Source organism: Mustela putorius, unplaced genomic scaffold (assembly GCF_011764305.1).
Source record: "Mustela putorius furo isolate JIRA1106 unplaced genomic scaffold, ASM1176430v1.1 tig00000487_pilon_pilon_pilon, whole genome shotgun sequence".
NCBI classification, from domain to species: domain Eukaryota; kingdom Metazoa; phylum Chordata; class Mammalia; order Carnivora; family Mustelidae; genus Mustela; species Mustela putorius.
The window spans coordinates 9833301-9905018 of NW_025421399.1; the positions used below are offsets into that span (position 1 = coordinate 9833301).

Sequence of the window (71718 nt, forward strand, 5' to 3'; positions counted from 1 at the left end):
ACGTTATAGGTCCTCCATAATGCTTTGCATTTCGCTCACGGGGTGTACAACGTTGTGTGCTGTTCCCATTCCCTGACTTCCGGGAAGCGGGGAGAGGGAATATTTGACTCAACTCCAAATGATGGGCAATACTGACCTTTGGAGAGAAGAAAGCTACATTCAAGGTATCAAAGAAACCCCTGCCAAGGTTTGCCCTAATGATGCTACATCCGTTAAATCTGCCTCTCCTTCAATTCATGTTTCTAAAAATACATGGAACAACAGAGAAAATGCCTGTGAAAGAATGCTAAGTTAAAAAAAAAAAAAAGAAAAGCAGATTAAGAAATTCGGTAGACGTCTTCATCACAACTATATATAAAGCAGATGGATAAGAAAAAGGATGGGAAAAATGTAGCAAATTCCTAACCCTGGTAGAGCTGGGATAGGAGGATTCAGGGTGAAATAAACTTTCGTTCTCCGATTTTTTACCAAAACAAAGGAAATTCGAATGCATCAATTCTGTTCCATGGCAGGGCCCACTTCCTCCCTTTCAGAAATGCCTGTTTGCGAGGCAAGGTGGGAGGGAAGATTGAGGGTGTTGACTTTTGACAGACAGGAAGGACTGAAATTCACCATTTGCTTTTCAATCTTTAAGTACATAATCAAATTATACAAAGGTCAACAGCAGGCATCCTTTCCAGCCTTGAGTCTCAGAAGAGAGGTACCAAAAGCTCTCCTTCCCAAATTCCCTCTCTCACTGACCCGCCATGACCTAGAGATTTCAGGGCTGTGGCCGGGAACAGGGTTCTGGTCTGGAGCAGAAAAAAAACCAGGGAAGGCACATAAGCCCGAAGGGAGCATAGGAGCAGGGAATGAGCGGGGTTTTCTCATGAGATAACTTCTTGCCTAGAACCAAGAAGGAAATCAGCAAGGCCATCCACCCTGATAACTCAGTCGGCCATGGGCTTGGACACATCCTGTCCACCACAGCCCAAAGGAAGCTTGGACTTCCGACTTAGATAAACGTGGGAGAAGAACCATTTGACCTTGGACAAGTTACCTTTGCTGACCCTCAGCATGCCCCTTGAAAAAGGTGGGTGGTAAAAGCTATCAATATTATCCAGACTTATTCCCCCCCCCCTCCCCGCCGATATTTTAAACATCAGAATCTCACTCAGGCCAACTTCAGCACAACAATGGAGACCTTATCTGATGGCTGCTGGAGTGACCTCTAACTGAAGAAGAGAAAGAAGGAGGAGTAGAAAGCCACCAGCAACCCAGAAAACGATGATGTCTGCTTTCCTTTCTTACTTCTCTCTTTGTCCTGTCTTCATGCTTCCACCCCACCCTCCAGGCCGGCTTCTGAGCTAATTATGGGGGCGGGTGGGTGGGTGGATTGCTGTATAAACTTGGCTGTGAAAGTGGTTATTTTAAAAATACTTGCTTGGGGACTTTCCGTGTTGGTGACACAGGTCCTCAGAATTGTCTCTTGTATTGACTGAAGGGCTACAGTTTCTGCTTCTTGTCTTGGCTGCTACGAAAGGCTGCCTGAAGGGCCTGGAAACAGCCACACCATGTTTTCCACTGCATCAAAGTGGGCTGTTGGCCTAGGATGAGATGTGTCCGTGGCCTTCTTCCGCACACTAATTTGTCCTCCACAACCTGGTTTTGCTGGGTTGTAAAATTTCAACAGCTGGTAAAGAGTGAGGGGAGTGGATGAGAAAGCCCCCTCCACTCTTTTTTTTTTTTTTTTTTTTAAATTTGCACAACTGCGGAGGAAATTGTTCATGACAAGGACTAATGTTTTGTGAATTAATATACCCCATTCTTCGTAGGCATGATTGCAAAGAAATTGACCAGAGCGGAGAGGGAGGGAGACTAAAGCCAGAAATACTAACAGATTGATTTTCATCTTACCTCGATGGAAAAATTTTACCCTGTGAATCAGGACATGCATCCGTGAAATATAAATTCTCACTTTTAATGACTATAAAGAAGGTCATTCTACTGTTTCAGAGTTAAAATCGACAGCCGTGATCCACAGAGTGGCTGGCCTTTTCCAAGTTCCAAGAAGAGACACTGACTGGACCAGCTTGGGCAAGCTGCCCCTTTCTAGACCCATCATCTGGGGCCACATCATGCAAAATGGCTTCCAAGGGTTTGCCACTCTGGATAAGGGGCACAGCGACAGGGGCATGGGACGCTGGACCTCCCCTTTGTGAAGCATCAGCCCCACATCCTCAGGAGGTGAAGACTGGATTTACGTTAAAACCCCAGTGCCATGTTCGACATGAAACAAAATGAGCATTTGTTTCTTTTCCTGAAGCATGGCCCTATTTCCTGAGAGCTCAGAATGACGGAACCAACTCTTGGTTCTGCTGATGTCTCTGGGGTGGGGGTAAAATGGTACGTGTTTCTAAAAACCCAAAGAAACTGTTGAAGTAAGCAAATAGCTGTCAGGGGTATCTTTTAATTTCCATTTTATTCACGAAATACTCACTCCTGGTACTATTTCAGGTCTACACAGAGCTGAAGCTCGACCTCCTCAGGTTATTTTGAGAATCCTCACGGTAGTCCTTTGGAAAGGGGGGACATCATAATCCCCACGTCACAAACATGTTCAGTGGCACTCAGGGGAGGTCACCTTGGAAACTTGTCCAAGGTGATGTGAATTGGGGTGCAATTTCACTCAGGTTCCGGCATTCCCTGCCTAATGTCATGTTCGCTAGACAAGGCAGGGTCCTTTTAAGAGTTTCACCCTCTCCATAGCTCCAGACATTTATTTCAGCAGAACTTGGTGTCTGTTCGAGCTTGGCAAGGTTTGTTCGGTCCATAATGACTGTTGGGTGAGAGCTTGGCGTATGGGTCCTGCCCTGAGTTAAGCTTAGGGGGCAGCTTCAGGATTATAATATTGTTTAACAAATAGTTCTAGGGCTGTTTAACTTATTTTATCCTAAATCCTACTTAGAAAATGTATTGAGTATTTTGAATTAGACCAGAGAGAAGGGAAACTCGAAAACTTTCCTACCCTTTGACCAAGCGTTTTACTTGAAGATGTTTCTAATTTTTTCACCAGTATAAACAACTTTGTAGTGAACCTTTTTTTCCCCTTCTTCTTCCTACACACATCTTTGTAGTACTGTTTCTGGTATTTTATGAGGATAGATTCTTAGAAATGGAATTTGGGGGCGCCTGGGTGGCTGAGAGGGTTAAGCCTCTGCCTTCGGCTCAGGTCATGATCTCAGGGTCCTGAGATCTGCTCAGCAGGGAGCCTGCTTCCCCCTCTCTCTCTGCCTGCTTCTCTGCCTACTTGTGATCTCTGTCAAATAAATAAATAAAATCTTAAAAAAAAAAAGAATGGAATTTTGGATTACAACTATATGGGATAATTAATTAACTAACTAATTAATTAACCAACTAATTAATTAATTCACCAATTAATTACTATTTAAGGGTTTACAACCATAGCAACAGTATGAGAGTGTGTTTGGTCTTGCTTTCGTACTAACAGTGCATATTATCAACATCTGATAAATATTTGCTGTAATAATTTTGATCTCTTTAGAGTTTAAATGAGGTGTAGCGTATTTTTGTGTTTGTTCATGATTTGTGTTTCTTTTCCTATAGTCTGTTTTTACCCTTCACGCAGTTTTGTTTGTTTCCTATTGAGATGTTTGCCCATTTCTTATTGATTTGCAGTAACTCTATATTTGATATTATTTCTTCATCCACTGTAACAGCTGAAAATATTTTCTTCCAGCCACTATCGGTCTGTTTGTTTTTAACCTTGTTTTTGGTGTCGTTTGTAGTATAGATTTTCTATTGTTGTGTTGTCAGATCTATCAGATCTGTTCATTTACACCTTCTCAGTCTTATATCTTGCTTAGGCAGGCTTTCTTAGCCACAAATCAATAAAAATATATTTCTGTTTTTTTTTTTCTCCTAATGCTTTTGTGGTTTTGTGGTTTATCTTTCGGTATGTAATCTATCTGGAATTTGTTTTTGTGTATGGCATGAGGGAGGGATCTAACTGGTTTTTTCAAAACAGAAAATCTTGACACAATTATTAAATACTGTTTCTTTTTCTCCTCACTTTATTTTTTTTTATTTTTTCTTAAAGATTTTATTTATTTATCAGAGAGAGAGAGGGGAGAGAGTGAGCACAGGCAGACAGAATGGCAGGTAGAGGCAGAGGGAGAAGCAGGCTCCCCGCCAAGCAAGGAGCCCGATGTGGGACTCGATCCCAGGACGCTGGGATCATGACCTGAGCCGAAGGCAGCTGCTTAACCAACTGAGCCACCCAGGCGTCCCTTCTCCTCACTTTAAAAAATGCCACATCATCTACAATATGCTCACATATTCGTGCTTCTGTTTCTGGGCCGAAAATAATAGATTCTCATATGTAACTGTCACCCAGTCAGGATTAGACAGATTTGCAGTTTCCGAATTATCAAAACCAAATTACTTTTCTTTTCTTTTCTTTTTTTAAACTTTTTTTATTTCTTTTCAGCGTAACAATGTTCATTGTTTTTGCACCACACCCGGTGCTCCATGCAATCTGTGCCCTCTCCAATACCCACCACCTGGTTCCCCCAACCTCCCACGCCCCTGCCCCTTCAAAACCCTCAGATTGTTTTTCAGAGGCCATAGTCTCTCCTGGTTCACCGCCCCTTCCAATTTCCCTCAACTCCCTTCTCCTCTCCATCTCCCCTTGTCCTCCATGTTATTTGTTATGCTCCACAAATAAGTGAAACCATATGATAATTGACTCTCTCAGCTTGACTTATTTCACTCAGCATAATCTCTTCGAGTCCCATCCATGTTGCTACAAAAGTTGAGTATTCATCCTTTCTGATGGAGGCATAATACTCCATAGTGTATATGGACCACATCTTCCTTATCCATTTGTCCGTTGAAGGGCATCTTGGTTCTTTCCACAGTTAGGTGACCGTGGCCATTGCTGCTATGAACATTGGGGTACAGATGGCCCTTCTTTTCACTACATCTGTATCTTTGGGGTAAACCCAGTAGTGCAATTGCAGAGTCATAGGGAAGCTCTATTTTTAATTTCTTAAGGAATCTCCACACTGTTTTCCAAAGAGGCTGCACCAGCTTGCATTCCCACCAACAGTGGAAGAGGGTTCCCCTTTCTCCACATCCTTTCCAACACATGTTGTTCCCTGTCTTGCTAATTTTGGCCATTCTAACTGGTGTAAGGTGGTATCTCAATGTGGTTTTAATTTGAATCTCCCTGATGGCTAGTGATGACGAACATTTTTTCATTTTTATGTCTTCATTGGAGAAATGTCTGGTCATATCTTCTGCCCATTTTTTTATATGATTGTCTGTTTGTGTGTCCATTTACTATAGCACCAAGAACCATAAGATACCTGGGAATAAACCTAACCAAAGAGGTAAAGGAACTATACTTGAGGAACTACAGAGCACTCATGAAAGAAACTGAAGAAGACACAAAAAGATGGAAGACCATTCCATGCTCTTGGATCAGAAGAATAAACATTGTTAAAATGTCTATACTGCCTAGAGCAATCTATACTTTTAATGCAATTCCGATCAAAATTCCATCAGCATTTTTCAAAGGGCTGAAGCAAATATTCCTAAAATTTCTTTTTTTTCTATTTTTATTTATTTATTTATTTTTAATTAATTTTTTATTTTTTATGAACATATATTTTTATCCCCAGGGGTACAGTTCTGTGAATCACCAGGTTTACACACTTCACAGCACTCACCAAAGCACATACCCTCCCCAATGTCCATAATCCCACCCCCTTCTCCAAAACCCCCTCCCCCCAGCAACCCTCAGTTTGTTTTGTGAGATTAAGAGTCACATAGTTTGTCTCCCTCCCAATCCCATCTTGTTTCATTTATTCTTCTCCTACCCACTTAAGCCCCCATGTTGCATCACCACTTCCTCATATCAGGGAGATCATATGATAGTTGTCTTTCTCTGCTTGACTTATTTCGCTAAGCATGATATGCTCTAGTTCCATCCATGTTGTCGCAAATGGCAAGATTTCATTTCTTTTGATGGCTGCATAGTATTCCATTGTGTATATATACCAGATGTCCATCAACAGATGAATGGATTAAAATTTCTATGAAATCAGAAGAGACTCTGAATCGCTAAGGAAATGTTGAAAAGCAAAAATAAAACTGGGGGCATCACGTTACCTGATTTCAAGCTTTACTACAAAGCTGTGATCACCAAGACAGCATGGTACTGGCATAAAAACAGACATATGGACCAGTGGAACAGAGTAGAGAGCCCAGATATGGACCCTCAACTCTATGGGCAAATAATCTTTGACAAAACATGAAAAAACATACAGTGGAAAAAAGACAGTCTCTTCAATAAATGGTGCTGGGAAAACTGGACAGCTATATGTAGAAGAGTGAAACTCGACCATTTTCTTACACCGTACACAAAGATAAACTCAAAATGGATAAAAGACCTCAACGTGAGACAGGAATCCATCAGAATCCTAGAGGAGAACATAGGCAGTAATCTCTTCGATATCAGCCACAGCAACTTCTTTCAAGATATGTCTCCAAAGGCAAAGGAAACAAAAGCGAAAATGAACTTTTGGGACTTCATCAAGATCAAAAGCTTCTGCACAGCAAAGGAAACAGTCAAAAAAACAAAGAGGCAACCCACGGAATGGGAGAAGATATTTGCAAATGACAGTACAGACAAAAGGTTGATATCCAAGATCTATAAAGAACTCCTCAAACCAAACTACTTTTCTTGAAAGGAATAGTCCTATCTCAACTCTGCTAATGCATTTGCCACTCAGATCTTCAGCATTTATGGCTGATTTTCTTTCTTCTGTTGCACGCTGTTCTGTGTTACTCCTGAAATATCTTACCGCGTGAACAGGCCCAATTTCTCCAATAGGCGGTAGCAGGTCTGGTAGCTTTACCTCTTGCATATCCCCCGCGACACTTCAGTTTTATGTGGAGCCCTGAACTTAGCCAGTTTCAACAGACTTTGCCTTTGGATTATTCTTTAGCCTTGTTTTTGTTTGCTTCCAGGAGAAATCACAATATCCTGGGTTCTTAGAAGTCGGAAGGAATCGTAATTCCTCAGAAGCACATAAAACTTCCCACTGCTAGCACTTCTGACTTTTTGGTTTGAGGGCTAGCCCTAGAATTTGAATTTTTTTAAAAAAGATTTTATTTATTTGACAGACAGAGATCACAAGTAGACAGAGAGGCAGGCAGAGAGAGAGAGAGAGAAAGAGAGAGAGGAGGAAGCAGGCTCCCTGCTGAGCAGAGAGCTCCTTCTGGGGCTTGATCCCAGGACCCTGGGATCATGACCTGAGCTGAAGGCAGAGGCTTTAACCCACCAAGCCACCCAGGTGCCCCTAGAATCTGAATTTTTTAAACACTAGCTAGTTAGTCTCTCACTAGTTAGCTAGTCTCTCACTTGTAGATAAGGTGATAATTGGACAACCAGAGCTGTGAGAACAAAACCTCTGGTGTGGCAAATGATTCTCCAGTGCCGCTGCTTCTAGTTTCTAACAAGAGACGCTACAAATAAACTCCCGGGTCTTACTATTCCAAAGACTCCTTGGACATTTACTTCAATGCAAAAAAAAAAAAAAATGGAGATCTCCTAACAAAACAGAACCAGCAAAGCCAAGAAAAGAAAGAAAAGAAAAATCTCAAAGCACTAGATTGTGAAACTTCTCTGTTGAGTGTCTTGTACCCTTTTAGAATAAAGGAGAATTAGGCATGACACCTTCAATAGCCTCCTCTGAAAGCACCATCAGAAGAAAGATTCCAATGCTAACATCAGTCTGTTGCTGTGGAAGCTGACCCAGAATGAACCACTGCTTCCTTTTTCACCACCATCTCTTCTGGAAATTATTAAGAAATAGATGCCAGAGACAGGAATTTGAGAAAATGCCAGCAGTTTGCTTGATCTGGTTCTTTAGAGATGCAAATGTGCAAAAGGAGTTACAAACACGATGGATAGAATGATAATATTTTATCCTGTCATCTCTGTATCAAAGCTTAATTGGGTCTTGCTTAAAAAAAAAAAGACAAATGGGTGCTCTGTTTTTCAAGAGGAAAGGAGACGTCTAGATCTTTTACTTCTGATAACTCAAGTCCAGACTCCACAAATTAGTTCATTTATAAAGGATTCCATTTCTCAATGCCAATGTATAGACAGTCCCCCTACTTAATGATCGTTCAACTTAATGACCATTTTTTGGGGACTTTACAAAGTGTAAAAGAAGAATACATTCAGTAGGAACTGCACTTCAAATTTTGAGTTTTGATCTTTTCCTAGGCTAGTGATAAGTGATACCAAAAGTGATCTCAAGTTTTTTCCTTTGGCTCTTTTAAAGAGAGGTGCCTGTTGTAGGTTGAATTGTGTCCTCTCCATCCACAAAATTCAAATGTTGAAGTCCTAACCTCCAGAACTTCAGAACGTGACCTTATTTAGAAGTAAAGTCATTGCAGATATTGTTACTTAGGATGAGGTTAGACTGGAGTGGGGCCTCCAGAACTTCAGAACGTGACCTTATTTAGAAGTAAAGTCATGATATTGTTACTTAGGATGAGGTTAGACATGAAGATGAAGGCTGAGATCAGGGTGATGCACGGAAACAAAGAATTGGCAAAAATTTCCAGCAGGCCTCCAGAGGCTAAGGGGAAGCATAGAATGGATTCTCCTTCTCAGCCCTCAGTAGAAACCAATCCTTCCAACCTTGGTCTTAGTTCTTCCAGAACTGTGAAAGAATACATTTCCTTTATTTTAAGCCCTCCAGTGTTTGGTGCTTTCTCATGGCAACCCCAGGAAACTAATACAGGCTTACATTTACTTTCTTGGAAAGTAGTTGATTTTTCAGGTATGGATGGTTGAACCAGAGGAATCAGCTTTGAGGCCGGGTCATTGGAGACAAGTGATAAAGACTGATTTACAATCGGATTTAATTAAAAGCAAACTGTTATTCAACACTTCCTCTGGAAGCATTCATACTGGATGCTCAAGGGGGCTTTAAAGGTAAGACATGGATCACCTCCTTAAGAAACAGTCTAAGAAGGGATAGGAAAGCATAAGAAAAGCAGACATTGCTCCATAAAATTGTCCTGTAAGATAGGTCCAAATGCTCCTGGACTTAAGCATAACAAATTATGTTGCGACGATCAAGACAAGTTTTTCTTTTCTTTTCTTTTCTTTTTTTTTTTTTTTTTTTTAGAAGAGACCATATTTGAACTAGTCCTTAAACACTGATAAAATTTTGATGGGTAGAAATTGTTGGGAGAAGAAGGAGAGAAAGTAGAGGGAGAAAATTTCAAAATTGTTTTATTCTGTTGTGAACCAGAATTGTGGGGATTTGAAAATATGATGTTTATAAAGTCCCACTTATGGCACAAAATTTGGAATTATTCTTATTCCTCAAGTTACAAACACAGCTTGTTGTATAATTTCTAAATGAGTAGAACTGAATGGATAGTAAACTGTGTTCAAATTGTTACTAAATGTAGATGCCTCTTTCACCGGTAAAGCCAATTATTCACTCTTCCATGTCATTACTGTAATTATTCCAGAAACCAATCTGTTGTTTGTACGGTTTGGAAATTCTATGATTGTAGCAATTATTACACTATTATTTTAACACTTATATAAATAATGTATGATCTTTATGTGTTATGTGTTATGTTATGTATATTATCTAAACTTTTATTATGTGCTGGTGCTAAGCCCAATATGGAAAAATGTGCCTAAAAAAAGATAGATAGCTTTGCAGCTATGTTAGATGTGGGAAAATGCTCCAAAGGCAATGGCACAGGGGTTATCATACACAATAAGGGTCATTTAGAAGAATTCTCTCTGCAAAACATGAGAGCTAATGTTGAAAAAAACCCAAACAAGTGGGTACACCTTAGGTTCACAAAAACTCTGTAATTGGACAAAATAATGAGGAAACATGGAAAAACGGATAGCTACCCATCTGAAAGAACAGTTTTGCTTGTAGCTTTAGGTGCTCAGAGAATATATACTCCAAACTTTGTAGATGTTCCCACAGGATAATTGCTCCTGAGATACATGAATTGAAGAAACACACTCCTTGTGGAAAATAGGACTGCCTCTAGCCAAGAAGGTCCACCAGGGTCGGAGGCAGTAAGGGTGGAAAAGCTCAATAAGCTAGAGAAAAGATGAGTGGGTTAGCTTCGTGGGAGCATGGAGGAGCAGGAATTGGACTGGAAAAGGGTCTGAGGAGCACCCACGATCTGCCTCCATCTCCCAGGTAAAGCAGGCAGTAGGGCAACAACTGAAGGTTTTGAGGCGGGCAGTTGTGTTGTATCTGAAAAGGTAGATGCTTGCCAAAGCTGAACATTAAGTGAATGATTCCTCAGGGCCATCCTGTAGAATGTTATTACTACCTACACGGGGCAGACATCATGTGAGATGTACCCAGGTCCAGAGATCTAACACAGGTGTGCTCATCACATTTCTCTCCTGCCAAGATAGAGTATGTCATGTCCCCCATCCCTGCCTTTGGCAGAAGGAGACATGACAGGTACTTGCTCCTGATTCCTGGAGTCTCCGAATTCTAGGGAATCAGGGAAAGCAGCTCTGTAATGCTCTGGGTTCATATAAATGGCAGCTCTTTTTCTTTCCTTTTTTTAGTGTACATTGCTGGCAGAATCACACAGCTGTTCCCTGAATCAAAGATCAACTTGTGAGATTAGTTTTTACTGGTGGTGTAGGGTTAATTGCTTCTGTAAAACATCTGTTCCATAATGAGAAAACAAAGATTCCTTTGCCTCGACTGAGTATAATTACTTTTGGCTACCAGAGGGAAAGTTTCGGGATCATCATCAAAATGCAATGAGGATTGTTTGCAGGGGGACTTTTCTTCTCTATTTTATTCTTTCTAGAAAAGTAGCGAGGAGACTGTAGGAAGATCTGTGTTTATTACTTCTTTATAGGCTGTGAAAGAATAAAGCAAAACTCCCCAATTGGGGTAGGCTTAGTAATACAGTTGAAGCAGACCCCAGTGAATTAAGTTCAGTCAATTCAAAGGAATTCCATTTTGGAAGGAAGTGAGGTTATATCAGAGTTATGGGTTTGTCCAACCAAGCCCATAAATAGTGGCAATTCTAGGGCATCATTCACCCCTTTGAGTTTAAGATCTGCTCTGGCAAAACATGACTATTTTGGATGCCTGGGGCTTGCTCTCATCTGCAGTTCAGGTCCGGATCCTATGGCTGGAGCCTGACGATGATTCCATCTCCCTAACAGAGGGCTACTGTCATGTTTGATTGTTGGCTGTCTCTCTCTCCTTCTCCATGTGTCACTTCTGCCATACTCACCATCACATGCCTCCGCCCCCTGAACTCTCCATTCTTCCTACAGTTCTCCCTATATCATAACCAGGCCCTGACCTGACTTTCTTCCTTGAGCCTTGTGAGCTCCTCAGGCTCGACCCTACTCTGTTTTCCCTAGTTTCCTAAATGCATCCGCTTCAGATTTTTCATTTCTGCCTTGCAAGTTTCCCAAACCAGATTCCCTCCTGGAGCTAGTGTAATAAGTTGGAGGACATTTGTTCCTCTGTTTTTACTCTTCCAAAGTCCTTGTCCTATGCAGACCACTCTTCCCCTGACCAGAAATGCTGGTCAATACTTATTCTCTCCCAGGGGACTTCATCTTTTTCCTTCCATTACCTTCTATTTGTGGGAATTTGCAGGGCATATCCTAGTCTTCTGAGCTCCAGATCCATGTAGTTAACCAACTGAATAGCTCCTCTTTGATGCTGTCTTTTTTCTTAGGGCTTCTATATAAAGTCCAGGCCAAATGGCTGAAAACAATAGAATTTGCTAGATAACATAGTTATGTTAGAATTACTTTTCTTGGTAAAAACAATAGCTTTTCAGCTAGCATGAGGATTGCTATGAATGAGCGCTCACTGGAGAAAGGAAATTATTTGGATTGTGTGTGTTGGCAAACATGGTTTGGAGGAGCCCCTTATCATGAGCAAGGTATGAGAAGCTTGCAAGGTGGTAGCCTATTCTCCTAGAGTGAGCATCTGAGGCCAGGTCCTTGATTGATCTTGTGTTCAGCCTCTGACTCTTGGACGGTTCTGGGTTCCTGAATCCAACTGAGAGTAGTCGAGTGGTGCTTCTGGAAGGTTGTGGTGGTTGTCTTGGCCAAAACTTTTCTAATTAAGGTCCCAAAAGGCAGAGAGCTAGGACTTCATTTAAATCTACAACACAGATTACATGACCTGTTTTGTCTCTGCTTGCCAGTAAGTGTTGAATAAATGTCCATACAGGAGGGAGAATTTGGTCTGACATTTTCTTTCCTTATGACCTAATAGGAAGGTTGGAAAAGAATAGCTAAACCTTCCCCACCCTAAATTTTAGCATCTCTCATTACGTACAGAAGGAACTTAGAAGTTGTTCGAGACCCTTAGGTCAGCTCACAACATAAGTACATGTAAACAACTTCAGCCATCAAATTATGAATTGAAACAGACTTAAAACAGACAAGTATGAAGTTCTTTATTTGGACAACTTAGAGTTGTTGCTCTAAAGGAAAATGTCTTTTACACTCCAGGAAATATCTGGTGGAAGGTGGAAAAGGAGGAAGTCAAAGATTAGCTGATGGCCACATGAAAAGTCAAGAGGGCAAGGATGCAGACGCCCACTCTGAGAAGACAGCTGTGGTTGAGCTGGAGCCCTTTTGAATCCAAGGGTCATGATGAGAAGACTGGTTGGGAAAAATGTGTTCCATCGCAATTATCTTTGCCCATAAGGATTTGTGACTTATTTGCTTCCCTTTTTCCCTTTAAAAAAATTTATGTAAATTCAATTTAGTTAACATGTAGTGTATTACTAGGTTCAAGGTAGAGTTTAGTGATTCATCAGTTGCATATAACACCCCGAGGTCATTATATCCAGTGCTCTCCTTAATGCCCATCACCCAGTTATCCCATTCTCCGACCCCACCCACCTCCCTTCCAGCAATGCTTGGTTTGTTTCCTATGATTAATTCTCTTATGGTTTGCCTCCCTCTCTGTTTTTTTTTTTTTTTTTAAGATTTTCGTTTATTTGAGAGAGAGAGAGAGAGAGCACAAAGTAGTAGGGGGAGAGGTACAGGCAGAGGGAAAGGGAGAAGCAGACTCCTCACTGAGCAGGGAGCCTGATAGGGGGCTTGATCCCAGGACCTTGGGATCATGACTTAAGCTGAAGGCAGCCACTTAACCAACTGAGCCATCCAGGTGACCCTCCCTCTGTTTTTATCTTATTTAGTTTTTCTTTCCCTTTTTATGTTCATCTTTCTTGTTTCTTAAATCCCACATATAAGTGAAATCATAGGGTATTTGTCTTTCTCTGATTGACTTATTTCACTTAGCGTATTACCCTCTAGCTCTATCCATGTTATTGCAAATGGCAAGATTTCTTTCTGATGGCTGTGTAATATTCTACATATATGGACTATATATATCATCTTTGCTTCTCTTAAATCAAGACCAGACAAGAGCCAGATACCAGCAAGTTCATGACAGCAGTGACCTACCAAATAGTAGGACAGTGTGGTTAAGGACAGACCCCTCTGGTGTGAGGAAACACCAGTTAGGGCTCAAGCCCTGCTTTGTCATTGTCTTCCTGCTCTGTTTCCTCTGGTTTGAGATGCAAGGTTGGCATCTTGGGGACCAAAAAGCAAACAGCAAACAACTCCCAAGAAGAGATTTTATTCTGGGGTGAACATTGTCTCAACTAACAAAATATTTTACTGTGTATATTAATCTCTGGACAGGACAGTGGTAAGAAAGAAAAGTGGATCAATGAGGGAAGGATATGGCTTCCACTCCTCCTTCCCTACTTTCATTTTTTAATGTTGTTCAATGGATCCCACATGGACATCCTTTCACGCCAAGGCAAACTGCTTTATTTCTTATTCAGTCATCACAGCATACTGGTCTGTTCCTCGGCTTCCGGATGGATGGTGTTTGCAACCTCAGCAGGGACATGAAGAAAGAGAAAGAAAGAAAGAAAGAAAGAAAGAAAGAAAGAAAGACTGATTGGCTAGTCCAGAAAGGAAAGGGCTAGGGACAGTATGGTTTTGAAAAACTGAAAGGAACAGCTGGTAAACCTTCCTGAAGGCTATGGCTTTTCGTTTTCCAGATGCTAACTTCTCTACCTTAAAAAGAGGCACAGAGAGAATCATCCCAGCTGGGAGGTAAACCAGCTGGCTGACGAAATAGCAATGATGTATGCATTGGCTCATCTCCTTTCCTGCTCTGTGGCAGGGCCTGACGTCTTTATACATGGTGTAATAGCTCTGGAAACCCAGAGCACCTTTCTGTGAAACGCTCCCAGGCCATCCCGATATTTCCAGAGTATGGAGGTCCAGGACTACTTTTGTAAAAATTAATTAACTCTCCACTTCCTTATTTATTTTGTTGAGGTATAGTGGCCATAGAACATGACTTTCAAGTGTACAACATATGTTCGATATTTGTACATATTAGGAAGGGATCACCACAATAAGTCTAGCTAACATCTGTCACCATACAGAGTTACAATTTTTTTCTTGTGATGATGACTTTTGAGATCTACTCTCTTAGCAACTTTAAAATATGCAATATGGTATTAACTATGGTCCTCATGCTGTATGTTAGATCCCCATGACTTAATTATTTTAAAACTGGAAGCTTGTGTCCCTCATCCCTTGCCTCTGGCAACCACCAATCTGTTCTCTGTATCTACAGACTTGGGGTTTTTTTTGTTGTTGTTGTTGTTGGTTTTTAAAAAATTCCACATGTAAGTGAGATCATATGGTATTTTTCTCTGTGTGACATTTCCCTTAGCAAAATGCCCTCAAGGTTCTTGCATTTTGTTGTAGTAGCAAGATTTCATTCTTTTCTTTCTTTCTCTCTCTCTCTCTCTCTTTTAGAGAGAAAGATGGAGAGAGTGCAAGTGTGGGGGATAGGAATAGAGGGAGAGGGAGAGGATCTCAAGCAGACTCCTTGCACAGCACAGAGCCCAACGTGGGGCTCATCTCACAACCCTGAGATCATGACCTGAGCTGAAATCAAGAGTCGGATGCTTAACTGACTGAACCACCCAGGTGCCCCAAGATTTCATTCTTTTTTTGTGGCTAAATAGTATTCCATAGATGTGTATATCTTTATCCATCTGTCCATCAATGGACACAGGTTGTTTCCATAGCTTGGCTATGCTGAAGAACTGCAACGAACATAGAGGTAGATATATCTTCTTAAATTAGTGTTTTCATTTTCTTAGATAAATACCCAGAAGTGAAACTGGTGTCTTATCTGGTAGTTCCAATTTTTTTTTAAATTAAAGTATAATTAACATAGAGTGTTATATTAGTTTCAGGTGTACAATAGAACAATTCAGTATTTCTGCACATTACTCAGTGCTCACCATGGTAAGCATGCTCTTAACCCCCTTTGTCAGTTTCACGCATTGTTAGTTCTATTTTTAATTTGTTGAAGAGCCCCCCTACTGTTTCCACAGTGGCTGGATCATTTTACATTCCTTCCAAAAATGCACAAAATTTCCAGTTTCTTTACATCCTCACCCACACCACTTGCTATCTTCTGAGTTCTCTCTCTCTCTTTCTTTCTTTCTTTTTTTTTTTTTTAAATAGTAGCTGAACTAATGCGTGTGAGGTGGAGAGAGAATACATTTGAAAGTAGTTTTGTTCTCTACTGGACGCCCTGATGATGGTATCTTTTTTACCTATGTGAGTATGAATAAGAATACTTCTCCAATCTATCCTTTCGTGTCTCACTCTGGTGCTGTCGTTACATGAAGACTAGGCAGGCGGATCCAAGCAGAAAGACACCGTCAGGTGCCTATGGCATGAGAAAATGGGAGAGAATCAAGCAGGGCACATCTTATGGGAGTAGGGGAAGTTCAGTGCAAGTGTGGACAGGGCCCAGCTGAGCCGGTGAATGCTTCGTGGTAGACTGGCCAAATTATATCCCTTGGACTGAGATCCTCATTAAAGGCCTACACCTCAGAGACATTTTGGCCGACCGAGGTGCATCATTATGAAGACCGGGCATGATAACAGTAATTTAAATGAAGTTAAAAGAGCAGTCTAGATGAGAACAGGTACTCATGTTTCAACCGCTCTCAAGAAGTCTCCATGGGATGAAGAAAATTCACTGGAGGAATAAGGAGCAAAATCATCTTTTGAAGGTGACCTTGACCAGCCGTGGTGAGCGGGGTTGAGAAATAGGGAGCTCGTTCCACATCTTGAAGGGTTCTGTTGTTTTCTTTCAAGTCATGCCTGTACAGAACCATTTTCGGCAGCAGCTGGGTCTACCCTGTGACTCAGTCATGTTCTGTCAGAGCTCTGCATCCAACTCTTACCTTGTCTTTGCTAGCATAGCTAAGTGGCCACCTAGTCCCCCACAAGGGGAGCTGCAGAACCACTCTCTCGGGGAATCCTCAATGGAGAATGTGGCATATTTCCCTGCACCTGTCCCTAGCTGTGCCTCACTGCTGTCTTTCATACCCTTTGTACCCGTCAGGGTGACGGTAAGCTTCTTGGTAGAAAAGGAGGGGTCATTTTCTTGCTGCACTTTATGACACCCAACAGAGGAAATGCACAGCATAGGTGTGGGAGTTTGGCTGACCTGTGGTAAAAAATAAACATGGTTTCCTGTTTGCCTCTTATTTTCATTCCTAAGTGATTATGAGGAGTTGCTGGTACTTCCTGCCAGGACGAGCATTTTATGCAAGCAAGAAGGTGTCATTTGGGGACCAAAAAGTATCCATAGGAAGAACCTTGCAAAAATCTTCACCTCTCACTCACCAGTATCATTGCTTAGAGTAATACTGAGTATCTTAAACTGGGCAAAATCATTGTATTATTTGGAGGGTTGGAAGAGGGACACCTGGGAGCATTATAATTTTCTCATGCATCGGAATAGCTTGAAGCTATTCCAAGCCAAGAAAATAATCAGCTGTCCGTTTGTCCATCTCCATCCATTCATCCACCCAACCTCCATCCATCTTTCAGTTGCCTTTTTACTCCCAACTAATTTTACACAATCTAAGATTGATCTCACACAGTCTTGTGACTTTTTAATAATTCCAGGTGTACAGACTAGCTTTCCCATGAGACTGCAAGCTCCTGAGTGAAGGGAGACCATCTAATCCTTGAAAATGTTCTCATCAGCATGTAAAGCAAAAGGCCAGGTGCCTAACAGGTGTACAACATATCGTGTTAAAACTGAATGAGCGAGTGTTAAAACTGAATGAGCCCCGGGAGCCCCACCTCCCCTGGCAGGTAAAAGACCTCCAAACCAAGCCCCCCTCCTCTTTCTCTGAAAGACTGCTGCGGCATGGCTGTTTTCAGACTGATTTACAAGATGGGCAAGACGGCCTCAATTACTCAAAACACACAATGCTACCTCAGGGAATCGTCTGCCAATTGCAGGAGAGCCTGCTGACATCCACTTTTCGTTCTTGGAGCTTTCAAACCTCCTGTCTGCCCTCTGCCACGAACACATTCGCCTCTGAGTCACCTGGAGGGCTCGCCAGCATCATCAGTGCTCCCTGGTAACAGTTGCTGCATCGGTACAAAACCACGCTTGGTGTCCAAAGCCTGGGCGCCATGTTTCATTTTCATTCCTCCAGTTCTTGGCCATTCAGTGAATAGCCTTTGAGTACCAGGCATTGGACTGGGCATGGGGGAATACAGAGAGACATTAATCCGTAATCACCACTTTTTAGGAGAGCAGAGCCCTCAAGATGGACAACAGATGACCACAATTCATTATGATAAACATAGTAACAGTGGAGCAAAATAGAAAGGAGCTGATTCCACTGGCAAGCCAGGTGGAGGCTTCGCCAAGAAGGTGACCTTCCAGTTGAGTCCTGATAATAAGTGGGAGGCCCCCAGGGGAGAAGGAGAGGCAGGGCAGTGGTGGTCGAAGGGATCTGTGCGCACAGAAGTGGACGAGTGGAAGAGTCCAGGATACCCAGTGGGAAGACGCCACTGGGTGTGAATGGAGGAGTGTGGGTGTGAGAAGGTGGAGCTCAGAGGAGGTGGAGGGAGAGGAGCCCTGGGAGGGGAGGCTGGAACAGGTACAGAAGGGCTGTGAGTGGGTGGCATGCTGAGCATGTGGGCTCTTGTTGATAGTCAACGGGGAGTCATTGATGGAGTGGGGAGACAGAGTCATATTTGTGCCCAGAAAAATCTACTGAGAGAATGGTTAGAGAGCTATTGTAGGTGTAGAGGAGGAATGATGAGCGTAAATTTAAGATAGAAGAGGGAGGCTGGAGATGAGGGGCATACTTAGTCTGAAAGATGCTTAGGAGGTTGGTGCCATCGGTGGGTCACACACACACACACACACACACACACACGTTAAGATTGACTCCAAGATCCCAGTTCCAACAGCTTGGCAGCTTTATTAAATGAGATGGGGGAATGTGGGAGAGATTGAAGATGTGGGAGGGAGTGTGATGTTTTGGGCTGGACGTGCTGAACTAGACCCACCCAGGCAAGCCTGGAACTCAGAGAGGGAGGGACAAACGTCCAAAGGGTGTCCTTTTGGGGTTATAGAGCTCTGCACTTGGCTCACGGATCGCAACTTTAAGGCACCATGGGAAGCTTTTTCTTCTTGGGCATTGGATCAGCTTGGGTACGAGTGTGTCACTGAAATGTTCTAACAGCCTGACCTTATGCAAGCTGAATGAACCTCAGGTCCCAGGCTGCTCGCATATCTGAAAGATGGAGGATGTTTACACCCATCTGTGGTGTTGATGTACGGATCCACAGTGAGGTGGTGAGGTGCTGAGACCCAGGAGACCCTCTGCAAACACTGTAATCAGCGCGGGGCAGAGTTCTGAAAAGACCGTACTAAGCACTCGCATGGGCTCGGTGCAAATCTAGTTATACCCAAATTCTCAATAATTAAAACAAACAAACAAAAAAAATCCAGGAGATCCTTCTGCCTCCTCAGCTAGGTGTAGGGTTTCATTATGCTTCCCCAAGCCCTATTTTCTCACCTTATTATTTCTTGAGAAAGGCCGCTGCTTCTGAAGGACACCGGGCCCTGACATTCAGCTCGCGGGTTCCCTTTCCTGGCATTCCAGAAAAACAAGTGTTGGGAAAACAAAACAAAACAAAAAAAACCCAAAGCCTACTGTCCACACAGCAGTCCTCAGCGACTTCTGCAACTGCTCAGTTACATGGCTATTCACGACACGCAGATTATAGGGTTATTTAGCTAAAGGCTCTGTGGCTCGACCAGATAAAACTAAATAAAAAAGAAACATGCAAACGTTGGATGTTTTTGGAGCATATGGCAGCAGTTAACTTCTAGTCAGCAAGAAATAGGAACAAAACCAAACCAAACCGTGAGGGTTTCTTTTTTTTTTCCTGTTTTGTTTTGCTTTGTCAAGGATGTGGATTATCAGGGACCCAGGAGTGCTTAGAAGGAGCAGCCTTGTTTGGAAATACCTTGTATGAATAAGGAGGCTAGAAGGGAGGGATTCTTGCAGTGTTTACGTGGGCCTTGTTTGGGTGGCTGTTGTCAGGCCTGTGTTCCGGAACTTATGTCGGGTGGTGGTCTAAATAAAGATCTTGAGGCCAACCTGGGCAAGTAAACCTATTCCAACAAATGGCCACCATGTACTTGGTTGCCAAAGCCAGAAACCTACAAGCTATTTTGGAAACCTTTTTCTCCCTCACCGGTGGCATCTATTCAAACATCAAGGGTTGCCAGGGTACCCCAGACCGGGCCTCTGACCCGTGGCTGTCTCTCTACATCTTCTACCTCCCCCCTGGGCCGGAACATCATATCCCTAGCCTGGACCATGGCGCTGGTCCCCCAGTTAGGGTCTCTTGTCTCTGATTCTCTGGTTCTCTCCATATGGTAACTGGGGGTCATCTTTTAATAGGCAAAAACCACATGGCTCTCTTGTGGTTGAAACCTTCACTGGATTCCCACTGCCCTGGAGGTGCGGTCGAGCCTTTGCTGTGGCTTCTGAGTTCCCTCCCAACACCTGACCTCTCTTCCCCCTCGCCTGGCCCCGTGCTTGCCCCTTTGCTGTCTCCCACTCCAGAACATGGATCCCCGTCTCCGTTTCCTGAAAACATTGTACTCACTCACCATCAGGACTCCATAAGAACAGTTCCCATGCCTGGAAGATGCCTCTGTTGTGGCTGACTCATCTTGACCTCAGTTTAAAGGTCACTTCTTCAAAGAAGCCTTCCCTGATTTTCCCAGGAAAGCCTAGTTCCCCAGCCAGTATGCCACAGAGAATCCTGCATTTGCTGGTGGCCATCCCCCATGGAGCATACTAGATTGCCACTCCTTGCTGGTCTGTCCTTCCCACTACCTGTCAGGCCCTTTTGTGTGAGGAAGGGAGACCACATCTGTCTCGTTCCCTGGGGTAGCCCTGGACGGTGCCTGGGACACTGTAGGGACTCACTCAAACACTTGCCAAATGCATGAATGGGCCGGAGATACAGATACTTGCCAGCCGATGTGAGGGCATCCCTGGGGAAGAGGCTCTTGGAGCTCCCGCCCCACGTGCACCGGGGAGGACACATCCCCACAGCCAGCTTGAGCAGGGGACAGTCAGAGTAGAGACTGCATCAGACCTAGCACAGTGATGACTGCCATGTTCTGGACCTCAGAACTCGTGGGTGGGGGTAGGATGTGCAGGCAACGGGTGCTGCAGGGGCGATAGGGACTGGGGGCTCCATGCAAACAGGGATTGCCATGCTCACGGTCAATGCCCAGGGCCCGAGCTCAGAGGGCCCCGTCTCTGCTCTTCCTCACTCCCTATCCCCCTGCCTCCCTCCCGGATCAGTCACCCTTAGGATCCACAATCCCGTGCAAATGTAAACCCCCAGGGATGGGAAAGGACCTCTCTCCGGATTACCAGTTGTGACCACACATTCTCCACAGCCCAGGCAAGCCCAGTCCTTCCTACGAGCTTCGCAGATTTCCTCTTCTTCCTGCCACCTCGAAGCACGGGGGAGGGTTTCCGAAGGCACCCATCTCTTATTCTATCCAGTGACGTCGTGGAGGTCATGGTGACAAAGCAGATGGAGAAGTTTAATGAACAGACAACAAAAAACGACAGTGGCTAGAGTCTCAAATGCAAGGTGACCCTGAAACACAAAACTGGAACGAATCCCATTTATTTGGGATTTCCAGGCTGGCTTCCTCCTTGTAAATTGCCAACAGCAGCGGCTTCCCTCCACCGGGTGGTGCCTCCCAGACAAGGCTCCGGACACCTGGCGGTGCTGTGGTGCGGCCTAGGGGCACCGCTCCTCATAGCAGAAGACTTTTTTTTCACTTTCAGGGCAAAAAGTAAGGTGTCAGAGAGAAAGGCGGAGTTTCCAGGTGGCCGTGAGGGTGCGTTTTGTTGGCTAAGGGGTTGCTGTGGTGGAGTTCGCTGCCCCTGTCCTATCCCTCATCCTTTCTCTCGAATTCACTGCACATGAGCAGGCGCACATGTCTGTGCACACACAGAACGCCCCACCCACGAGCACCTGCACACACATGCACACACACCTGTGGGCATATGCACTCACCCACACACTCAGGTACACACACATGTACACGAGCCCAGATTTGAGATTTAGCGTCAAGCTTCGGAGAAGGAAAAAACAGACGGCTCCCACCTCATTCTCACTATGTGCCAGACCCTTCCCCCACCTCGCCTTGGTGAGAGGCTCACCCTCGTCTCCCTTCCTCGCCTGAGAAGGGCCGAGGGCACGTCGGGTGGGGAGCTCAGCGAGCTGCGGAGCTCCAGCACCCCATTCTCTAACAAGGCAAGTGAGTAAGCATTTCCTGGCTGCGATGGTAGAAGCGGGAGTCAGTCCCAAACCAGAGAAAACGCTGACCCCCAATTCTCTTCCCCCCAGGGAACAGAGATGGGCAGGCAGGCTCACTGCGGAGGCAACCCCAACTAAATGCCCCTCAGTTTTATGGACTCTGAGTCAGAGGGGAGGGGAGGGGGGCTGGGAGCGGGAAAGTACTGGAGACTGAGGCTGGTGGGGAAATGTCAGTTTTACCCCTCGCTCTGCCCAGCAGAGGCTCTAAGGAAGGGCCTTGTCTCTGCAAGGCCCCCGGCAAAGAGACCCAGGAATGAAGGCGGCCGGTGAGGGCCCAACTGTGAGACAAGCATGGGGCCACAGAGTCCTGAGTCTGACTGCGATTCCCTGTCTGTGGTCAGGCCTGAAAAGTCACACCGAGGTTCCAGACTGCTCAGCGTCCCATGCGTCTTGCCCCAGGTCCCAGTGGTGAGGGGCAGAGCTGGTCCTCAAACCGACCTTAAGCTTCTCACCATCCCAGGAGCCTGCTCCCCATCCCCCTGCCTTTCTCCTAACTTCCTCATTTCTGGAACCTCCGGCCGCCAAAGATCCAGCGGCTCCTTGCGGGGTTCTCCCCATGGAACCCTCCCCCACCTGCCCCCCTCACCTGCCGGGAGGCGGGGGCCCTCACTTGTACGTCAGAGCCTCAGAAGGCAACAGCCAAAATGGAAAGACATTATCTCCAAGCAGTGGCAGACGAATCCACTGGTGTTTGTCAGAGAGGCCTGGGTGACGTTATCAAGACAGCTCAGAGAAGAGCAAAGATCCCAGAAACCGCAGGGCAGAATGGGTAAGAATGCATGTGCTGCTCTGAGCAAATGTGGAATGGAGATGTCTGCTCCTCCTGGCTGTTGGGCAGAGGACAAGCCTGGGAGGGCGTGTCCAGGCCCTAGAGGGTGCTGGTCTCTACCTGTACAGAGAGAAGGCAGGTATGTGATGGCACTGTTAGACTTTCCTGGATCTTAATAATAGGGGTTTATCTGAGTGGAACAATAGTGCGAATTAAATGAGCTAACTCCACAAAAGCTTTGGGCACAGGGCCTGGAACAAAGTGATTACGCAGCATATGCTGGCCAGTTGCGATCATTATTACTTCTCACTTATGAATCTTGCCTTGCTTGAAGCTGAGAATGGAAGAAAGCTTTGTCTAGGTAAATCTTGCTTTGTGTATTAATGGGTTCCTGCAAAGCTGTATGTGAATCAGATATATTGCTGGTTGTGATTTAAATTGATGGTTCTTCCTTTTAATGCTGGAACACATGGCTCAGAGTTGAATATGCTCTCTCTGGGTCTCAAGCTTTCAGTGGCTTCCATTGTGATGGTACAGAGCTTTTCTCTGCTTTGGAGTGGGTGGAAGGCTACACCTTGTTTAAAAGAAAGCATGCCCAGGTTGGATAGTGTTGATGTCAAGCCCTCACTGGTACCCCTACAGAGCTTGGCCTTCTGGACAGAATCCTCTCCCTGAAAGCAGCAGCAGGTGGGAAGGAGTGGCTCACAGAATAAAAGGAGAGAAAGCCAGAAATTTAGACACAAACTACCAGGTTAGGCACAAGATATGCAGGAAGGTTTCTTTTTCTTTTTCTTTTATAATATGAACTTTAAAAAAAAAAAGATTTTATTTATTTGAGAGAGAGAGAGAGAGAGAGAGAGAGGAGACCGTGAGAAAGAGCATGAGAGGGGAGAAGGTCAGAGGGAGAAGCAGATTCCCCGTGTTGCTGGGATCCCGATGCGGGACTCGATCCCTGCACTCTAGGATCATGACCTGAGCTGAAGGCAGTTGCTTAAGCAACGGAAACACCCAGGCACCCCTGCAGGAGGGTTTCTTAATACAGATGGCCAATTAGCCTGCAGGCAGGTAGTGATGGGGGCAGCATTAGGCAGCCCTCTACCATAGATCCTTCTAGAAAAGGAACTGGATAAGTTCCTGACTCCATGTGTAGCCCAAGGACTGTGCTAAGGACTTTGCATTTTCTCATTTCATCCCCCCGATGAGAGCCAGTATTTTCAACATTAAGGCTGTTTTACAGAAGAGGAAGTCAAGGCTCAGGGATAATGGAACCAGGACTCAAATGCTACAGGATTCCAAAACCCACATCCTTATTATGAGATTCCTTGGCCAATGGATAATGGAACCAGGACTCAAATGCTACAGGATTCCAAAACCCACATCCTTATTATGAGATCCCTAGAACCCTGTCTATGCGGAGGAGGCAGAACAAGGACCCTGCCCCACCGGGCTTCCTTGCTGGTAATTTCATCTCCAAGAAGGCAGATGAAGCCCACTGAGAGATTTTCCACTTGCGACTTAAGCCAGAAGACTGGCTGGGAGCACAAGGGTGAGGGCAGCTTTGGGGGACAGTGACCACTGGGTCAGAAGGATACCACAATGGTGAGAGTGTAGGTTCTGGAGCACCATCTCCTGGGTCCAAATTCTGCTTCTGTGACTTAGTAGCTCTGCTCCTTTACCTCGCCTTGGCTCTGTTTTCCTCTTTGGAAGATGGGGATAATAGTACCCACTTCGTAGTGAGCTCTCAGAAAGCTGATGAATCGATACACTTAGTAATAATGTTAAGTATTAGTATGCAAAAAATTTTGACTGTTAGTGTTATTGTTACTTGAGTTCATTTTTGTAATGGAAGATTTAGATGGACATAATCATAGACTCAGGACCTTAGGGAAAAAAATTTAAAAGCCTGAGGTCAGCAAAGCAGGTACCTTTGCCAGAAATTATAAAGGGGAATCTGGATTAAGACAGCTCAGCAAACTTTTCCTGTAAAGGCCCAGATAGTAAATATTTTCAGCTTTGGGTCTCTGTTATAGTCAGTCAACTCTGCTATTGTAGCAATAAAGCAGCAGTAGACAATATGTAAACAAATGGGCATGTCTGTTTTCCAATAAAACTTTATTTATAGAAACATGAGGAAAGCCAGATTTGGCCAGAGAACCACAATTTGTGGATCCCTGGCTCAAGCAAAATGGGAAACACTAAAATATAAAATTCTGCCTGTGTAATTGAAAATGATGTCAGTAAAATGAAAAGCAAGCAGGCAATTAATCAACATAGTTACAAAGGGAGTTGTTTGCCTCAGATTGAAAGAGGACATTTTCGCAAATGACATATCTGAGGGTTAGTATCCAAAGTATATAAAGAACTTATACAACTCAACACCCCCCAAAAATAATCCAATTAAAAATGGGCAGAAGAAATGAACAGACATTTCTCCAAAGAAGACATCCAGATGGCCAACAGACAAGAAAAGATGTTTAGCATCACTCGTTATCAGGGAAAAAGCAAATCAAAACTAAAAGGAGATGTCCTCTCACACCTGTCAGAATGGCTAAAATCAAAAACACAAGAAACAAGTGTTGGCGAGGATGTGGGAAAAAGGAATCCTCATGTACTGTTGGTGGGAATGCAAACTGGCACAGCCACTGTGGAAAACAGTGTGGAGGTTCCTCAAAAAATTAAGAATAGAACTATCCTATTATCCAGTAATCACACTACTGGGTATTTACCCCCCAAATACAAAAACATTCATTCAAAGAGATACATGAAGCACTATGTTTATAGTATTAGATACAATAGCCAAATTAGGGAAGCAGTCCAAGTGTCCATCCATAGATGAATGGATAAAGAAGAGATAAATGTACATATCCACCTGGATATTGTCTTTGGAGAAATGGAATATTACACAGCCATCAAAAAGAATGAACTCTTGCCATTTTTAATGGCATGGTTGGAGCTAGAGAGTATAACACTAAGCAAAATAAGTTAGAGAAAAACAAGTACCATATGACTTCACTCATATATGGATTTTAAGTAGCAAAAAAAAAAAAATGAGCAAAGGTGGGAGAAAAAGAAAGAGAGAGAAAAGCTGAGAAGCAGACTGTTAACTATAGCAAAGAAACTGATGGTTACCAGAGGGGAGTGTGACGGTGGAATGGGTGAAACAGGTGATGGGGGTGAAGGAGGGAGAACCAGGTGTTGAACAGAAGTGTTGAATCACTCTATTGTACACCAGAAACGAACATAACCCCATGTATTAACTATACTAGAATTTAAAATGAAATTAAATTTAAAAAGAAACTCCAAGAAAAAAAAAAGGCAAAAGAAAGGGGACCTGTGCCCCAAGGAGGAGGAAATGCAGTGTCTTCTGAAAGGCATACAGCTCAGAAATATGTGAAGGTCTATAGCTATATGGTGGTGTCAACAGAAAGATGAAGCCCTCCATGAATTTGTGAAAAATGTTAAGGATTTTTTTTAAAGAAAGAATAAGTTTTGTTTCTGTTTTGGGGGTTGTTTAGTATGTTTAAGAGATGGAAACAAGGGAAGGATGGGGCACCTTCCTGGGAACAGCACTATAATGAAGCAGAAGCCATGGCTTCTCTAACTGTGGCTACATGGAAAGGCACCCAGAAGTGGACCAGGAGTCCTATCAGGAGATGTCAGGCAATGGTGGTAAAAGACAACCCAGTGAAAACTAGGGAAAGAGATCAAGGCCCAGAGGAAACCTGGCATTACCAAAAATGGCAAGAGAATGAAAAAACAATCTAACAGCGCCCAGATGCAAACACTAGCTGTCTCTAAACGGTGTGATTTGGGTCATTGTTATTTTCCTGATTATTCAACTTTTGAGTAGTTTTGATTATAAGCACCCATTGCTTTTAAAATCAAATGAAAATGAAAACCAGTTAAGATGGCGGAGGCTTCCTGGAGGAGCAACCTTAGGATGGACGCTTAAAAATCATGAGAAGATTATTTTCACCCAGAGAAAATAGAAATTTCTCACTGTAAGTCTGATCTGCCAACTAGCGATGTGTCCACAATGTCCACAGACATTGATTGATCCATTAGTCATTTTATTACTTTCTTTTAGTGAGGGCAGAACATGCTTCCTGGTAATCACCCAATACTTGCCTTACCAGCTTCCCTTGGGTTATGGCATGGGCAAGCTGCACCATCCTGGTCAAGAGTTGCTGAAAAATCTACTGAGTGGCTCCCAGGAGAGGTTCTCCTTGTGTGTGCACACGTACATGCACATATATGTGTGAGTGTGTGTACACATGTGCATGTATTTGTAGCATGAGGAGAACATTTGGCCTTCCAGTGTTTGGTGTATTCATGTGAGGATGTGGTGTTTGGTGCAATGGCAACTACTTTGTCAACACATGGAGTAAATCCCAAGGTTGCCATCCAAAACTCTAGTGATGATAGACCAGGAAATGGAAACAGTGGGGTTCTTGATTCATTGTACTGTAGCCAACCTTTCCCCCCATCTTTAGACTTCTGAGAAAAACCTATTGGGTATCCAGTTCTGGTTAAGTACTGCAGTTCCTAATTGTCTCACTCACAGAATATTCACACAGAGGCACGTTGGTGGCTCTCAAGCTATCTAAAGTTTAAGTCAGGTTTGAGAATGTCTCAGCATTCCTGAGTCTCTGGACTCTCACTGTTGTAATGCAAAGCCTTGCAGTAAGGTGCCAGAATGTAGTTTTAAAATTTTTATTATTTCATGTCATTAGATTTTGTTGCTTTAACTATTGGGGGGAATAAAGGGATCTTAATGTGACTCGCTGGCTTCTCTTTCTCATGGTTGCTGTCATCTTTTTTCATACCCAGCTCTGTGGAAGACAAGGATAAATCCTGGAGATTCGCTTCGGTGGTGCATGAAATGCCCATTTTCTGTAGGTGTGGACTCATGGGCATGTCTTGGGGAAATACCAGTCTTCGCATTTCCTACAAGGTGGAGAATAGTGGCAATAGCATATAGCTTAGCAGGTTCATATCCTGGCTCTGCCCTGAGTGTTGATAATCTTGGGCAAGTTACTTAACATGTCTCAGCTTTTCTTGCTTCATCGATAACATGAGGATGTTGATGTGGCAGAGGTCATAAAGATTAAGGTTTGGTAAAATCTTTAGTTTGTAAATGGTACAAACCCAGCACATGGATGCTGTTGTTCCCAATCCATGGGAAAACAAGGGTGAATTTGTCACCCTGCCAACTGGTGAAGGGAACAAAGTTGGGAAGAAGCGATGATGAATGAAGGTGGTAGACAGAGAATTTGTTAACAAAGGAGATTCCAAGACCCGACCCAAACCCTCTGAACTGAAATCACTATAAGCCTGGGGATTTACATTTTAATTAGGCTTCCCAAGTGATTCATATGCACACTCAAATGTTAAAAATCATAAGAGTGTATATTTAGAAAGGCATTACAGTAATGGTTTTAAGGAAATGCATTTTGGAATGGTACCACTTGAACTGACCCGAGTCCAGAAGGTCACAGGTAGGATAGAAGGATAGGACCGAGAACCATCTTCCCTTATTACAAAAGCTTCCCTTTCCCCCAGAGCTCTGTCTGCTCTTGAAATGGTCTTATTTCAGAACACCAAGCTGCAAACATTTGCCTTCAGATCTCCCCCTAAACCTAAGGTAACTATCCATTAGGTACTAGGCTACCTTTAGTCTCTTGTGGTAGATGAGATTATTGTTCTCAGTTCTTCATTCCCTCCTACCTATGAACTTGCAGTCAACAGAAATGGAATGAGTGTATTTCTCTGCAGGCTAGCAAGTGAGAAACACATGGTGGTTGCAATGGTAAGTCAGTAAATTTGGGGGATGTTTGTTACGCAGCATCCTTGTGGCCAGAATTGACTAATACCTTTCTTAAAAGGGGAAATAACTGGGGTTTGCTAGTGTTCTCACTGAAAGACTTAACAACTCTTTTCATGGGGAAGCTTGCTCACCGTTGTGGCAAGGGCCTGGAAAGGGGAGAAGATTTGTCCAAACTGATAGCACTTGTGCACGTTGATGTCTCCAAAGCGACTGCGGCGCTCCTTCCGGCCAGCCAGTCTCTTCTCTGCCTTCATGTCCATGAAGTGCCGGAAGGGGCCCTGCTGGGGCAGATGGGCCACATGTACCTGTAGCGAGGAGCCGAGGTAGCACGTGGTTCCCAAGTTCCACGTGCTCACACCGAGACAAGGCGTGTTTTTGACAATAGCCAGCTCTTGTCCCTGCCTCTTGATATCAGTTAGATTCCCACTGACCTTTCTAAATTTTCTGTGACCTTGGAAATGGATCAAAGGGGCATCCTTTCTGTTTGTTGCTGGGAGTCCTGCATGCTAGGTTGTCAGGGCACTGAGCTCTAGTTATGAGCCCGCCCATCGCTATAGGACCTTGGCTCAACACCCACCCATATGGTAGATTCTTTACAAGGTCTTTTTCCAGCCTGGAAATGGCACAGATTATATGAAACTGGAATGTCAAGAATGCCATGGGTTGAAAGCTATCCTTCTTGGGGGCAAGGAGCAGGAGGCAGGGTGTGATGTGTGTTGAAGGGTACTAACTTGCGATTCTAATCTCGCTTCTATTAGAGACTGAGAAGCAGAGGAGCCCTGCGTACATTCCACTAGGAGAAACACTACCATAAGGTGCACAGTGAATTTCCCCAGCCAGAGAGTTCCCCTTCACTGCACCCTCTGCCCAGACCCAGCTCTCTACTGGAGGTGGTCCTGCTGGGTGCCCACTGCTGGGCACGTCCAATCCCTGCCTTCTGACTGCCATGATGTTTGTTTTCATGGGGTCGTCCTGATTCCTGATCATCTCACCCTCACTCAGCTCCCTCTCCTGCCCCAGCCTCTTTGTGCAGACAAGAGAGCATCAGATTCTGCCTACATAATTGGTTTCTTCAAGGAGCTGCTACCCCTCTTGCTTGGCCCATGTGTGGCCAGTGGGAGAGTGGTGCCCAGTTTCAATTCTGACCAGGGGGGCCACCCCAGGCACGCCCTGCCCTCCGTGTCTGCAAAGGAGGCTCAGCAAACATTATCTCTATTCACATTGTAATACTTTTACACCCCACAGGGCAGGGGCATGGCTGGGAACATAGGCAGGGGACATACTCCTGTGGCTGATGGCCCAACATGCCCTCTTCCTGGCCGACACACCTGCACGGGTGGGGGTTACTTAGGAGTGGGTGGCCGGACACGTTGTAGGAACCTCATCCCAGTTAGGGGTTTGGGCCATTTCCTGCCTCCCACACAGCAGGAAACACGGATGTGTCTGTTGTTTTACTTCTTTCTAGGATTGCCCATAAGGAGCCCAGAGGACACAGCACTAGCAGCTCTGGGGGCGGGCAGAGGGGCTGACCAAAACCTGGGGCCCTGAGGGATGCCAGAGATCCAGCATCCCACTTCCTGGATGGAGAAACTGGGACCCAGCCAGTGGGAGGGCTTTGCTGAGGTCTCTCTGTGACCTTCTCTTGCATCAAGTATAAATTCACTGCATTGCTTCGGGGTTGGTGACTCTGTTCCGAGGATGGTGCTATTCAGAGCCCACCTTGGAGAGTGAGGGCATGAAGCAAGCCGCGGGAGTGTAGATGGGGCCTGGGGTGCCCTGAGCATTCTGGAGGGGCCAGAGCCCCCCGGGAGGGTCCCCATGAGAGACCTCCCATTGAGGCTTCTCCCACTCTCCTCCTTTCCCTGGTTTGCCACGTGGGCCTTCTCGGGCAGAGCCAGCATCTCCAGCATCATCATCACCTCCTTAACCCAATTAACATGTGCCTCCGTTTCTGCCTGGGTCTCCTCCCCCTCCACCCCTGCCCTGTCTTACTGCCCCCCCGACCCCACCTACCTCCCTCCTATTCCTCTTTTAAGGCTCTGATTTTGGCTTCCAATGAAGGGCCTCCCCCAGCCAGAACAGGCTCCTTCTCCTCTGGGCTTGCAGACGATTAACCCCAGAGGGGGTCTGTGTGTCCCACCTGGCTTCCTGTGAGTGTCTCACTCCACTGACTCCTGCTCCTGTGGTCTTTGTCAGGGCTTCGCTTGCTGAGTGTACTCCGTGGGGGGGGGGGCACACCTCAGTCCTCAGCGTGCAAAAGATAGGGAGAAAGAGGGATTTTTGGAAGACTCACGTCATGTATTCGTAAGCTCTTTGCTATTGGAAGAGAAAAGTCCCAGCTTCGTCCCACAGCTTTGGTGGTGCTCAGACTCGAGATTAATGGTGGATAAACAGGTCCCAGCGGGATCGGTAGCTTCCAGTCTGTTCCAGGGAAGTGAGGAGAGAAATGCCACACTCTTAGGATCCATGCACAGCGCTAGACCTAGCATTCGTGTCTTTGGGTTTGACCCCCACCCGCAGAATAGCAGGGGAGGTTTGCGCCCCAGAGAAGGAAGCAGACCCTCAACCCAGAGCCCAGAAGGAAAGCCCTCATTAGGAAAGACACATGGAACCTGTAGGATATTCTGATTTGCTTTCTGGAATCTGATCAGCATAGTGGGCCGTTCTCTTTGCTAGGTGGATTATTGGCAAATTGTTTTGCGGATGCCCCATGAGTTGATTGCTGCTCTGGGGAGTTAACTGAGTAGAGAAGCTCATTATGGGGTCCAAGACGGTCATTTAATCAGGTTAACTAAATAACAAATTAGGGGACCCTCTTGCTTTTTTGGATTTGTGAAGAATTATTTTTTCATATTCACGCAGAAGCCTGCCAACCTTTTCGGGCTGGGCCGGACGGTAAATAGGCTGGGCTCGGCGGTCATATCCTCTCTGTTGCAGCCACATGGCACGGTTGTCGCGACACAGAAATAGCCACAGATGACACGTAAATGAGGAGCTGTGGCTGTGGTTCAATAAAACTTTATCGATGGGCACCAAATGTCACTTTCATAGGATTTTCATGTATCACAAAATATCATTCTTTTGATTTCTTTTTTTTTTTTTCCAGCCATTTAAAAATGGCAAAACCGTTCTTAGTTTGCAAGTCATCGAAGACAGATGGCAGGACAAATTTGGCCTAATGGGCTGCAGTTTGCCAACCCCTGCATTAGTGGATGCTTCAGTACACCCCCTGTCACAAGGAGACAAGTGCTAATTTCCAAAATAGAAATGAGGATTCTGAAGTTTTCTCAGCAGTTTCAAAATCACTGCGCAAGATAGACAACTGGCCCATCACCAAGCCTGAAGCAAACCAAGCCAAGGCTGGCTGGCCTAATTCAAAGACAAGATCTAGGGTTCCCAGGAACCTTGAAGCCATACAGTTCATCTTCTAGACATGATGCGTGACCCACATTGAAACCAGTTAGGGACACAAGGCTCACTTAGAGATACAAGGCTCTGGAGTCCTGGAGTAAATGATCTCATCACCGTGACCCTCAACCCCTGATTTTCACCCTGGCGACTTTGATGTGAAGCAGTTCTGCTTCATGTAACCCAGCTTCGTAAGGATGTTGGACAGAATTTCTACCCCCACCCCACCCCACCTCCATGCACCAGACACGTAACTGAAGGCAGGAACTCCTCCTCTAGGCTTTCCTCTACCAAGCCAGCCGTGACCTTCGGAGTTGCTCACCAGACCTGCGTCTGGGTGGTACTTGCTCGTGTGGCTCCTGAAAGCGTTCAGCAACCCCCAGCTGAGGTATTGCACTTGAACAGAATTTCAAACTAGAGAATGAAGTAGGCTTGACAGCGATTTCCCCAGGATGCCAGAGTAGGTAGAAAAAAAAAAAATAACTCAGAGCGATTCTTTCTGGCGTCTGCCACGATACTTCAGTTTTGAGTCCACAGTAAGGTTCTGATATTTTCCAAAACCTTCATGGGTGGAAGTAGGGTGGTGGAGGGCTAGCAGAGCCGAGCCCAGGGTCTTGTACACAGCGGATTCTCAGGAAGTGTTTATAAGACAAATGAGAGGGGGGAGGCATTTTGGGGGGGGGGCGCTGGACTGCTAGTTGAAATCCCTCTCAGGGCTCTATGGACATGTGTTACTCTGGGGGGGAAAGGTCCCCTCTAGAGCCAGACAGACCAAATCCTTTCCTAATTTTACACCACCAGCTCTGTCTCAAACAGCTGTCTCTGGCTCAGTGCTATCTTCAAAGAGGAATCGGGGGCGCCTGGGGGGCTCAGTTGGTGGAGCGTCTGACTCTTGATTTTGGCTCGGGGCATGATCTTAGGGTCGTGGGATGGAGCCCCGCCTTCGGCTCTGAGCTGGGCCTGGAGCCTGTTTAATATACTCGTTCTTCCTCTGTCCCTCCCTCTCCCTCTAAAATTTAAAAAGGAAAAAAAAAAAAAAAAGAGGAATGCAGCTTTTCTGAGCTTTGCCAAAGTCTCCTCGGTCAGTAAGTGTCTGCTTTCGGCTGCACTGGCAGTCGGTCTTGCTGGAAGCCAGCACTGTTCGGCAAGTGGAAGGAGGCAGCTCCCCCTTCCTGCCCCCGCACCCCCCTCCCCAGCTCAGGATGTGGTCCTGGGTTGTGGAGTAGGCCCCTCCGTATGGGAGAAAAGCTCCAGAGGGTTAGAAGGGATGGGAGGGGGAGGAGGCTAGGGCTTCATGTGGTTCTTCTCCCTTACAGAGTAATTATGACATTTCGGCAGTTTTTATGTTCTTCTCTTTGGTAATTTTTTCTCGGGGTGGGATGGGGGAAAAGAATGGTTGCCAGGGAGATGGAAGGGAAGTTGGAAAGAGGCTGCCCTCTGGGACTGATTAAAACCGGAGAAAGATACATGGAGTCCTAGAAGACAGAGAAGGTTTTTAAAAAGATTATTTACAGCCGAAAAACTAGCTTCCTGTCCTCCGTCCAGAAAGCACTTCTCGTCTGGTCCAGGAAGGGCATCTTTGCATCTTGGCATTAGACTCTGAGCTCTTGAAGGCACCGTTTGGGTCCTGTTGGTCTTTGAAGCCCCAGCACCCATCCTGAAGTCTGGCATCTAGTAGGTGCTCAATACATGCATGTGACAGAGTAAATAAAGACTGAATGAGCGAGCGGAAGACATGCTGAGCACCAGCAGCTTTCTGGGCAATGGATTTTGTGCTCAGCACGATCCTAGCTACTACCCACCCAGGGGTGAGCTGTCTGCAAAAAGGAACAGCGGTCTAGACCTGGGAGAGCCCCTTGAAAAGGTGCGAAATGTGTTGAATTTCAGCCTCTTTGCTGCAAATATATGGAAAACTCCTTTATTGCTGCTCACGTGTCTGGCCCGTCCTGTCTTCAACAGTTTCTCTTTAAGGGGAGTTTGGCTTTCGGACAGTGGGAAATGACCAGACTTTGTCTCCAGCAGAAATTCTCTTCCCTGGTGGTGTGTGGGAGCATTTGGGGGCGGTGGGTGTGGAGGATGGGGCTTAAAAAATTCCAAAGCCAGCCGGCACCCCAGGCCGAATGCACCTGTGTTTCGGCAGGTGGGACCCTGGGCAAGCCCTCCAGGGGATTCGACCGAGAGCAGCCAAGGCTAAGAACACCCAGGGAGAGTTGAGTTCACCTGCGTTGACACGATATTACTAGACAGCTGCTCCTCTGACTGCAAGTTCGTGGCCAAACCGGGGTGGGAGGTAGTGGGGGGACGTTTAAGGGTGGAAATAATAATCCTATGGATGATAGTCTTTGATTGGAGTCAGCACTTTTTATTTTTGACAGTGACTTCAATAAGCGAAAAAATAAAACCTTGAGACTTTGTATCAAAAAGTCATTTAGTTGGATTTTAAAGCTTTATTGCTTTTTGGCAGCTTTTGAAGGGGGTTGGGGTAGCGAGGAACATTTAGTGTTAAGAGAAATGTCATGATTTTTTAGAGTGAGGTTGACATTATTATTTCTGAATCCCCAGCTCCTAACGTGGGGCCTACCATGCAGCAGATACTTAGAAATGCTGGAATGATTACAGCAGTTACTGCTTGCTGGATGCTTCCTGCTATCTTCACCTCATTTCATCTTTAGAGTAACCATGTACAATAGGTCCTATTTGAATCTTCATTTTACAGGGTGTGGTGGCCGACTTCTAAGATGGCCTGAGATTCTGTCCCCTATTATGGATGCCTTTTATAGTCCCCCTCCCCTTGAGTGTGGGAATATGATGGGATACAGCTCATAGGTATGTTACATTGTGGCAAAGGTGAAGGGATTTTGCAGATGTGATTAGGGCCCCTGATCAGTTGACTATATAAATTAATTAAAAGGGAGTTTATCTTGGGTGGGCCTGACCTAATCAGGTGAGCACTTTAAAAGAAATTCAGGGGGCTTGAGACTCAAGTCATGCTGGGCATGCAGAAGGATGTCACCATGATTTTTTTTTCTTTTTCTTTTCTTTTTTTTAAAGATGTATTTATTTATTTATTTGGTGAGGAGAGAGAGAGGGCACACAAGAGCAGGAAAGGCAGAAGGAGAGGGAGAGAATCCCAAGCAGACTCTGCACTCAGCAGGGAGCCTGGCATGGGGTTCGATATCATGACCTCAAGATCATGACCCTGCGATCATGACCTCAGTTGAAACCAAGAGTCTGATCCTTAACCGACTGTGTCACCTAAGCACCCCAATATGTCACCAAGATTTCTAAAGCTGCAAGCAAATGGACTCTGGTGACAACCCTGAGTCTCAGATAAGAGCTGAGCAGAGGACCCAACTAAGCTGTGATTGGACTAACCCACAGAAACTGAGATAATGAGTAGGCGTTGCTGTGACCTTCTAACCCCGCGGTAATTTGTCACACGGCAATAGAAAACAAATACACTAGTGAAGGAATAATGATGCAGACAAGTCACAGGACTTGGCCAAGGTTGCATATTAGGAATGGTGGAACTGTGTGTGGAACCCTGATGTTTCTGACCCCTTACTGTTAGTGACATTCACTGTTTCACTAGTTAAGTGAAACCGACTGTTTCACTAACGTCGGTTTGTGAAATAAGGCTCATCTGCTTCAGCTCACCGATGTTCCATAAATATAAATGGAACAAAACCAAGGCTGATACCAAACCCTGCTGCTTGGTGGAACAAAGTGGAATCAGAAGCAGGATGTGTCAGCATACGTCACACGTGGTTTCTACACACAGTGGGTGTCAGAGCTAGGGTGTCTTTTCAGACTCTTGCTCCCTTCAGGTCACATGTAATTCTGTCTGATACGAAAATCTAAAAAATAATGTACACTCCCCAAGTATTTGAAACATACTTGGTAAGTATGTTAACACAGTGTTAACGTGTGCAAGGAATAATCATTATAATTTAAGGATCCTTTCTAGAGTATAATGAGGGTGAGGGGGGAACTCAGGGATGCCTCTCTCCTTCATTACTGACTCATAGGAAGGATGCATAATGGTGTGAGAGGAGGAATAGGGTGGCTGAAATAGATTTGAACCACAATAATGAATCACTCATTGGCCCTGATGTGTTTAATTTTGTCTAAGGCACAGAAGACCCAAGAAGGAGCTGTTCTTTGTCTTTGAGCAACTCTGACGTGAGCATCTGTTTGAGATCTGAAAAGTATATTCAAATTCGGGGTGAGATGAGTGGGGTTGCCCACTGCGCATGTCATTGAGGTGATTGCCTTGTATCACTGCATACAGGATCTGTAACAAGAAGGGGACAGAACCACTTTTCCCTCCCTGGTCCAATCACAGCTGAATCACTGAATTCAGCTCGGGGCATCTAGGTATATCGTCCCTCATTCATTGTGATTTGGGGCATGGCCGAAGGAGGTGGGAACAATTAGACTGAAGGACAGAGAAGCCACTGGGAGACACGGCAGCTAGGAAAGACTGCTTCATAGCAGAGTGATCAAACCCAGCTCACCCCACCATCTCACCCTGCCCCAACAGATGGAATGGGAACCAGTGATGGAAGCTTCCAGGAGGCAGTTCTGGATGGGGATTTGGATTTGCTTAGGATGCTAACAGCTGTAGCTGCCGAAGACAGAGTGGCCCAGCTCAATAGATGGTCCTGTCGTTGCTGGCACTTTAGATGGAACAACTGTTTGCAGAGATGGCATCCAGGGGACCCCGCGGGTCACGTGTTCGCACCTTCGCTCAAGAGTTAGAATTACTTAGTGTCTACTGTGTGTCAGGCTCTTAATGGTCACACTATGACCTTGAAGATCTCTCCTATCGTGGTGATTCTCTGATGCTCTGAGCGCAGTGAACTCGGTTTTGCACAAAGCAGAACCGAAGCACCCAAATCCGGGACCAGTTGCACCAAGTCATGTGGCCTGTCAGCGGCGGACCCATCCCTGTCTCTGAGCTTTTGCTCTGTCTCCTCTCCTTTCTCTTTCAATCATCTGCTGCTTTCAGAGAAAACCAAGTCATGCTCTGCTAAGCCATCAAGGCTTGGGGAGCGTGTTTAGACAGGATGTGCAGTTACCCAATACTGGGCTGAGTGATGTGTTTTCCTGACTCCGACAAATTGAAGCAAGCTCTCCTTTTGATCTACAATCTTCCAAATCGCCCCAGACCCCCCTCCCCCCGCCCCCGAGCGGAGGCGGGTCACAGGCAAGGGATGTGGTTCCGATTTCATACAACACATGGCTTTCTGACTAGGGAGTGGCTGAAGATTCCTGGTGCACTTACCCATGCTTCGCTCAGCCTCGAGATTCCAAAGATTGCTGTGCAAACCGCACACTTCCCAGGGAGCCCATTTCCCCCAATCCTTAAACGTGTATGAACCTCCCCCCCTCCCTTTTTCTATTCTCTCTCTCTCTGTCTCCCTCTCCCATGCACGCGTGCACACACACACACACACACTCTACCACTCCACTGTCGATCTGTACATCCTACACCCCCTATGGACGTTTCCAGCCAGGATCTCTTGCCTGGCAGGCCCTCTGTGGGGTTGGGAGTGCCTCTCAGGCAGCGAAAAGCAGCCTCGCCTTTGCAGCCGGTCATTCCACCAGCAAGGGGTCCTTCAGCGGAGGCCTCTCCGAGCTTCTGAATGCATCAGGCTTGCAAGACGGAGGGAGAGCAAATTGGCAGCTGTGTTGGATCGCCTGACGCTGGGAAAAACATCTGTTGGAAAACTTGCTTTGTAATTTCCTGAGCCTTTTGGGGTCAGAAGTGGGTAGAAACCCCCAAATGGAAGAAAAGCCTAATTACTTTCAAGTGGGAGGAAAATAAGAACCAGAAGGGCTCACATGGGGGCCTGTGGCTGGTCTGTGGATTCCCAACCTCAGGCTCCCAGGATAAATGCTTCCAAAGCTTCCCCAGGCACTACTTTCTTCTGGAGCGAGCCCTGGCATTCTCCTGGGATAACTGACTTGGCCCAGACTGGACCGGAGCGGGTGGGAACACTGCTCACATTCACCCTCCACCAATATTGCTCTGCAAGGCTGGGGGTGAGCTGGAGAACAGCTCGGGGCCCCTTCATGCTTTCACTGCAGGCGAGTCTTTGATCACCAGGCTCGTTCACCAAGGTCGTTTCAGCGCTGGAACGGAGGCTGATGCAGAGTGGGTGCTCCCCGGAGATGGATGGAGTGAGGGAATGCGTCTGCCTTGGTAGCCTACGCACCCCCCAAAGTTCTCGTTGCTTGCATGACTTGTGTGAATGGCTGCTCTGGAAAGCTAAGGTCAAAAAGCAAGGGGGGCTCCGATCAACTGAACAGAACTGGAAAGGAATACAAATCCGGCAGGTCGGAAGAGTGGGGGAAGGGCATACTGCTCTGGGGAGGTATCTGGAAAAGCCCTGGGCTTCCGGGAGTGCCGTCAGCAAGCCTCTGAGCTTGGAGACAGGAGCCGACCAGAGATTTCCCCCCACAGGCCTTCAAAGTTTATAGGTCATCTTCAGCTGCGTCTGCAGCAAAGATTTTGCACTTGCTTGGCTTCAAGGCTGAGGTCTTTATCCCACAATAAAGGGTCTCCCCTCTCTCTCCTACACTGCTCGGCTACATCTCTTCTCTTTTCTTACCCTGCAATTCTCCTTAAATACTAGTTTCAGTCCCAGGGAATAAGACCGAGATTTGCAAAAAAAACAAAACAAGACAAAAAACAAACAAACAACCCCCCCCCCCCGACTTTTCAAGCTTTCCTTTATCTGGTTTGGTTGTCGTGGTTTTCCTTGGCCCGAATATGCCTAAAGCTGAAAAGGTTTTTAGGGAAGCGAAACTCTGATTTTCAAGAAATGAGCTCTGGTTGCATAATGAAAGCCCTTTCTGATCCCCCCCCCCACATAGGTCTCTGGGGGTAATTAGGAGAATTTATGTATCCCCTTCTGGCAACGATCTTTTGTCCCTGTGTTCAGCATGTGGAGGAAGTGATTGGTCCATGTTAATGATCAGAAAAGGTTGTATCTTCCAGGTAGCAAATGAGGCTTAAAGGTAACTTGTCATCTTAAAAATACCCCCTTGCTCTTCCTTCCCCTGTCCCGAGGGGCCCACTTAGTGGAAATGCCATGTTGATGTATTTGCAGGAGGTCTGACTTCTTTAGCTGGAGGAAGGTGGAGATGCAGAGAGGACTCGCCCCAGCCCTCTGGGCACAGAGAGGAGAATATACAAAAGGAGAAACAAGAAGCCCTGCTTCCAGCTGGCCTAGCTGCCTTCCCGTGGATCAGCTCCGTGGCCACTGCCTCCCACTCTGAAGACACCTGCCACGGACACTAAGCAATTCGTTCCGCAAAGTAGACGGGAGACGGCATTGGCAAGGCTGTTTCCTGCCTTGATGGGACAAGGATGGGGCTCAGGTCTGTGCTTTGCTGGGCTCACAGGCAGCCCAGCATGGAAGAACCCAACTCAGCAGAAGCCAGGGTGATTGACGGGGAGAAGGGTTGGGGGTCCCTTGACCAGAACAAAGCCGCCTCCCCCCAGCCCCCTCAGCCCTGGAATGGTGCCCTCTGCTTTTCCTCCCAAGGATCAGTTTCCCTCACTGAGAAGATGAGACCGCCTCTGGGACCCACGGCACAGAACGCGGCCACTGAGCTAATGGGCTTGCGCGACCTTTCTTTCCACTGTTCTGGGCCTTTCTGGCCCAGCCCCAGATCGTACCTAAGTATGGAAACTAGAGCTCTGGAGCCAGAAGCTCGGTCATGAACAGCAGGAGCTCTGCGGACTTGCTGGTTTGCAACCACAGTGTTTTCCTACCCTGGCAGCTCTGCGCCTGCGTGAGAAGCTCCCGCTCCAGGACACCATCGTATAAACCCAAAGGGAGCCTGCAAATGCACGGGCGTGGGGTCTGTCCCCAGCCCCGGGCTGGCCTTACCCTTGGCGTCTCTTCGCGGTTCTGTTTTGCCAAGAGATGGGCCTTCCTTAGTAGCCTTGTCCTCTCCTTTGTCTTTGGCTTTGTCCTTAGAGATCTGGGCGCCTTGCCCCTTCTGCAGCATCTGCCCATCGGGCAAGGGCTGGCCTTCAGGCAGATCCTCTTGCTTCTTGTTCGCTTTCTTCCTCTCAGGGGGAGCTCTAAAGGATACAAAATCCACCATCAGCGGTGATGTTCTGAGGGACTCAACAACCCCCAAGTGAGTGGCCTGAAGAGGAAGTTACGGGACCGGAACTTGCAACTTCATGAAATATTATTTAATCTGGGAAGAAAATAAATGGATGCTGTCAGCTTATTCTTGTGTATTTGCACAGCACAGTCATAAGAGAAGGGTGGGGGCGATCCTCCAAGTAGCAGAACAATTGGAGAACAGGGGTCCCACAGCTAATGCTTCCACCGGTGCCACGAAGGAATTCCACACTTGTGCACACGGATATATTGCAAAGAAAACAGGTCTTACGCGGAGGAGACACAGGAGGTCAGGAAACATCTAAGAGCTGGTGTGTGTGTGTACATATAGAAAAAAATATATTTACATAAAATATGTATATGTATATTAAAGATTTTCTTTATTTGAGAGTGACTGAGAGAGAGAGAGAGAGAGAGAGAGCACGGGTGAGGGGAGAAGCAGAGAGAGAAGCAGACTTCCCGCTGATCAGGGAGCCCGATGTGGGGCTCGATCCCAGGACCCTGAGCTGAAGGCAGGCGCTTAACCCACTGAGCCACCCAGGCGCCCCCTGCTGTGTGTATTTTTACTATCAAGCAATTTTCTTTTTAATTATTTTTTTATTTGAGTATAGTTGACACACCATGTTACTTTAGTTTCAGGTTTACACAGTACAGTGATTTGACTTCTCTACACTTCAGGCTGTGCGTGCTCTGCACGATGTAGCTACCATCTGTCTCCGTGGTATTTCTTCTTTACAGGGTAGGGGTAATATACTGCTCATCCAACTGTGTTTTCTGTTTCTTTTTCCTCCCCATTTCCCATTATATCAATTATTTGTGTTTGGGGAGAATATTAAGCCATTCTTCAGTGATTTTCTTTTCTTTCTTTCTTTCTTTTTTAAAGATTTTATTTTAGAAAGGGAGAGAGAGAAAAGGCATGAGCAGGAGGGGCAGAGGGAGAGGAAAAGAGAATCGCAAGCAGACTCCATGCTTAGCACAGAGCCCCAGGCGGGCTCGATCCCAGGACCCTGAGATCCTGGCCGGAATTGAAACCAAGAATGAGACATTTAACCGACTGCGCCACCCAGCATCCCCTTCAGGGATTTTCCAACATCCAAGTCACTGCTCTGGACAAGACCCACGAAGGAAGAGGGTCCGTCCTGATCTGACCTGATCTGATCCTTTCTCCATCTTCTCTTCTACTCCATCTCCCTGCCCCCCAGCCCAGTGCTCCTTCAACACGAGAACCATCTCAGTGCCCTGGAAATGCTGCTGGCTCTCGGGCTTCTGGGATCGGCTTGTCTCTCTCCCTCTGCCTGGAATGCAACCTTTTCCCCCACTTCCCTTCCCTAAATACTCATCCACCTGAAGAACTCCTACTCATTACTTCCTCTATGGTGCTGTTCATGACACCCCCCAGTTCTCACCCTGAGATATAGACCTTCCTCCCTCTGTTCTCCATTATCTTTTTTTCCCAAGATTTTATTTATTTATTTGAGAGCGAGAGAAGGCATGCTTGAGAGTACGACCGGGGGGAGGGGCAGGGAGAGAGGGAGAAGCAGGTTCCCCATTGAGCCAGGAGTCCGACGTGGGGCTCGATCCCAGGACCCTGAGATCATGACCTGAGCCAAAGGCAGACGCTTGACCAACTGAGCGACCCAGGCGCCTCTCTAGCATCTTTCAAGTATCTCCATTTTAGTAATGACGAGTTGTGCAATAAATGGTCTGTTTTCATACCTACATCCACGGTTAGATTTTATGTTCTATGAAGTCACAGCCTCTATCTCATCTTCCTTAACACATAGCACTATATCTAGCAAGAGGCAGATCCTCAATCCGTATTGGATGGATGGATGGATGGACAGGAGGATGGATGGATGGACAGATGACGAAGTATTAGGTAAAGGTAGAGAAGAACAAGACAGTAGATTCAAAATATGAACTATGTGGAAGGGAATGTCAGATGGGCACGTGTAATCAACCTCTGATCTGCAGTGATGACCAGAATTAGGTGGGAACAGAAAGTCAAGGCTGGGACTTCTGGTCCCCGTGAAGGTTGCATCTGGGATTCATCTAGAATGTCCGACTACAGTAAGATGCTCAGAAAGCTGGACGTAATTTTTGCTTTGGAACTCTGTGGTTAGCGCTAAGTGACAGCATTCTCTGGTGGATTTAGCTTTTTCCCCTGAAACCCAAAGAAATGTAATCTGAAAACTGGCATCCTAGAGGTGATAATTAGAAGAAAATGGTTAAGGATATAGAAACATCCCAGTCTCTGTGTGGAGCCTCAGGTTAGGACCTGTCATTGAAATACCTTCACTGATATTGGACAGAAACCTGAACATTTCTCCATGCCATGCAAATCTTTGAAAAGTGCATCATTTTTCTTTGATGAGTCTAAACTTGGTTTCTGAAGTTGTTGCTCCTGAAACTTTGCTTCCCTTAGGATCCCTCTCTCGCTTCTCTCGAAAGATCCACTAAGCAGTTTGTAAGCTGCATAGTTGCAAGTAGGTGGAAAGTTTTTTTAGGGAAACAAAATTTTTTAGTTTAAAAGAACATCTGCTCTGTGTCTGATCACTAGATGCCTCCAACTTTTCTAGCAAGTTGTAACATTTGTACTGACAACCCTAAGGCATATTTTGGCACATTATGAAAATCTACACTCAATAGATATGTTATTATACATGCCTTTAGTGCCCTATTCGAGGACCCTAACGTGCCTCCCTCACTTTGGATTGCTTGTTTATAAAGTTGTAGCTGTGCTTTACTGTTGACCAGACCTAGGCAGATAAACGCCAATGAACGTGGGTTCACAGGACTCAATTAAGCCTTGCCTTGCCATCTGGGGGCCTTCGGGGAGCTGGGGGATGTCCTCCATGAGAGCACATCCTGACACTTCAAAAATTATACTCACACAGTGTTGAAGGGAAGAGAATACGTTTTCAAGGGGCCCAAGTCAAGCAACCAGTGACCAGATTGCCATCTGTTTCAAATTAAATGTGTTTATTATCTTTGCATCTTGTTCCACAGCTCCACATCGTCAGTTAGAAAATATCTTTTGGGATCTTAACTTACGCTCCAAGGCATGTGTTTATAAGTTTAACTGGCTGTTTGCTTTCACACGCAGGCAGCGATCTCCGCCTTCACTTTGACTCCGGGCTTTGTCGAGGCTGTGGGAGAGGGCCTGTGGGTCCTGGTCATTGATACTCAGGTCTTGTTGTCCTCGTTCTGTCTCTGTTTTTCTTTGTTTCGTGAAGTCCCCAACTCTATGTTAATCGTTCACAGTAGAGAGCACATCAGATAGAGCCAGAGCTTCTCTGGCCAAAAGCATTAGGAGCTGAGAGCTGAAGGTGAGAAGAAGCTGTACAAAGAGACACTAAGGGATGAGCATCTGGACAGTGAAGACGGTCCCAGGAAAGGCTCAGAGATGGTCCAGGACTAGAATATTTGAGGAAGAGAAAGCAAACCATTGTGGCTGGAGAGGGCAGGGAGAGGGAAAGTGGTGTGAGATGCAGCGTAGGGAGGCCAGTGTCGGGTCAGGCAGGGCCCCATGGGACATGTTCAGGGTTTTAGATTTATTCCAGAAGCAAGCAGAAAGCCAGGAGCACTTGGCATGTTTGGATTTGCATTTCATGAGGATGAGGCTGGCCAGTCTGTGAAGAAGAGATTGGAAGGAGGAAGACGGGTGGGGAGGCTGTGGGGGAGGGGCTTGCATCGGTCTTGGTGGAGGTGGTGGGGGGAGGGGGAGTAGACTCGGCAAGCCTCCCCCCCCCCCCCGCCCCGGTCCCCAGCTAGAGGCGACAAGAGACAAGAAGACCCAGAGACCCGTTGGCCTTCTGACCTGAGCAACAGGTTGAAGCTGGTGCTACTTAGAGAGAAGGGACAGTCCTACGGGCACAACGATGTGGAAGGGCGAGGGACCGGAAATCCGTTCTGAAGTATGACCTGGGGACACCTGATTCTCAGCTCTAGGGAGACATGAAGAAGTCCCGTGGTACTAAGTCTCTTGAAAGGGTTAAGTTTATCATTTATTGGTGTAACTTTAGAAGTAATGACAAAAACCTCTGGAAGACCCTGTCGTGGAGCTTGTGACAACTCAGGTTGGGGGACATCAGGGATGGCTCAAGGGTCAGCAATAAATCTGGGGAGCGGCGTAGCGGGTGGGAATACGTAACACTGGATTTTCTCTTCTGCAACTTCTCCTTCGATCAGACTTTATTCCTGCGGGGCGAGGAGTGGGTGCGGGGAGTCCGGGAGCTGCTGAGGCTGAGAGGGATGAGACAGACAGACATCCAGAAAGGAAGATGAGAAACATGACCTGGAGAGAGAGAGAAGGACTCGGGGCTGGGAAGGCATGCCTAGGGGATGATACAAGGTATTGACTTAATATTGTCCTTTGAGTTTCAGTGAGCGGAACTCATTTGTTTTTCAGCACCGTTACAAATGACGTTTTGCTCTGTAAAGCAAGTGTGGAAAAGCACGCACTGAGGGACCTCGTAGCATTTCCTCAGCCGCGCCCCTGCCTTTCTATTCACTCTCAGCAGATTCTGTTTGTTTTTCCACCCGCCTGCCCACTTCCGAGCACACGCTGTCCCACTCTTTACCTTGCTTATCTTCTTTTCTGCTTGCTTATCTCTTTTTCTCTTCTGGATGGTGCTTTTAGAAAGCACAATATTTGGACGGCAGAGGGGCAGCCTACAATGCAAAATGCATTATCTGAAGGTTCTCACTGGCACCTGACTTGGAAGAATAAGATGGTCCCTCTCGATTTCTGATTGCCAATCTACTGTCTCAGAGTCGTGCAGGGGAAAGTCTTTGACTTAGGGTAGAAGAAGCCTACGTTTAGGCGACAGAGAGGCCTGAATTGGTCCCTTAGCTCTGCCATTTTCTATTTTGTGACTGCATGCTTGTGACCTCATGTCTCCAAGCCCAATGTTTTCATCTGTAAAATGGGTATAATGATGTATATACAAATTGTGGGGTTGGTGTAGAGTTTAAGTGATATGACACAGGTGAAGGTCTTAGTATGCATGGTACCTAATTCATGCTGGTAATCACAAGTAGCCCATCATATCATTCCTATAAAACCTACCAACATAATGGCTGTCAGTTGGACCGGAAACAAACACCGTTGGTGGTCTGTAAGGCCTTTGGCAAACATTATGGTGTGCGTGGAGGGGTGCCAGGGTGCTGGGTGGGGTTTCTCTGTCACAGTCTAGCAAAGTCTGCGAACTGGAAGCTTACAGTGTGCTTAACCCACCTGAGAAATCAGATGAAAAAGTGTAATGAAAAAAAAAAAAAGTGTAAATGAAAAAATGGGGGCCGTTCCCACATAGGGTGGATTGCAAACTTCTCTTGAGAACACAGAGCTGGTGACATGGGGTCCCCACTGCTCCCTATGGTGACTGTTAGCCGTGACTTAGAAACAGCTGATGCTATGGTTGGAGGTGCCCTTTCCCAGCTCCCTGCCCTTCTTAGACAGCATGGTCTTAGACCTTGTACGTACTCTCAATAAGCTTGTATGGCTTTGGGCAAATTATTTTTTTTAAGATTTATTTATTTGAGAGAGAAAGAGAGAGAGAAGAGTGAAAGTATGAGCAGGAGGGAAAGAGGGAGAGAAAATCTCAAGCCGACTCCATGCTGAGCACAGAGCCCTACACGGGGCTCTGTCTCATGACCCTGAGATCACGACCTGAGCCGAAACCAAGAGTCAGACCCTTAACTGACCGTACCACCCAGACACTCCTTGGACAAATTATTTAACTCTTTAAGTCTCAGTTTCCCCATCTGTACTCTGGACATGATAGTAATGCTTATCCCAGAAGGTTCCTTTAAGCATTAAATCCCATCAACAAAAATCTTCCCACCGTGCTGGGCTTACAGAAAGCCCCGGGGGCTAGCTATTGTTATCATCAGAACACTTTGCGAATTTGTGGGCATCTAATGGAAATACAAACTTAGATGAATACTGGCAGAAGTCAAACTCGGTAAGACAGATGTATGTTACAGGGATATAATATTTTAAAAAAATACCAATGAGATTTTCTTTTTCATACACCCTTGTACTTGATTCGTTCCCCACTCTCCTTTCAGGGAAAAGGTTTGGGGGTAGATAGTCTCCGTTGTCTGTCATATGCACCTTTTGCTTGTTCCCATCCTGGAGCTCACCCGCTGGGTTATATCAGTGAACTGTCTTGCCTCTGCTGTCCAGTTAGGTGTGACCAATGGGATGTTCCAATAGGGGATGGAAAGAGGGGAGGATAACGATGCCAATATTTATTCCTCTGGCTGACTCCTTCCCTGAGGATTTGCCTTGACCTGCTAGGACCCTTCCCGAAGGCTATAGGTTCTCTCTCCACACTCTGTCCTTCTGGGTTTGGTGGCCCTTCCCCTCAGGTCATCAGGTCTTGGGTCCAGAGGTCCACTGTTCCCTGTAGTTCCCTTGTACCTCTCCCATATCTTTGCAAAACTACTTTGATCTATTCTACACTCTAAGTCATTGGTTGATGGAGTGTCCACTATCTTGGAGAAAATCAGAATTCTTACAGCCGAGAAAACAGAGTCAATGCTAAGATCCAGATTTGGAGGTGGCATTTTGAGCCCACAGCAATAGAGGAATCAAGCTTTGTGAAGAAAGAGTTTTTTGCATTGCTCGTGGTTTCCCTTAACAGGGAAAGAATGAGGCTAGATCAAAAGAAAACCATCGTGCGGAACGGCAGAGGAAATGACTTAGGGACAATTTCCACCAGACAGAAAGGGGAAGTAGAAGGTGTGGCCATGAGGGGTGGGAACGCAGCTCTGAGAGGGTAAAACCTGGATGTGCACCACAGCTTGGTCACTGAGAAGTGGTTGCCTCTCCCCTCCCAGGCTTCCCCTTGCCCCAGCCCACTAGGCTTCAGCAAAATTGGGGTGATGAGGTATTAGAAACGCTCACAGAAACCCCAATGGTTTGAGGGAGCCTGAGCACATCTTGGCTCACCCACCACAACCCCCTGCTCTGCACTTTCCTACCATGTCCACTAGGGTCTGGAGGCGGTGGAACAGCCAGGAAGGAGGGGTCCTTGAGGCACGGGGTTTCTGTCTGTCCTGGTGAGAGGATGCCCAGGAGTGAGAGTGGCTGTATCCTGGCATCAGCCTATCATCAGAGCAAGGAAGTGAGAGGCCATAAAGCACCCACACCTGGTGATCTGAGGGACCCGCAGGGACCTGCAGGGTCAGCAGCAGGTGCAAGATGGACACCCACGAAGGACAGCAAGATGAGCCACACCTAACTAAACACCAGACCAGGACATCCAGGAACAAGACCAACTGGTAGCTGAGAACACCAAGGATCCCTACAAGGCTGTATCAGCTTCCTTTTGCACCCAGATGCCATGTTGGAGGGAGGAGGAGTGAGACAAGTGACTTCTAGAGAAAGGGAAGAAACCACATTTGAATTGATGTAGTATTTACCCATAGGAGGCTGAGTTCATTTCAAAGCAAAATGTTTCAAACTTAGTCAAACAGAATAAGTTATCCACATCAGCGATTCTCCCCACCCCCGCCATCAAGGAGGCATGGCGGCTCCAGAGTGAGAGAGAGTGATGACCGACAACGAGCTTCATTTGCTCAGTACCTCTGAGTGTTCTGTGTCAATGTTGATTTCCTCACGAGACTGACCCTTTACAGTGGACCTTTGCCCGAGAGCCGCTGAGTCACGTTAGACGTGGTGAATGCATTTACTTTAACACGGTCATTACCTTTACTTATTAAATCATCTTAATATAACAACATGGAAGGAAATTCATACAGAACAATATCCGTATCCCCTCTACCTTATCAAAAAGTCATTCACTTTTTTTTTTTTTTTAAATGGCTTCTTGTTAAAATACTGGGTGACAGACGGGCTATACCCTGGGCTTAAGGAAGGCTGTGCTCCCAGTCGTAGAACTTGCCCTGGTGCCATAAAGGGAGAGAGAGAGAGAGAGAGGAGCTGGTTACCTGACGTTGTCACGCGGCGTCAAGCAGTTGCTTACTCGGGAGACCTTCCAATTAGTGAAGTGGGACATTCTTAGGATGGTGTCCAGAGTCAACGGTGTTGATAGGATTTCACACTTTATTTCCTACTCCTTAGCCTTTGCCCTTATACAAAATCCCAGGATTCATGGGGATCTCTCTCCATCCTTTCTCTGGCATCCTAGACCCTGCTTCTGGGGGTTCTAGCTTCCTTTGGAATGTTGACATTATGATGTTCCTAAAAGAATTTTGCAGATGAAATTCCTGGGCCTGTTTTAAAGGGGGGTGGGTAGTGTTGAGGAAGAGAATTTAACTTTGCTTTCCTCTGCATGTTTTCAACCCTTTTTGTTCTAATGATCGTGATGTTTTTAAGGAAGGGTTTTACTTGGGATGGAAATTGTGTTCTGAAGAAAAAAAAAAAAAAACAGCATTCTGAAGCCTCCTCTTGCTCTCATGGGCATCAGTCTGATTTTCATCAGTCTGAAGCCTATGCTGTCCTAAGCAGTTTCCTGTTCATGTGCCTCCCTGCGCTTGGATCACTAAAGAAACACAATCAGATCTGTCCACATCCATGAGTAGGGGAGGTGCGTACTGATTGCAACAAGATGGCTGACCGGGGTGAATCCAGAAGTGACATTAGGGATTGGGAAGTCTATCTGTGATGGGTGAAAGCAGCTGGTATTTTGAGGTGCCCTTTGGTGGTCTGTATAAATAGTCCCAAGGGTGTTTTCTCACCAATCCCTACAGTTCTTAGAAGGGCCTTGGGCGATGACAGCCTTGGGGTCCTGTGACAACCACTGGACACTTGTGGGCTTTTCAACTGTGAACATGGAGGGAGGTGGGCGGTTCTTAGAGAAATCCCAGGAAAGAAAATGGCGGAAACACCAACTCAAACCTAGACACAAAATCTATAGAAAAATGAGTGAAATAAACCATTTAAGACTTTATAGTTTTCCCCACTAAAAACCAGGGTCTTGGTACTACTAGAGGCCTACTGTATTAGTTTTACTGGCATCACCAGATATGAAATCACACCAGCTTAATAAAATGGGAAAAAATCAGGATGGCTCAGTTGGTTAAGCATCTGCCTTCGGTTCAGGTCATGATCCCGGGCCCTGGGATCGAGTCCCACATAGGGATCCGTGTTCAGTGAAGATTTGGCTTCTTCCTCTGCTGCTTCCCTTCTGCTTGTACTCTCTCTCTCTTTCTCTCCCTCCCTCTCTTTCACAAAAATAAATAAAATCTTGAAATAAAATAAAATGGGAAAAGTCAGACCATGACAAAGCAGCTTGGCACTGAAGTCATAGCTTCAGTCAGGATTTCCTTCTTGACCCATGAATAACTGAGAATCACTATTTAGTTTCCAAACATACCGGGGTAGTTTAGGATGGGTTTATTTTCTTATTTTTGTATTTTATATTTTGGGGAGGAAAAAAAATATTTTATTATTATTTTATTATTTTTGATCACTTGATTCATTTGGAACAGATGATGTTCAAAACATATGTTAAGAAGTTCAAATTTTCCTAATTCTGTTTTCTTTTATGACATCACTGCTTTTATAGGTCTGTCAAATATAGACCGTTTCATGTGGCTCTCCTATATATTTTCAGACTATGTTACTGATGTTCACTGTCCCTGCTTTCTTATATTTTTCTGGTTTATTATGTGATAACCTTCCTTGTCCTCAAATACTATCTTTTCAAGGCTATTCCAACTGGCATTTCTGTGGTTAGAGAATCTTTTTTTGACCAGTACTTCTCTAGGTAATCCATGTGTCTTTATTCTGATTAAACTCTATTTGGCCTAATATCTGGTATGCCATTTTTTTCCCCTATCTATTATACTTTTTATTTGATCTCTGCCCTTTCCCCTGCCTTATTTTTGACCCTTTATTTCAGCATATTTTCATTAATCTGTTTATTCTCTGCCTTTGGAAGTTATATTTTCTGTTTCTATGATAATCTCACCAACAGACTCAACTCTGATGACTTCATTTTTTTTTTTTTTTCCTAAGTCAACCCTTGAGCTCCAAGGCGTGTTCAGGGTTAAAATACACCACATGTAGATAAATCCACCAGTTTCTCCAGAAACCGGGATGCTTTTATCTGTTCACTTATCAGCCTAACAGATATAACCAATGGAAAGGAACATAACATATCCCTGGGTTTAGGGGAGAACCAGGAGCCCTAAGGCATATCTCCTCTGGTGATGGGATTTAATAAACTGAGTTCCATGAAATTGCCAGTGTTTATTTGGTTTTGACTCACAAAAATGGCAATTTAACGGAGTCCAGTTCAATATTTTACTTTGCCACCTTGTTATTTATTATTGTTATTTATTATCAATATTTATCATTTATTGTTATTTATTATTAATTATTTATTATTATTTATTTATCGTTATTATTTATTTATTTATTGTTGTTATTTTATTTATTATTGTCGTTGTTATTTATTATTATTTATTATTTATTTATTGTTATTTATTATTATTATTATTATTATTGCCTTTCTTACATTGCTTCTTCTTTGCACCTTTTTCTGTTTCCCACTACAAATCTCTGCATCTCTCTCTCATACCCTCCTCCTTGGCTCTTGCTTTGTCTCTCTTCTGTGTCTCCAAAACTCTGGGAGAGGAAAGGGGAGACCTTGAGTCCTGAGTCGGGTACAACGTGCGGTTGCAGGCGTGGTTCTGTTGCTGGATGGCCTGGCGTTAACGTTCTCCCTCAGAGTGACTCTGTGTAATTTACTTACCCTTTCTGTGCCTTGGTTTATCATCTACGAAATCAGGTTCATAATGGTCCCAGCCTCTTGTTGTGAAGTTTAAATCAGCGAATGTAGCTAAAGGATATAGAAAAACACGAGTGGGAGTCTCAGTAACTCTGAACTAAGTAAGTCTCCTTTTCTGGATTAAAGTCTCCTTTTTTTTTAGTTTGACAGGATGATACATTGAAAGACACTCATCATATTTGATTGAGGGAAAAGAGGTCATGAAACAGTAGTTGCAATTTCATGCTGTAGGAACAGTATCTATATTTATACATGCAAAAGAGATACAGAGAATTTCCTAGATTGTGGCTTATGTATCACCTTGTGCTTTCTAATTTTTCTAAAGTGAACATGTATTTTGTGTAATAAACTACATAAAAAATGCTTCGACTCTGGCTTATTTATATTTTTGTTCTATGCAGCGTTTCAATTACTGAGTTAGGAAGCAGAGACTGTGTCTATAAGCCAGAGGACCGTAGGTTGATGTGGCCATTTTGATGGGGTTCAAGCTGTCGGGAGACAGCTCAATTCGATGGGTAACCTCAGAGAGATTGAGAACTTGGAAACAGAAGCACAGAACCTAAAGCCATGAGCCATGGTGCAGGAAGGAGGAGGGTCACGTGCTGCAGCTCATAGGTCAGTCACGGGCGCCTCGAGTGAATGAATGAGCTCAGACGTTGGAGCCAGCATCGAACACAGACAATGAGGGGAACACGCAGCTGAGATGAAAAAAACCCTGCAGCCCCAGAGAGAGGGGTGCAGAGAGAAGCTGCCTGAGCTCCTGAGGACACCCCAGCTTTTAGTTCCAGGGCCCCCGAGAGTGGGGGCTTATGTGTAATCCGTTGCAAGCGACGTTTTCCATGCAACCTCAAAATCCATTCCCTGCTTGGGAAGCAAGCTGCAGTGTTTCTGTTTCTTGCCCACAGAGGCCCAGGGACTCTCCACCAGCTGCTTACCATGTCTCTGCAGCACCCATTCTTACCAGCCACCCCTCATGTATCCGATTGCTTCTGTCTGCCGGATTTTGTTCTGTTTTCCAGTCGCAGAAGGAGGGAGAAGAGCTTTGCTTGCGGTGGTAGCTGGAGGGTCAGCTCTGGCTTCCCGCCGTTACCAAGAACCATTGGCTCCCGTCCATCAACATAATTACCGAATCTTAAAGCACTGGAGATGGGAGCACACGTCTCACTGGGAATCTCAGTTTCGCAGAAAGAAGCAAAGTCAGGACATGTCCCTCCGAGGCAGGGCGCGAGGGCTCCGAGCAGTGAAATAATGAGGCCAGCCCTGGCTCATGTCATTTTCCTTCATCTCTAACTGTCAATGTCAGAGTATTAAAACAGGAGATTTCAACCCAAGAAACCTAAGCCGATTGCACGAGGCCATGGTGATTCCCTCTAAGTCAGACAGAATGGCACTTGAGGTCACCGAAAACCCTGAGGTTAGAAGATTTTCTTCCTTTCTTTTTTTTTCTAAATATAGAGGATGAAGATTTCGCTTCGTGATAGAACCAGACCTAGCATTTCAGTCTCTTAATTCCAAACTCACCACTCCCGCTACAAACGTAAAGGCCACCCATGTCCTCTTCCCGCCACCCCAGGGCCCTCTTGTGACTTGGGGTCGTGCTTATCTTGAACCGTACCCCCTTTCCCCGCCTAAGTATTCCAGCAGTGGGAAGACCCTGAATTGGAACTTTGTAGGACTGACTGCGGCGTTGTTCAGGCAGACGGATGCTGGAACAGCGTCACTTTTCCATGGGACATCATGCAAGCCTACAGAAGGATGCCCGGGAAGAGGTTTAAGGAACACTCATTGTTCAATGAGGAACGCAGCGGAGAGCTCCATGTACGGGAGCCTGCATGTCATTCTGCAAGGTGACGCACTTTGCCCGGGACCTGGCCTTCTAAGTGAAAGCTGGGGATCATCTGTTCTTATCTTGGCTTCTTAATTGGGTACAGAAATGGGTTCCAGTTTAAACACAAAGCATTAGACACAGCACAGCTTTATGTCATTCACTAACCCAGAGTTATAATTATGTACACAGAGAAAGGCTGATGTTTGCCTTCATACTCTTTATTTTTAAAAAGAGAGAATGAGAATCACTTAAACTAAAACAGTAGATTTTTCTTCTACTTAAAAAATGCCTACTTTAGGGGCATCTGGCTGGCTCAGTCAATTAAGTGTCTGCCTTCGGCTCGGGTCATGATCTCAGGGTCCTGGGATCGAGCCCCATGTTGAGCTCTCTGCTTAGAGGGGAGCCTGCTTCCTCCTCTCTCTCTCTCTCTCTCTCTCTTTCTGCTTCCCTCTCTGCCTACTTGTGATCTCTATCTGTCAAATGAATAAATAAAATCTTTTAAAAAATGCCTACATTATAAGGTGATGAATGTGTGGATTCATTATTATTACTCTCTGTGCATTAAAATGGGTTTCCAAAGTATTAGTACTTGAAAAAACTATTAGCTCCTGTGGAAATGACTTCACATATATACGGAAAAGAATCCTCATGAATTTCTTGAAAATGTAATAATTCTTTGCTAGATGCTTAGAATATCTTTACTCATTTAGCCATGCATCAAAGATACATTGAATGCAAGCTCTATACCAGACATTGTGTCAGGTCCAAAGTAGGGAAGTTTTATTATGTAATGGAACAAGTCTAGAACATTCTCCGTGTGAGGGGGCCGTGGAGAGCCAGAGAAGTAAATAATTTGGGGGAAGAATAAAAGCACCCAGGAACTCTGGTGAGTGTCTTCATGATGGAAAGGTTTGGGGAGATGTGAAAGTCCTGCAGGCGACTCCTGAGTAATCAGGGGACTCTTTGTTCTGATCACTCCTATCTAGGAGGGGCAAGGGGTACTTACATTTAATGGGCACATGCTACGGGATAGTCACAGTATTGGATCATACACACACACACACACAGACACACACATGCACACACACTTCCATATGTGTATATATTGGATACATGCAAAGATACTAGATGACATACATTATGTATATGTTTATAATATTTTGAATATAATAATTAACATTGTAATCATTTTAAATGTAATTAATAATGTAATTACTTAAAATGTGATTATTGCAATCAGTCTGCGATGGAAGTCTTACTCGCCCATTTGAAGGAGGAGGGGTTACCTCAGAGTCCCCTGTGTAAGGTCGTACATAAGAGGAAGAATGAAGATGTGTACTGAAATCTACTGAATTCCAGAATCCATTGTTCTTCCACTTATGTTGATATCCAGAGAATAAATCAATCAAAAATCTTAAAACTCAAATTTTATTATGATATATGACATCACTTATGAGGTGTGTAAAACTTGGACAGGTTCTTTAAGTTCTCTAGGCTTCGTCGGACCATCTTTAAGATGGAATCATTGCACTCTCACTGCCTGTCTTAAAAGGTTGCTGAAAAATTCAATGAAATAAGTCCAGGTACTCAACTGTACTGAGTAATACACACAATGGTGTCATGAAAGTACAGTGCAAAAACAAGGACCCGCCATCTTATCTTTTGGATGGTGCAAGAAAACCAAAGACGATTACTTAAATTCAGCCCACGTGGTAAATAAGATCAAGAAGAAAGACAACTTTTTTTTTTTATTACGACTTCAGGAAAATACAAATTAAAAAGTCTTTTTTTTTTTGGAACAGTGGAATGTTGATAATTGTTTAAGTTGAGTGTTTGGGTACAAGGGATTCTTACTACTTTTATGGATAAAATTTCAACAGAAGTGCAAAAAATAGTTTCTTTCTTGACCACTATAGGTTAGATAGAATGGTGGTTAAGAGCAAGGATTCAGGAACCAGAATGCCTAGCTTCGAATCCTGTCTCTGCTGCTAACTAGCTGTGTGACCTTGAGCAAGTTACTTGACCTCTCTGTGCCATGATGGCCTTATCTATAAAATGAAGTGAACATAGTACTGACATTATGGATTTTTTCAGAGAAATAAGTTGATATTTGTTAAGTACTTAGTAAAGTACGTACAAGTACCTGATAAAATAAAAATCTTTTGGGTTCTGAATAACAAGGAAAATGAAGCTCAGAAAGGTCAAGGAACTTAGAGTCCCAGAGTTAGTAAGTGGCTGTGCCTGGGTTTGATTCTGGGTCAGTCTGACTCCAAACCTTGAGTCTGTGTGCCATGCTGTCTCCCAGTGGGGACCTCCTGTAATTCACCCAGGTCCTAATTTGGCAAATGATACTGTATTTACTGTAGTATTGGAGGGCGTTTCTGAAGTCTGGAGGGCTGCTGGATGAGTCAGTTTGAAGGAAGCCTGAGAAACATGCCCTTCAGAGGCCAAGAGACTTACCAGGCGTGCAGCAGGAGACACTCTCTGAGGAGTCCTAGGCTTTCTGGAAGGCTTTGCAACTCAGATTCCTGGGGCGCTGGTTTTGTGTCCCTCCCTCCACACAGATCACATAAAAGCTACCCATGTCCATGATGCTTCCTCTGTTCCAGATATTGTTCTAAGTGCTTCAGACATCATGCAATCAGTGCACAGTTATTAATCTGGATTCTCTTGGACAACCCCCTCAAGCTCTAGAAGACTGAGTCTTCCTGCAGATTGACTACCATTATTTGCCATTGAACTGATGTGTTAGCTCTGGTGTGAAATGAAAAACAGAATGAGGCAGATTGTGTGGGCTGCTCAGTCCTATATAAGGGTGAGAACATGACAGCATTACCGTCCTCTCTTCAGAGTGATGTTCTCATTCTTTCTGAATCAAGTTCGCTGAGCCCATCCTACCTGTGTGACAAAGTGGCGATTTCTCATGATACTGGAAGGAGAAATAAACACAGGAGGGGATGACAACTTGACCTTATTTCTTAAGGAAGAATTTGTTTTAAAAGCTTAGCTACTTTGATACAGAGGGAAATACTCATAAAAAGTATTGGTGGCACATGTATTATCCAAGAATGTTTCGTCCTTATTGGTTTGACTAAAGTATATTTCTGAGGTCAAAGCTCCGTGGTCAAATGCCACACTCGGATGTTTTGGTGTCAGTGGTGGGATTTTTTTTTTAAAAGCCTAGATCTGGATTTTATGACCCTCTCCAATTTGGTGGCCAGTCCCCTGTGATCACAGGGAGGGTAGAAACATGAGCAGCAGTGCTTTGCTGAACAATCGATATATTGCTTTCATCACAAGAGATGGTGGGCATTTTCCTGTTCGACCTCTTCAATGATTCTGTGTGGGAACTGTATTTATCTCCCTTCAAAAGTGGGAGAAACTGAAATCCGGGAGCTGATGAAACTCGTTCGTGTCCCACTGCATACCCAGCTAGTGGTGGGTCCAGGATCTCTATGTAAATTATTGGCGATACTTCTATTGTTGCTGATCAAACTGTAACAAATCTCTGCTGGAAAAGTTTGATGATCTTAGGTCATTGGGCTGCTCTAACAGAATACCTGAGACTGAATGGCTTATAAACAAAAAACTATTTCTTCCAGTGCTGGAAGCTGGCAAGTCCAAGATCAAGGACAGCACTGGCAGATTCAGTGATAAATGAGGACCCCTTTCCCAATCATAGATGGTTGTCTTTTTGCTGTGTCCTCACATGACAGAGGGGGCAAGAGAACTCTCTGGGTTTTTTTTTGTTTTTGTTTTTTTGTTTGTTTTTTTACAGAGTACTAATCTCATTCACGAGGGCTCTATCCTCATGTCCTCATCACCTCCCAAAGGCCCCACTTCCTAATACCATTACACTGAGCCTTAGGATCTAATGTGTGAATTTGGGCATGGGGCTTCAACATTCACTCTACAGACCTGATATTCATAAAAATAGACATAGCACGATACTGAAAATATGAACTTACACGTCAATGCCCCCCCCAACACTTTAATTCATGAAAGTAATTTAAAAACAGCCACCCTAGATCCTTAGGGAATTATACATAGCTTTTGCAAAGCTGCTCAGTGGAATGGTTTAATACTTTAAGAACAGATTTTCCAGTTTTTTGGGGCCATGGTGAAACACTGCCAAGTTGTATCATCTGCGAATTCTTGGGATACTCAAATATAGAAGGGGAAGCCTGCTGATATGTTTAGTCCATTAGGATGACATTGCAAGAAGAAGTTAATAAGAATCTTATATATAAAATGACATTTCCTGAGATTTGTGTAAAAATAGTGAATATAAATGATTATGGGGAAGACAGCTTATTAGCAGAGAGGTTCCTTTTTCACCTAATCACCAATTATTGTAACTTGGGGGGAAGCCAGCATGGCAACTGCTAACCTTCCTTTGTCATTGAGTGTCTCTCTCTGAGAGGGACACCCACCGACTTTGTGAGGTAGCAAATGGCCAGCTGGGTCTCTGTGTTCCACACACAGGAAAGAGCTCAAGAGATGGACAGTTATCCACACCCAAGATGTATTCTGTGTGGAACTGTTCTTCCTTCCGAAAGAACAGGCAACCATGTGAATATTCTAGAAAGAACCATAGAGGGAGCCCTGTGTGGGTTCCCAGAGAGGCTAGACCACCTTCATGTGGTAGACTGGCAGCTGTTGACATCCTCACATTCCAGAGTGAGCTCTAACAAGTCCGGAGCCTGGCTCTGCTGACCCCAGCCCTTCCCAACAGCAGGCAATGTTGCTCCGAGGTCCACTCCAGACTGTTCGCTGAGGTTTTCTTCTCCAGGTACTAATAACTAGGTGAAGCAGAGACCCAACAGCCATGTCTTCTCTCCCAGTGATCTTGTGGCTCGTTTCTCCCACCTAACCCATTCATTCCTCCCCCTCAACATACTCTGGGAATTACTGTATTTTTCTCTGCGTGTTTGGGCTGATTACATATTTGTTGGTCTTGTCTCTCGTACACCCTCTTTAAAGGGTGGGGACGGGGCCCTTCTCCACTATCCATTATCTGGAGTGTCTACTCTCAGGACTTCATGCCTGGTGGTGGATTGGGGGACAGGGATGGGTAAAGGCTTGTTTACCAGTTGTTAGTGTCTCCCTGGGCTCTGTTTTCTACCCCGGGAGCTAGTCTAACCAAACCTTTGTGGAGTCTGGTCAAGGCAGTCCAGATCAATGCCATTCATAGAAAACAAGTTTCTCCTGTGAGTGGAACACAGGGCAAGGCTCTTTCTGTCCATAAGACGTAGTCTGTGCCTCCCAGAGCCTTCCAGAGCCTTCTGCAGCCTTTTAAGCCAGAAGAGGCATTAGTGCAACACTTTGCATCTTTGTTCTTAACAAGCTCTGCCGGGTCTGATTCGTTGTAAAAGGAGTCATCAGTGAGCTGTTACCACTGATGAAGTATTAAATGCGGAAGAGTTATTTTTAAAAGTAAATTCAGTGGATTCAGATTTATTTTCCTCATAATCCTTCACAATTTTTCTAACATTAGTGATGAATGTGAAACGTTGGGATTTACGTCTTTTTTCTCCCCACCCCAAGGAACATGCCTTACTCATCCCAATGGACCAATAGAAGGATTGGCTGCTTCTGGCAGAAACATAAGGAAGCCGGGTGGTGAAGCCTGTACAGCAAGCAGCTTACCAGCTCTGACCACCCCTCCCAACCCCCATGCCTTTCTCACCTGTCCAAGAAAACTCATCTGAATGCAAGTCGTGGTGGTCATATTATCACAGATGCCATCCGATGACAGGGAGAGGGATGTCAATTCTGGTGGGGAAGGAGACAGTAGGTGAAGCTTTTGGAGAGGACAGACCACAGTTGGGTCTTATAAGGCAGTCCCAACTTGGACAGAGAGCTCTGGGGCGTGGGAGCTGCCCAGTAGTAAGATTTAGGCAAAGTTGCCAGAGGGGAAAGTTTGGCAAGCGTTCAGGGTCCTATGAATAGTCCAGCGTGGGCAAAAAGATGGGAAGGAGGGGTCTAGACGAAGCTGGAGAAAATCTTGAAGGGTTCTCCGTGAAAGACGGAGGTGTCTAGACTTTACACGGTATGTAGTAAGGACCATTCACATTTTCAAATGTGGCCTATTAGCATGTATATTTCTGTGTGCTGGGCACATAGAATAGTTCTTAAGGTGTCCTGGAAGGGTTTAGACACATGTGTCTGCTTTGGGGGGCTAGGCTTTTTTCTAAACAGAGCATAGTGGTTAAGAGTCCTGGCTCTAGAGACAGCTAATTTGGGTTCAAAAACTGGCTCTATCACGTATGAACCTCGGTTGGCCATGCCTCAGATTCTTTATCTGTAAAATGAGGATAATAAAACTGCTTATTTCATGGCTTTGTTACAAAGTAAGTATTACTAATACTAACTCATTAGTATTTGTTACTAATGTATTAAAATGTAAGTGCTTAGTATTATAATAAAGATCCTAGCCTAGAATAAGGGGTGAGTACCTGCTAATTGCTAAGATGATTATTATTACTATTATCTCTCCTGAGGGGCACCTGGGTGGCTCAGTCTGTTAAGCATCTGCCTTTGGCTTAGGTCATGATTCCAGGGTCCCTGAAACGGAGTCCAACATTGGGCTCCCTGCTCATTGGGAAGACGGCTTCTCCCTCTCTCTTCTCTGCTCATGCTCTCTCTCTCTATCTCTGTCTCTCTCTCTCAAATAAAAAAAATCTTAAAAAAAAAAACAACCCAAACTATTATCTTTCCTGAGTAAGTAGGTGGGTGTTCTCTGGTTATTTCCTGATGATGTGGGCGAAATAAGACACACCCATCTTAAGGACTGAAGAGGAATATGATCTGGGGATTTTAAGTTTGAGTAGGAGTTAGATACCCGGACAAGAGGAGGAGGTGTGTCTGGTGCCTTTTTGGGTGTTTATTTGCCACTTTTCACATTCTTTCAGTCATACATTGGTTGGTGGGTTAAGGTGTTCTTTAAATTTTCTCAAGTTCCACGTGTCTATGCTCCTCATGCCTTCTTTAGGGCATCTTCCCAGTCCCTACTATTTAATATGGTATAATACTGCCTTCAAGAAATGATCCTTCTCCGGTTTTAGAAACTGTAATTGTGGCCATAAGATTTATCTCTTAGAGAGCAATTAGTCTGCACAGACAGATCTTTGCATGTTTTCTAGTTTTGAGAAACACTTCTCCCTCTGCCCCCAATCCCTTTTTCCTGTTAATTGGTCAGTAGCTGCTGGTGAGCAAATCTCCATTTGCTCCACCATCTGCTTTAAAAAAATGCCTGAAAATCTTTGCATAAGAGGCTTCCCTGACTTGGCCAAAAGAGGGGGAGGAGAAGGGGGAAAGCAACCAAGAGGGATACCATTGTTCAATTTTCTTGGTAACAGAGACCGGGAAACCATATATAAGAGAAATGGAACTCAGGAATCTTTGAAATGGGTGATGGTCAAGAAAATGGTACATTCAATCTTTGCTATTTGTTGCTTATGAATATTCTTATTTGTACTCATCCTAATATCCTCTGAAAGGGCTAAACATTGTGGAGGGAGGGACTGCATGTAATGTGGGACAGATGGTCTTAAAATAGGCATAAATGTCTGCTGGGTGCCTAGGCCAGCAGAAGCAGGAGGGGCAGAGCTCAGTGAAGGACAGAGGGTCATTGGGACATAATGAGCAAGCATCTCTGGGAGATGTTCTTCATTCAGCAGTACAGTGTCTTTCAATGACCAAAGGGCTCTGGCAGAGAAAAAGGAGGGAGGTATTTGGGAGAAATAAGAATTATGGGTTCAAGAATCAGGGAAATGAGTGGAGAGAACTCTGAATAAAGCAGGTTGCCCTCCATAATGTGGGTGGGTCTTGTCTAATCAGTGAATGGCAGAAGGGAATCAAAGGCTGACCTCCTTGGAGCAAGAGGGAACTCTGCCAGCAGATGGCCTTTGGACTTCACCTGCAACACTGGCTCCTCGTGGTTCACCAGCAACTGCCTTCGGATGTGAATAGGACTTGTCAAGCATCGTACAGATTGGGGAGCCCATTCTTTAAAATAAATAAGTCTGTGTTGGGAGATTCCTGATGAGTTCAGTGGTGCAATAGGTATTTCACATGTATCTCATTTCATTCTCTTCTCCCCCCTACCACTTTGTTCTTAACACTATTCAACTTAATTATTCAAGGTCACATAGCTACTTGGTGGCAGAGACAATAGTCAAATCAACTTACGTCTGACTTCATTCTTTTTTTTTCCCCCTCCAAATATATTCTTTTTTTTTTTTTTTTTTAATTTCTGTCTGACTTCAAATCCTATATTCTGCTCACCAAAATATACTCTTTAAGACCCAGGGAGGGGCTTAAAAAAAAAACAAAAAACTAAAACTTGAATCCCTGCCTTTTGGTTGGTGTGAAGATTCAAATAGAACCTAACAGGAGACTTAACTGAGGCTCAATTAATGGGCTCCCTGACTCACTGTGTTGGGCTGGGCTGGACAAAACACAGCCTCGGGTCCTTGCCAGCTTGGGTTGGCTGGAATCAGGGTGACCCGATCCTTCTGAGCCTTTCAGCTTTAGTGGAAGGAGAGGTGATGTTTCTTTCCATCCCAGGTGCCTGGAAGTTCAGCTGGGAAGTTCATTATCCCACCAAGGACCTGCCAAGGAGATGCTCTGCTTTTCGGGTCCTTCTCAATATTTCCTGGCAGCAGACTCCCCCTTTATCCCTACCCCTCTCCTTTAAAATGGGGGACCTGGACCGCACAGGGGGGAAGGAAGTGAATTCAGGGTCCGAGGTCTAGGAGAGGGGCTGGCTATTGGACAGAGGCATGACAATTCTCTCCCTTATTAATCTTCCCTACTTAGGGAAGCCGAAGTCCTGAGAGAAGGAGGCAATTTTCCTGTGACTGCTTTCTGACTGTTGGCAGCTTGAGTGGCAGGGACTGTAAAACCAGAGGAGGTTTTTCCAATTGCTTTGAGCCGCAGAGTGAGTCCCCCATTGTCACATGACTGAATTCTCCACTTCTGGAAATTAGGGCCAGCTGTTCGCCAGCCAGCGGCTGAGAAATATGGGTGAGCCCCTTGACATATGGGAAGCATGTAATCCCACTACTCTAACTGGCTCTGGGCTCCTTTGAATGTTGGGAAAAGAAAGGAGGAAGGAAGCATAATTTTTTTTCTCCCGTGGTTTTCTTTAAGGGGATTCTGCGATGTACCAGCAAATAAATATTCAGTATTCTTTTGTTTTGCTTTTGTTTCATTTTATTTCATTTTTTCAGTGTTCCAAGATTCATTGTTTATGCACCACCCCAGTGCTCCATGAACGTTATACACTCCAAGGAGTGTTACGTACATTAAACCCTACCGATGCAGCCATCTTGACATCTTGGCTATGTGCTCATTCTAAATCTTGGCGGGAGTGTGTGTTTCTTCTGTCGGTGAGTCTTTGTCTCCAGAAACTCAGACTTTGATCATCACCGAGGAAGCAGATTAATTATATCTCACACTGTCAAGGACCGTAAATGGGCTACATATCAAGATGATAAGAATAGGGCTAGATCACAAAGTCAAACCCAACTAGAAGCTGAGAAAACGGACAGGTTTAAAATAAAGTGGCTCGTAGAAATTGACCATCAATTGCCTGGGAAAAGGCACACCAGGCAAATGTAAATTAAAAGAAAGTATGAATCTTCACTTAGCAGTCAGAGGACATGAAAGCCAAGGTAAAGAACATTAAACGAAACAAAGTCGGTCACTTTGCATTCTTAAAGAGAAACCACATTTACGATCTAACAAATATGTTCCCATGGTCCATGGGACCAGGAAGATTCTTTTTCTTTCTGTTTTCCTTCTCATCCAGTACTTTGGTGAAAAAAATAACAATATTTATTTATAATGATTTTATTTTTATTTATTTTTGTTTTATTTATTTTCATTATTTTATTTTTATTTATTTGCTTATTATTTTATTTATTTATTTATTTTTTAATAGATTTTATTTATTTATTTGACAGACAGAGATCACGAGTAAACCGTGAGGCTGGCAGCGGGGGGGTAGCGGGAGCAGGCTCCCTGCTGAGCAGAGAGCCCGATGCGGGGCTTGATGTCAGGACCCTGGGATCATGACCTGAGCCGAAGGCAGAGGCTTTAACCCACTGAGCCACTGAGGCGCTCCCAGTTTTTGCTTTGTTTTGTTTTTTTAAGAGAGAGAGAAAGGGAAAGAGAGAGAGTTCAAGCAGGGACAGAGGCAGAGGGAGAGGGAGAGAGAATCTTAAGCAGGCTTCACCCTCAGCCCAGAGCCCAATACAGAGACTTGATCTCACAACCCTGAGTACATGACCTGAGCTGAAACCAGGAGTGGGATGCTTAGCCTACTGAGCCACACAGGCACCCCTTTAAGATTTTATTTTTAGGTAATCTCCACATTCAACATGGGGCTTGAACTCACAACCCTAAGGTCAAGAGTCACATGCTCTATTAGCTGAGCCAGCCAGGCACTGCCCCCCACCCCCAAATAGTATTTATTGACAGACTGTAAAAATCAAGTAATTTCAAATTAAAGAACAATCTGTATTTCCAGTTTCTCTTGTAAAATCAGAAAACCCAACAGTGTAGGAGGGTTCCCTTTTTCCACATCATCTCTAACGTTTGTTGTTTCCTGTCTTGTTAGTCTTTGCCATTCTAACTGGTATAAGGTAGTCCTGAATGTTCATGTCATATCCATCAGCCAGGGAGAGTTTGGCAAGCTGTGTCCTGGGCGCCAAGTCTGGCCCATCACCTCAAGAAACCCACACCGAAGACATTCGTGCTAAGACACATAATATAAGGTCAGTAGAGAAAAGCAATTGCATTTCCATGAAGTACCAACAGATAATTAGAAAATGAATTTTCAAAAATAATATCTTTATGCCGGCATCAAAAACATAAAAGAAATTAACCAAAATTCTCATATCTTCACATAGAAAACTATAAACACACTCTGTTGTATTTGTTTCTTAGATCTGCCATCACAGATTACCAAAAACTGGGCATCATAAGTCAAGCACTACTAGTTAAGAATCAAAATTTAGTCCCCTATGTGCAGACTTTTTCAGCCCGGGTTCCATGAAAGCATTAATCCCTACAGAAAATGGTTCTGGGGCAGATTTAGGACCGTTCTAGATGCAAAGGAGAGAAGTTAATTCATTACATATAATAGATGCTTTAGGGCACTAGGGTTTCATTCCCTGTGGGGTCCCCTGTTGAGAAGGGTGTCCAGATGCTTCACTCCTAGAAGTATGGTGTGGGGGGCAAGAGGGGGGAGAGCGAGAATGGAGAACCCCGCAGGATGCCGTTTGACCCTATCAGCCTGGCAGTCATTTATTTCCAAATCCTGGAGAGTGAGTTTTCCACATTCAAGAGGCAATTGGGCCAGAAAACATGAATGGTGTACTCAAGAGCTTCTTTTTCCCTTCTTGTTCAGAACAGACTCTTTGAGATGTTGGCTGTGCTGGGATTTCCTTGCCTCTGCCCTGTAGCACTCACTTCAGCCCCTGGATGCTATTTTCTATTTAGGAACCACCATTGAAAAAGTGCTTAAGCTTCTTAGGCTTTCAGGAACTACCGTTGGAACACTTCCGATGAAGGCTAAGCTGAGAAAGGAATCCCAGATGGCTTAAGTGTTTACAAAGTAGACTTCTACAGCAGATCGTCTGTGTCTGGGCTTTTCTGGACATTCCGACAGTCTAGCCTGGTGGTAACTGTGGTCCTACAAGACTCATTCAGTGGGATTAGTGCCGGTTGGCTCTTTGATGACCTTGAGCAGACCAACAGAGCACAGGAGACCAGAAGAAGGGGGCAGGTTTCTGGACACACAGAAGGGGGCTTTCCTTTCTCTGGAGGGTGACCCAGGGAGATACAAGACTCCTTCAGCATCATAGTCTGCAGGACTGTGTGGGAGAGAATGTCCTAGATCTTCAACATCTAAGGAAGAAGATAAGCCATAATTTCCATGGGGTTCTGAATTGTGCTAACATTAAAGCATCCCACACAGGTCAGTCATTATTAGGCAGACTGGGGTGCTCATCTACCTTCCTCTGCTAATAATGCCTGTTGAAGGTCCCAACTCACTTCTAAGAGGCTTACATACTCACGAGACCCTGAATATTAAATATGTAATAGTGGGCTCACCATGATTCATTCTTATGATGATCCTTTTAATTTACCAGCCACAATATATGTGTGGAATGGGGGACAATGTTCCAGAAACAGTCTTAGGCTGACGCAGTGTAGGTGTGAAGGAAGGAAGTGGCTTGTATCCAGTTGTTGGAGGCAAGACTCAAGAATGGATTTTTATTTATTTTTTAAAAAGATCATATTTATTTATTTGATAGAGACCACAGGTAGGTAGAGAAGCAGGCAGAGAGAGGGGTGGGGGGAAGCAGGTTCCCCGTTGAGCAGAGAGCCTGATGCGGAGCTTGATCCCGGGACCCTGGGATCATGACCTGAGCTGAAGGCAGAGGCTTAACCCACTGAGCCACCCAGGTGCCCAAGAATGGATTTTTTTTTTTAAAGATTTTATTTATTTATTTATTGGACACACAGAGATCACAAGGAGGCAGAGAGGCAGGCAGAGAGAGAGGAGAAAGCAGGCTCCCTGCTGAGCAGAGAGCCTGATGCGGGGCTCGATCCCAGGACCCTGAGATCATGACCTGAGCTGAAGGCAGAGGCTTAACCCACTGAGTCACCCAGGAGCCCCAGACCCTGTGGAAATTGCTTAATCGTACTAAGCTTTTGTGTTTTCTCAGCTTTGAGGACAAATAACGGTACTCCCCCCCCCCCCCCGCAAAGAGTTTCTCAGAAGATTTTGTGAGAAAGTCTACGTAAGGTACTAGTACAGTGCGTGGAGCGTAGCAAAGTCGTGATCAATGATGAGCTATTCTGGTGGGTTCTTTTTTTAAAAAAAATTATCAATTGATTGTAAATTCTTTGATCCCATACCCTTTACCCTCTCTCAAACATCCTATCTGCTTGATCCCATTTTCACACCTTTTTCTCTCTCTTTGAGGGCACTTGAGTCTAAAACATGGTTGAGACCCTGAACTAAGATCTCTTCCATGTTCTGACAAAACTGACCCAACTGAACTCCTGTTATGGGGGTGAATTGGGATGATGAGCAAAGAGCTTGGGAATCCCGGCAGGAGATCTGTCCCCAGGTTGCTGCTTCTGGCATAAATGGCGGGGAATCTCCAGGTGATTTGCTAAGGCACCACACCCTAGCGGAGGGAGGTGTGGGGTCTCTTTGCTAAGGGAAGGTAGCTAAAAAGCAAATACTGTACTTTCTCTCTTGACAGCAGGAGGAGCACGGGCCATGTTCCATGGACAGCAAGAGCCAGCGAAACAGCAAAGCTCACCTTCTGCATCCTTGGAACGGTTGGAGAAGCCATCCTTGATCTTCGCAGATGGCCATATCCAGAATGTCTAGGCAATGTCCTTGGAACAGTGGCATTGCATGATGGATGACGTAGGGACTCCACAGCTGTACAGAGCCACAGGCCTCTCCCTGGGAAGCTCAGAGACTCGTAAGGGTCAAGCAACGTGACCCCTTGGAGCGTGAGTGATAACACAAGGATTTACAAATGAACAATACAGCCCCGAAGAATGGATCTGTCCCACGGGCCTTGCACAGACGTTTGGGATGATCTCACCATTGCCCTTTTAACACACCTTCTGGAGTTTTTCTATTTTGGTCAATGTGTGTGATTACTGTGACTGTCTTGGACACCAGCAGAGAACAAGATGGTCTGTGTTTCAGGAGTGCACACCGTTGGGAATGGCTTCACGGCAGAGAACGGCCGTGTAGACATAGCTCAGACGTTGGCTGTGTTTCTCTCTGTCCTGGGGGTGGGGGATGGGGGTGAGGAGAAGAAGATGAATTGTAAATGCTGTTTTTGTTGAAAGTTTATAATCTGCGAGGTATTGCTCAACGTGTTTTGGATGTATTTTCTCAGTTAATCCTCATTGACAAGACACAGACAAAGGCTATGGTTTCTCCCATTTTGTGCATGAGGAAATCAAAATTTAAAGAGGTCAGATAAATGACTGCTGGTCACAGAGGTAGAACAGGGTTTTGAACAAGGTCTGGTCCCAGAGGATGGGCTCTTAACCCACCAAGCTAAAACGTCAAGACTTTTAACCTGGTGTAGAGAACTATTGGCTTGAACAAGTTTCTTCAAGAGAAGTGCCTCCATCCTTGATGAATGCCCTTGACTCTGACTAAGCGTCCACAGGACAGGGTCTGTGTCTTATTAGAATTTAGTGTCCCTGCACCTGGCTGTTGGCCCGTACTTGATAACCAATAAATGTTAGTCAGCTCAGCTGGCTAAATCGATGAGTTCTCTACTGCAATTTCTGAAAGCTAGCCTTGCAAATGAAGAAACATTGCTGCCTTACCTTCTCAGGAGCAGACAAAAATCACTAACCTCTCTCAAGATTCAAATCCAATTCAATTAAAAAACATGATTTATTTATTTCTGGCAAGAAGTTGAAGTTAGAAACATTGTCCTTCTCCCCATCTATTCGCCATAAATTATTAACTTGTGTTCGCATGGAGCCTGATAGGAATTTGGATGGTATTATGTAACGGTGGCTTAAAAATATTTGTGAAAACATCGATGTATCCTTTATAAGAATGGACTTAAACATGTCAGGAGACAGGACTGTAGGCCACCAAGGCAACGTTAAGCGAACCCGTTTAATGTGGGTTGTCAGATTCTGGCAGTTCTCAAGCCCGGGAGTGGATTGGGACAAAACTCAGACCTTTGTCTATAATTGTGTAAGCACCAGGGACTCTGATCAAGATGAAAGTGTGTTTCTTCCTGGGGTGTGCCAGTAAATATCTAACAAAAAGCTCTCTTGAAAATTAAAAAAAAAAAAAAACCCTAGTGTGTAGCATTGGTTTGTTTATGGGATGGGGCACTCAATCCATGGTTGATTTTAATTCCATTGAAGATGGAGTTGAAAAGAGATATATATGTAATCATCTCTCTTGAATTGGTTTGAATGGACACCAACATATCACTTACTCCTCTAGAGCTTCTACCCTGGTCTATGTGGGCTTCCCAACTCACCATCCAAGCATACGAATGGCCACTGAGTTGGTTTTGTTATTGTGGCTTTTTGTCTACTGGACACTGGAACTTCATGGACCAGATGCTCAGTTATCAGGCTCCAGGTTTCCTGTGATGTTTTATCCTGGACAGAGTAGTATCTAGAAAGTTGCTGAGAGTCCATATGGCCCAAGATTTTTCAAATAAACAGTCATGAGGATGGTAGGAGAGAGTCCACTCAGTCTTCGAGGTTGTGTCCCCAGCCTAAGAATAACTAGCTCATTAGGGACTGATGGGTGGGGAAAGAGCCCTGTCAATAATCAGAAGCAGGTTAAGTAGGAAGTGCTCTGGGCAGCATCTGTCATCGCCCATCCTTGAATGCCCAGAATCCTTGGCTTGGAAGTTTCAGTTTATTTATTTTTTTAACAGATTTTATTTATTTGACAGAGAGCGATCACAAGTAGGCAGAGAGGCAGGCAGAGAGAGAGGGAAGCAGGCTCCCCGCTGAGCAGAGAGCCCGATGTGGGGCTCGATCCCAGGACCCTGAGATCATGACCAGAGCTGAAGGCAGAGGCTTCAACCTACTGAGCCACCCAGGTGCCCCTGGAAGTTTCAGTTTAGTTGAGTAAACCATTAAGTGCTAGACCCAGAAAGGTGAATGACGACTAAGCCTTCTGCCAAGGAGAGGGGCATGAAAACTCTGTGCTACACACACAGGTGGATGGAGAGCTGTCCCTCATGCTGAGGGCCTAGAGAGGAGCATACCTACATCAGACTGAGCTCTGTGGGGTGGTAGTCAGGGAGGGCTTCCTGAAGAAGGCAGGCCCAGACAAAGTCTGAAGGGATGAGTTTCCCCATAGCTTGTTTGGATAGGACTCAAGTCATTTAAGTGAGTTGGACTCTCATTCCTTAAGATCTTCATAAAGGAGGCTCTTCCATCTGCTTCAGATCCCAAGCTTCAACATTTGGTAGGATTGTTTCTAGAAGTGGATGTTAACAGTCCTTGTGGCAGTAGAGCTGGGAAATTTGCGGGTTCTTAAAAGAATGTATCTGATCAACAAGGGGCTGAGAGCTGATGCTATAAGGTCCCCTTACCCTTTCAGACTCAGCAATGACAATTGTTTAAAGAAGCACGAAGATTATTATTGCAAAATGAAGGTCTACAAGAGCCACTCAGGGAAGATTAACTCTTCTCAAGACTCATAGAGAAGTCAGAGCGAATCACCCAGCGTAGGATGACCACATTGTCCAGCAGATTCATCCCTCTAAGCCAGGATGGTTTTCTGAGATGAGCTGGGAAACTTCCACAGAGTTGGGAAACACATGCATGGGCTGTGAGGTCTTCGGCTACCCCCAATGTCAGAGTGAGGACGTGCCGCACCCCAGTTCCTGTGACTATGGACGACCACCAGCGGTGGTGTAGAAACTCTAGCGATGTTGCAAAGCTGCCCATTCTTTTGAATAAATAAAAGGGATGAAGGGTGTGTTCTTAGGAAGACTTAGGCAGGATGACTGCCTCAGGGCGATGGCTTTCGTCTGGGGAGACCTGAAGAACTGAGTGTCTTTTTTAGGAAAGTTCTCGGTTACCAGTTTGTCTTTCCATTTGTCTTTCAAGGGATTGACAGTGGCCAAAGGACTGGACAGGGGAAGTCCCTTCTGATGCCAATGGTACAACAGCCAGAGGGGACTCGGGGTGGGCTTGAGTAGGGACACCTGTGTGGTTTGAAGGGATGGGACAGGCCCTTCAGAAGCAGGACAGGACACCAGCAGATCTACTCTCATTCTATAATCTCAGGCTTGGAAAACTGCCGCGGGATTTGGCTTTTGTCAACCATGGAGGTGCCCTGAGAGGCCCCGAAAATTCAACTAACTCTGCGAAAACAAGTCCTGTGAACTTCAGCATTCCCCTCGGTGGGGGGTAGTGCCTACACCCCAATCCCATCCTGTGAAGAGATACCAATGTTATTCAACATTTCCAAAAAGGCTATTCTGGGGACTGTTACTCCGACAGTATTAAGGGAGGGGTGCTGTGGAAAAAGTCCTCTAGGTTCAAGCAAGTTTGGAAAATACATAGTTAAATAGAGTTAAGGTGCTTATTTTATTTATTTATTTATTTATTTATTTATTTATTTGACAGAGATCACAAGTAGACAGAGAGGCAGGCAGGGTAGGGGACAAGCAGGCTCCCTGCTGAGCAGAGAGCCCGATGCGAGGCTCAATCCCAGGACCCTGAGATCATGACCTGAGCCGAAGGCAGAAGCCCAACCCACTGAGCCAACCAGGCACCCCAAGATGCTTATTTTTGACAGCATTTTTCAGGGTTTCTCCACGGCTCTCCTGAGCTGTGTATCTCTAAGAGGGAGACTGTGTATATTTTAAAAGTCAGGTTCTGATGCGAGAGGTAGGTGATTTTTCTACTTTGGGTTACGCTGGTAACACATCGTTGGCACATGGCTCACACCTACAGAAACACAGGAGTGGATTTGCATCCTTGGATGAATGTGTATACTTTAAATAAGAACCAAACAGATACCAGACGCACGAGGAAAGGATCAGTGGCAGCAGAGAGACTTTGGCGTAGACACTCAGAAGCCAGCCACCCTGAGAGGTCAAGTGCCATGGTTCTAATTCTGAATTACTGGGTGACCTTTGCAGGATCACTCAACACACCTGGTTCTGTTCCCTCCCATGCAAAGCAGAAATTTAGAAAGTAAAGCCATCCCCAACTTTTCTTACAAAATCTTGCAAGGGTTTAACAGCCTATGCTGTGAACCTGTTCCGTGCTCTGGGGTCAAGGACGTGGCCTAATGACAGGGTCTGGGGCTGACCTCAGAGCCTCCCGCCCAGACCTGGGCTGCTGACGTCCTGGGGTCGGGCTGAATCAAGCCTGGGGTGCAGGAACACGTAGGTGCTGCACCCCTGGGTGATAGCAGCTTTCATCGCCAAAGGACAACCCTTCAGATGTGAAAAGACACAAAACCTAGAACAATCAGCAGGCAGGATGACAAAACGGCCAGCCAACCTCCAGCCAGCTTGGTAGTCTCCTTTTCCATGAGCCCTGGGGCTCTCTTATTCACTGGGCCTTTTGTGGGACTTGCCCAAGGGATTATTTGCTTAGAGCATGCTAAATCCTACCCAAGGATGGGACTTCCAAGAAAGGACTCATCTAATCTAAAAAGTGCTTTCTTGTTTTTTTTTTTTTTTAAGTTGGTGATGGCAGGCTTGTGCACACTGAGCACGTAGGCAGTATCCTTTGTCAGAATTTTATAATTCCTTTGCTCCCATTGCTGAGTCATTTGGTAGTCTTGGAATCTGAGGGAGAAAAAAACCTGGGAGATGGGGCGGGCAACAGCGAAGCCTGAGCTTTTTGAGTAGAGCAAGAGCGCCACCTTGAGTTGTAAGTGAGCACTGCAGGCCCTGTTTAGCCATTGGAGAATGGATGCAGCCGGACTGGTTCCCTTCTGCAACAAGCTGAACAGTAAGGCCTGGGCTACCTCTAGGACATCCTGAATTCTTTTGAACAAAACGCAGTGTACTCGTTCAGAAAGCTTGTTCAGAAGGACATAACCAATAGAATATGTATGTATACTCTTGGGGGATTTTAAAGAATTGGCTCACACAGTTGGAGAGAATGATGAGTTTGAAACATGTAGGAAATGCCCACAGACTGCAAACTCAGGCAGGAACTGATGTTACAGTCTTGAGGCAAAATTTCTTCATCTCTGGGAAACTTTGGTTTTTGTTCTCAAGGCCTTCAACTGATTTGACAAGGCCCACCCACCCCAACCAGGGTGATCTCCTATACCTATAAAGTCAACTGATTGTGGACATTAACCTCATCTCAAAACATCTTCACGGCAACACCTAGATCAGTGTTTGATTAAATAACCGTTTTTTTTTTCTTTTTAAGATTTTATTTGACAGAACGAGAGAGTGAGAGATCACAAGCAGAGAGACCTGAAGAAGGAGAAGAAGTAGGCTTCCCCACTGAGCAGGGAGCCTGACATGGGGCTCCATCCCAGGCCCTGGGATCATGACCTGAGCTGAAGGCAGACACTTAA

At 45.2% G+C, this 71718-nt stretch overlaps 1 protein-coding gene across 2 annotated transcripts; it reads right to left on the reverse strand.

Moving 5' to 3' along the window:
• Positions 1 to 27337: 27337 nt before the first annotated feature.
• Positions 27338 to 48194, reverse strand: LOC101672099. 2 transcript variants are annotated; one of them, XM_004749081.2, is made up of 5 exons: positions 47979 to 48194; positions 39774 to 39970; positions 30755 to 30882; positions 28593 to 28739; positions 27338 to 27581 (listed from the first exon to the last, which is right to left on the reverse strand). In XM_004749081.2, exons 1-5 carry the CDS (start codon positions 48044 to 48046, stop codon positions 27351 to 27353), a joined length of 771 nt encoding a protein of 256 aa, XP_004749138.1. In that variant the 5' UTR covers positions 48047 to 48194; the 3' UTR covers positions 27338 to 27350. The 2 variants fall into 2 exon arrangements, with proteins under 2 accessions (XP_004749138.1, XP_004749137.1); XM_004749080.2 differs by having other exon boundaries at positions 28593 to 28766.
• Positions 48195 to 71718: the final 23524 nt, after the last annotated feature.

Bases quoted from the DNA above. Each gene is read 5' to 3' on its own strand.
- LOC101672099 (XM_004749080.2), bottom strand. From the start codon at position 48,046: ATGTCCCACTTCACTAATTGGAAGGTCTCCCGAGTAAGCAACTGCTTG. The intron at 39,971-47,978 runs GTAACCAGCTCC...TGTATCCTTTAG, and splicing joins ACGCCGCGTGACAACGTCAG to AGCTCCCCCTGAGAGGAAGA. The intron at 30,883-39,773 runs GTAAGGCCAGCC...TCCCTGGAACAG, and splicing joins ACCGCGAAGAGACGCCAAGG to ACTGGAAGCTACCGATCCCG.